A 72089-nucleotide genomic window follows, 5' to 3' on the forward strand; every position below is an offset into this window, starting at 1 on the left:
CACTTGGTTTAGTTGCCCTTTGTACTTTTGTAATCAAATACATTAGTTTCAACGTGGACATCCTCAGAGAGATCAAGTTGTTTTGTTGCCATTAAACGCAATGCATTGCATCATGAGTAGGCTTCCGATCTGTCTATTCTAGGCGGTTTTAAGAGACGACATTCAGTAAGGTTTCACAAAATGTCTTGTCACGCCTACAAATTACAAAACCGTGGCTACTCCAGTTGATTGCTGGATTGTGTAAGTTTTCTCTGATGACGACAATACGACTGGTGAACTCACGCACTAACAAACTGAAGTCTTCTCTAACGTTTTTGGCAAAATCTGGGGATGAGTCTGGTGGTCGTTAGGAAGAACCAGTTGTATTTCCACCCTTGAGTGAACATCTGCGAGATTTCAGCCCTCGACCGTTCATCTTGGCGATCACTAATCCGTAGCGAGGCATACCGGCTAAACAGCATCTGATAGGAGGGGGCGTAGAAAAGAAAATCTTGTCCAAACAATATTGAAAACAGCCTGAATTTCTTTCTCGGCGTATTTGAATCTCTTGTTTACTGTGGCAAGTACAAAAATTCCATTCCCCCATTAGACTATCATTTCGATGTTCACTTAAACTTTCCCCAAAATCTCATTGCTATCAATTTCAAGTTTTAAAGAACTTTCTTAACGTGCTATTATGTGACCTCCACTGCATTTTAGTTGCGCTGCAAACCGTGACACTTTGTTGCGAATACTTAATTACTAGGATTTCACTTCTCATTTGCCGAACGTCTGAACTGCAAACAGTTAATAGATCCTTATCCCATTTGCATTTGCCCTTCATGACACACAACGCAGTAGGCTACCAAGCAGGTGAAGTGAGACTCACTGGCTCAGCTTCAGTCAATGGACGTCATAAAATCGGGCTTGTGTTCAGTGGAATGAGTGTAACACTTGAGTTCTCCCTCGTACTTGTCATCATTGTACAGAGCACTTAGCCCTACCGTTGACAAGCCACTCAAAACAACTTATTACGTCTCTCTACGGTAATTTATTATTTGATATATTGATTTATTAGTATTGACTATTACGTAAAAGCAATAGAGGCCGTAATACGAAGATTGATTTGTAGGTGGCCAAAATAAATGTTAAGCTATTATTTACTTGAGCGCCAGGCACCCTACAAATTATTTCAAATGCTCTTAGCGTAATGGAATTCCGGCCAAGTCCGCTGACCTAGAAATAATTGCATCTCCTAAAATATTTAGTTTTTACCAAAATAACATTATTGAATTTTTCCGCTTTAAATAACTTACAGACTTGGAATAATTTTTACTACGCTGGCTATTGAAGTAATCTGCACAAAATAGCAACTTTAAATATACCGCGTAATGGCGGCCAATTGTTACCGATCAAAGATCACCGCTGCTCGCTTCGCAGCAACTGAAAAATGCTAAATAACTTTTTTCAATTGACACTCCATGAAGAGGTGCTTGTATGGGTTTTTAAATGACTCAGTGCACTCACTTTTATATTTTTTTTTCACTAAGCACAGGATACACTCTAATTAATCGCTAAGCAAGAGAACAAACAAAACAAATGCAATCGCTATACGTAATCTCTCCAGTACAATAGCGATCTTACCTTAGAGACATCAGACTAACAGCAGCAGAAAAATTCATTGTATTTTTTCAGTTTATATATAAGAACAAAAATCATAATGATGGCGTCTATACGTTATACACAACGATTTCATCCATTACATATAATGTCTTTTTTTTACATTATGATCGATATAATGTTTCCTTTAATTAATTTGATAAATTGCGTTTGTACGTTATACACTAAGATTTCATCCCTTACATATAATGCCTTTTTTTTTTACATTATGATCGATATAACATTTCCTTGAAGTTAATTTGATAAATTTTCATAATAAATTTGACGTACCTGTCCATTTAATATTATTCACAGTCTCTTTTTTAGTCATTTCATATGTATTGTCCTTAATATTTGGAAAGGGACACTACAAACTCTGCTACTTCCTGCAGAAAAGACAGTATCTAGGAGAGGGTAGCGCTTAAGATTTCTTTGGAATCATTCGTGTATAACTCTCGCTAACTCTCTCAACACAGTCATTCGCAGTAACTTCCAATCACGTGACAGCGGTCAGAGCGATTTCCAGCTGCTTATTAACGCAACTAACTCAACCCGTGCGCGAGGAAAGCATTGACGGTGGCTAGTAAAATGTTTTACAGTAAAATTAGCAAATAACTTTAAAGTAAGCTTGCTGTTTCGCTTTCTAATTCCGGATCTATCAGTAAATCCCCATCCCCTGTCTTTAAGAATCAAACTCCCATGTATAGAACAGCTTCAGACATCTGATAACTTTACAAATGAGTTTGATGTTTTAAATATTTGGCGCTAAGAATGTAAGCAGATAATTTTTTAAAATGCTTTAAAATTATGTTTAAAATCTGTTGGAAGTCGCTATGTGTATTATTATCAAACACTGGATGAGTGCACACTGAGAAATTTGAGCTCCGCTCGAAGCAAAAGCTAGTTTCTAATGCATCTCAAAGTTTATGGCCTCACCTCTCCCGAACTGTTCGTCGTAATTTTGCAGGTACATGTAAAATGTGCTGCGAAGCTCTCAGCAGTCAAGAAATGATTTAGTGCCCGTGGTCTAGGACAGTGTCTTTATCTATTAATCAGAATGTCCACGGACCCGGGTTTGAACCCAGAAACTGCTTAAATTATGATTAAAAATCATCAGCAATCTCAGTTTATGACGATTGTAATGGAAACGAGTCAATAAATCAGTCACCTTACATCCAGTGATTGCTTAAAAAAAAAAATAAAAAATAAACTAGCGTCCATTTCAGCACTGTTCCTTCGTGGTAATAGATAGTGTGTATTCACACGACTTGTGGCTTGTAATTGAAAAAGCGTTGGCAAAAGATCCCGAAATAGTCCCTCATTCGGATCTGCGGGAGGGGACACCCAAGGAAGAGGTGACCATGAGAGAAAGAAGAAATAACCAACGACGGGAAAACATTCTACGAGTCGGAGCATACAATGTCAGAAGTTTGAAAATAGTAAGAAAGCTAATAAAATTGAAAAGGGGAATGTAAAAGCTCAATCTAGGTATTGTGGGCTTCAGTGAAGTAAAGTGGAAAGAAGATAAGGATTTATGGTCAGGCGAATATAGGGTAATAACAAAAGCATGTGAAGATGGTACAACGGGAGGATTCGTTAAGAATAGAAAAATAGATCAGAGAGTGAGCTATTGTGAACTGTTCAGTGATGGGTTTGTTCTCACCAGATACGACAGCAAACCAAAGTCGACAGTGATAGTTAAGGCATATTTTCCAACGTCGCAAGCAGAAAATGAAGAGACAGAGAAAGTATATGAGGATGCTGAACGGGTAATTCTGTACGTAAAGGGAGATGAAGATCTAATTGCAACGCTGTTTTAGTGGAAGAAATAGAAGAAAGGGTTACGGGAGTGTATGGGATTGGCAGCAGGAAAGAGAAACGAGAAAGATTAACTGAGATTTGCAATAAACTGCAGATGGTAAAAGCAAATACTCTGTTCAAAAATATTGAGAGGAGGAGGTATGTATGGAAGAGACCCGGAAACATAGGGAGATTTCAGCTTGATTGCATCGTAGTCACACAGAGATTTCAACTCATATTCTGAATCGTGAGGCGTGCCCACGTGAAGTTATAGACTCAGGTCACAGTTTACTAATGATGAAAAGTAGAGTGAATTTTAAGAAAATCGTGCGGGAGAATAACTGTGGAAATAAGAGTGATGTAAGTCCTGAGGAATGCAGAGACGCTTTCGAAGTTCTCTAAGGATGTGGATATGCGATAAAAAAATACCAGTGTAGTTCGTGCAAGAATGAAATAAATAAAAAATGCAGGCAGCCAAATTGAAATGGCTGGGGAAAGATGTGAAGAAATCGAAAAAGAAATGCTTGTCGGGAGGACTGAATTAGCATATATAAAATTCAAAACAATCTTCGGTGAAATTAGAAGGAAGGGTGGTACCATCAAGAGTGCCAGAGGAGGAGAGAGCAGGCAGATGAAGAGAGGTCACTAAAGGCCTCAATGAGGGCACGACTTGTCTGAAGACGTGACAGATAAAGGAACTGGAGTCGACGTGGAAGACGTAGGAGATGCAGTATTAGGGCCAGAATTTAAAAGAGATCTGAATGACTTGAGATCAAATAAGACAGATAATGTTCCATTGGAATTTTTAAAATCAGTGGGCGGAAGTGGCAACCAAATGATTATTCGAGTTGATGGTTGGAATCTACGAGACTGGTGACATGGCAGACTTTTGGAATGACATCATCAACACTATACTGAAGAAAGTAAGGGCGGATAAGTGCGAGTACCATCGCACTATCAGCTTAACAGCTCATGCATCCAAGCTGCTGTCAAGAATAATATAGAGAATGTGGTGTCACCGCCAGACACCACACTTGCTAGGTGGTAGCCTTTAAATCGGCCGCGGTCCGTTAGTATACGTCGGACCCGCGTGTCGCCACTATCAGTGATTGCAGACCGAGCGCCGCCACACGGCAGGTCTAGAGAGACGTCCTAGCACTCGCCCCAGTTGTACAACCGACTTTGCTAGCGATGGTTCACTGACAAAATACGCCCTCATTTGCCGAGACGATAGTTAGCATAGCCTTCAGCTACGTCATTTGCTGCGACCTAGCAAGGCGCCATTATCAGTTGCTATTGATCTTGTGATTCATGTACCGTCAGACCGACGTTCACCATTAATGGATTAAAGTTAAGTATTCCACCAGCTACGTCCGTTTTTTCTAAAGTCTAATTTCCTTGTCCTGTTCCAGACCTCGCGCCAGCCTGCGTGAGCTAAAACGCGTGCCTTTCGGCTTCCTCTATGAACACTGTGTTGGCTCTCCTGCCAACCCACAACAGAGAAGAATCAACAAGAAAATTGAGGATCTGTTAGATAACCATCAATCTGGCTTTAAGAAAGCTGAAGGCACCAGAGAGGCAGTTCTGACGTTCCGTTTGATAATGTAGGCAAGACTGAAGAAAAATGAAGACACGCCCCTAGGGTCTGTGGACACAGAAAAATCGGGCCAAGATGTTGTACAATACATACAAGAACCAAGAGGGAAGAATGAGACAGGAAGTCCGAGAATAAAGTGATAGGATTAAAAAGGGTGAAGTCTTCTGAGCCTACTATTCAGTTTATATATCGAAGAACCAATAACAGAAATAAATCAAAGGTTCAAGAGTAGGATTATAACTCAAGGTGAAAGGATATCAATGATGAGATACGCTGATGACAGTGCTACCCTCGGTGAAAGTAAAGAAAAATTATAGGATCTGTTGAACGCAAAGAAATCTGAAGAGTACAGAATGTCGACTGAGATTAAACCGGAAAAAGACAAAAATTAGAAGTCGGAGAAATGAGAATAGCAAGAAACTGAACATCAAAATTGGTGATCATGAAGAATTCTGCTAGCTTGAAAACAAAACACCAATGACGGACGAAGCAAGGAGGGCGTACGAAGCCGATTAGCATGAGCAAAAGTCGCATTCCTGGACAAGAGAAGTTTATTGGTATCAAACATAGACATTAATTTGAGGAAGAAATTTCTGAGAATATACGTTTGGTCACACGATAGTGAATGATGGATAGTGAGAAAACCGAATAGATTGATGTGAGGTGCTACATAAGAATGTTGAAAATTAGGTGGACTGATAAGGCTGTTATTCACAGAATCGGAAAAAAAAGAAAGATATGGAAAACACTGGCAAGAAGAGACAGGGTGATAGGACGTCAGGGAATAATCTCCGTAGTACCTGAGTGACATGTAGAGGGTAAAAACTGTAAGGGAAGACGGAGACTGGAATACACACGACACATAATTGAGGACGTAAGGAGCATCTGCTACACAGGCGAAGAGGATATAGCAGGACAGAACATCGTGGCGGGCCGTTCAAACCAGCCAGACGACTAAAAAAAAGTAATAAATTAAAACGTCATGCCTAAGTTTCACTGCATGAACAGCAAAAATGTAGTAAGGGACAGTTTTTTCCTGGCATTATTTTGTGGGGATTGTAACCGAGAAGAAGTTTCGTAAGGGTTTGAAATCATGTATGAAGTTGGTTGGAAGCCGCTAAGTGCAGTCACTCTCAAAAAAAGTTCGTAAATGTAGTCTGCGTAATTTATGCTCCGTGAATTATGCTGACTCAAGCACATACATTGCTTTTAACTGCAATAATTGCCTTACTGTGTTAAACTTTATCCGTAAGATTATATACACTCCTGGAAATGGAAAAAAGAACACATTGACACCGGTGTGTCAGACCCAACATACTTGCTCCGGACACTGCGAGAGGGCTGTACAAGCAATGATCACACGCACGGCACAGCGGACACACCAGGAACCGCGGTGTTGGCCGTCGAATGGCGCTAGCTGCGCGGCATTTGTGCACTGCCGCCGTCAGTGTCAGCCAGTTTGCCGTGGCATACGGAGCTCCATCGCAGTCTTTAAGACTGGTAGCATGCCGCGACAGCGTGGACGTGAACCGTATGTGCAGTTGACGGACTTTGAGCGAGGGCGTATAGTGGGCATGCGGGAGGCCGGGTGGACGTACCGCCGAATTGCTCAACACGTGGGGCGTGAGGTCTCCACAGTACATCGATGTTGTCGCCAGTGGTCGGCGGAAGGTGCACGTGCCCGTCGACCTGGGACCGGACCGCAGCGACGCACGGATGCACGCCAAGACCGTAGGATCCTACGCAGTGCCGTAGGGGACCGCACCGCCACTTCCCAGCAAATTAGGGACACTGTTGCTCCTGGGGTATCGGCGAGGACCATTCGCAACCGTCTCCATGAAGCTGGGCTACGGTCCCGCACACCGTTAGGCCGTCTTCCGCTCACGCCCCAACATCGTGCAGCCCGCCTCCAGTGGTGTCGCGACAGGCGTCAATGGAGGGACGAATGGAGACGTGTCGTCTTCAGCGATGAGAGTCGCTTCTGCCTTGGTGCCAATGATGGTCGTATGCGTGTTTGGCGCCGTGCAGGTGAGCGCCACAATCAGGACTGCATACAACCGAGGCACACAGGGCCAACATCCGGCATCATGGTGTGGGGAGCGATCTCCTACACTGGCCGTACACCACTGGTGATCGTCGAGGGGACACTGAATAGTGCACGGTACATCCAAACCGTCATCGAACCCATCGTTCTACCATTCCTAGACCGGCAAGGGAACTTGCTGTTCCAACAGGACAATGCACGTCCGCATGTATCCCGTGCCACCCAACGTGCTCTAGAAGGTGTAAGTCAACTACCCTGGCCATCAAGATCTCCGGATCTGTCCCCCATTGAGCATGTTTGGGACTGGATGAAGCGTCGTCTCACGCGGTCAGCACGTCCAGCACGAACGCTGGTCCAACTGAGGCGCCAGGTGGAAATGGCATGGCAAGCCGTGCCACAGGACTACATCCAGCATCTCTACGATCGTCTCCATGGGAGAGTAGCAGCCTGCATTGCTGCGAAAGGTGGATATACACTGTACTAGTGCCGACATTGTGCATGCTCTGTTGCCTGTGTCTATGTGCCTGTGGTTCTGTCAGTGTGATCATGTGATGTATCTGACCCCAGGAATGTGTCAATAAAGTTTCCCCTTCCTGGGACAATGAATTCACGGTGTTCTTATTTCAATTTCCAGGAGTGTATCTTAATGAGTACCTTTTGACAGCATTATAATTTTTTTTAAATTCGGTCAATAATTACATGAAATATTGAAAGCAAAATGTTTCTTGGCCCTGGAACCTATTAGATATGCAGCCTTCAACTGTGATCGAACAACGGTGCCCGAGTTATGTTTCGTAACATATATTATGACATTTATTATCGCTTCCCTTTAATAACTGCAGGGACAAAGAGCAAAGAGAGATTTTTGTAATCACTAACAACTCTAATACAGAATTAGTTTACGTTACATGCAGACAATATGCACTCCTGTTGAAAGAAAATACTAAATGCAACTCGATATTTTGGTGCAATGCGTATATGCTACAGTGACTGTAAATCACAAACGCTGATTTAGTCTGAAATATGTTACGTACAACACTCATAACTTGCGAACACTATCAAATATTTTAGTTTACTAGCGAAATTTCATTGAACCACTTTTGTATAACATGGATACAAGAGCTAAAATTGTGTAAATCAGAAAGGTTGATTACAAGTGACACTATAGCACAAAATATGTTTTTCGCGACACTCGGGTTTACTTATTGTTTTCATAAGTTTTCTTTTATTCTCTTTTTTACGAGAGATTCTGCCGCCGTAAAACTGTGAAAAAATTACGAAGGTACATCCCATTACGGCCCTCTTCACAAAACTGTCGACAGAGAGAAACCTCGGAAACTACAGCGATGGTATACAAGAAATTTTCTCCCAGCAAACATTACAAATTACACAGACTGCTAAGTGGTGATTTGATTTTTCAAAATGTATTTCTTTCTGTATTCCTAAAGCTAGAACAGAATTTTCAAAACTCTTCTGAAGCAAACATCAGGCGAACTCATTGGTTATATATGGGAGGGTATTTCCAGATCCTGTAGAAGCCTTACAACCAAGGGCAACGTCAGAAAAAGCTTGAGCGAAACCCGGCGATTGGAACTAATTGTAATTTACTTCTGAGACAATTTGTCCGTGATGGCTGGGTGTTGTGTGCTGTCCTTAGGTTAGTTAGGTTTAAGTAGTTCTAAGTTCTAGGGGACTTATGACCACAGCAGTTGAGTCCCATAGTGCTCAGAGCCATTTGAACAATTTGTCCGTTACAAAATTATTCAAAGTACGTGTTTGTGAATGTACGAAGTAGTGAAACAGATTACATTCTGTATCCATGCAGTGTCTCTACCATGGCTGCTGAATACATACTAATACATCACCGGTAGTAAAATCCAAACATCTGAATACTACATAGAAAAAAAGCTCTTATAATAGCACAAAAAAGGCGAGTTTGTCCTAAGCAGTGTTAGGGATATAAAAGAGGGGAACTAACTTTTCGACTTATCTGGCAGCTATAAAGACATTTAAACCAAAGCATCTTGACATATTCGCACGTTTACACTTGTTACTGTTAGTATCCATATCTTGTAGCATAATGCGTCGTGTCAAGTTAAGCAACATGATGCATGATATCACGTCGCATAACACGACATAGCTATCACGCCATCCGACATGGCACTTGTAATGTTGTGCAATATGACACAAGGTGTCGTCATTAAAGCATAGAATCCATTCAATCTCACTCTGGCATACTTCTTATTGTAGAAGCATCCCAGTCTTTAGAAACATATATATTTGTGTTTGTTTGTTCTTACACCCCTCGCTCTACATGTAACAGGGAGTAGGTTTACGGGAGAAATGGTTCCCTCAAGGGAAAAACAATCCCCCGAACCCAGATATAAAAAAATCATTTTAACGCCCCCCCTCCCCCCAGGAACAAATCCACCCGCAGAAATTTTATACCTGACAAATTTTATTGTAGCTGCTACATATATGCTCTTTAGCCATATATTATATATTGTTTACTATGGCTAGCGAATCTTCCAGATTTTTGGCACAGGATTCGGGACTTAAAGCCTATAAATTGCAATATGCATATGTGACACCTTGCAACTAAGAGAGCTCATCTCGCTGGGGAAGTAGGGTTAACTCGTAAAAAAGCGCTAATATGTCAAGATTTAAATGTCTTTGAAGCTGCCAGCTAGTCGAAAAGGTAGTTCCCTTCTTTTACATCCCTAACTCTACCGAGGACATATTCGACTTCCTTGTGCTATGACAGGAACATTTTCCATTCTTGCTTCTACTTTTTACTTTATCATAATTTTGACATTACGCCACCGCCATAGCATGGCAACCAATATAGATTTTTGTTAACTCGGGTGACGGCCAATCGTGTACAGATTTTTTATCGTCTTTCGAATCATGTTGTTTATATCATGCCAACCAATAAAACTTTAACAAAACAACAGGACGACCATTAATTAGGTATATTTGTCTACCTTCTTATAACATTTGAACTGATTCGCAACAAGTTTGAAACATACACTGACGTGCCAAAGAAACTGGTGTATGCACGCATATTCAAACAGTCAGAATACGGCACTGCGGTCGGCTACGGCTATAAGACAACGACTGTTTGGCGCATTTGTTTTTAGATCGGTTACTGCTCCTACAATGGCAGGTTATCAAGATTTAAGTGAGTTTGAATGTGGTGTTATAGTCGGCGTACGAGCGATGGGACATAGCATGTCCGAGGCAACGATGAAGTGGGGATTTTCCCGTACGACCACTTCACCTTTGTGCCGCGAATATCTGGAATCCGGTAAAACATCAGTCTCCGACATCGCTGCGGCCGGAAAAAGATCCTGCAAGATTGGACCAACGACAACTTAAGAGAATCGTTCAGCGTGACAGAAGTGTAATCCTTCTGCAAATTGCTGCAGATTTCAATGCTGGGCCATCAACAAGTGTCAGCGTGCGAATCATTCGACGAAATATCATCGATATGGGCTTTCGGAGCCGAGAGCCCACTCGCGTACACTTGATGACTGCACCACACAAAGCTTTACGGCTCGCCCGACGTTGGACTGTTGATGAATGGAAACATGTTGCCTGGTCGGACGAGATTCAGATTGTATCGAGCGGATGGACGTGTGCGGGTATGGAGACAATCTCGTGAATCTGTGGACCCTGTATGTCATCAGGGGACTGTTCAAGCTGGTGAAGACTTTTTAATGGTGTGGGGCGTGTGCGGTTGGAGTGATATGGGACCCCTGATAGATCTAGATACGACTGTGACAGGTGACGCGTACGTGAGCATCCAGTCTGATCACCTGCATCCGTTTATGTTCATTGTGCATTCCGACGGACTTGGGCAATTCTAGCAGGACAATGCGACACCCCAAATGTCCAGAATTGCTACAGAGTAGCTTCAGGAACACTCTTCTGCGTTTAAACACTTCCTCTGGCCACCAAACTCCCCAGACATGAACATTATTGAGCGTATCTGGGATGCCTTGCAACGTGCTGTTCAGAAGAGACCTCCACCCCCTCTTACTCTTACGGATTTATGGACCGCCCTGCAGGATTCATGTCGTCAGTTCCCTGCAGCACTACTTCAGATATTAGTCGAGTCCATGCCACGTCGTGTTGCGGCACTTCTGCGTGCTCGCGGGGGCCCTACAGGATATTAGGCAGGTGTACCAGATTCTTTGGCTCTTCGGTGCAAAATCTTTTGCAGAAGGAATTAATCGATTCGCACAATTTGCCAGTTCGTTGTCCAAACTTTGCCTAACATACTGTCACATAACTACAGTAACACAGATGTTCGAGTAGCTATACTGCATTACTGGCCATTAAAAATGCTACACCAAGAAGAAATGCAGATGATAAACGGGTATTCATTGGACAACTATATTATACTAGAACTGACATGTGATTACATTTTCACTCAATTTGGGTGCGTAGATCCTGAGAAATCAGTACCCAGAACAACCACCTCGGGCCGTAATAACGGCTTTCATACACCTGGGCATTGAGTCAAACAGAGCTTGGATGGCGTGTACAGGTACAGCTGACCATGCAGCTTCAACACGATAACACAGTTCATCAAGAGTAGCGACTGGCGTATCGTGACTAGCCAGTTGCTCGACCACCATTGACCAGAGTTTTTCAGTTGGTGAGAGATCTGGATCATGTGCTGGCCAGGGCAGCAGTCGAACATTTTCTGTATCCAGAAAGGCCCGTACAGGACCTGCAACATGCGGTCGTGCATTACCCTGCTGAAATGTAGGGTTTCGCAGGGATCGAATGAAGGGTAGAGCCACGGGTCGTAACACATGTGAAATGTAACGTCCACTGTTCAAAGTGTCGTCAATGCGAACAAGAGGTGACCGAGACGTGTAACCAATGGCACCCCATACCATCACGCCGGGTGATATGCCAGTATGGCGATGGCGAATACACGCTCGCAATGTGCGTTCACCGCGATGTCGCCAAACACGGATGCGACTCTCATGATGCTGTAAACAGAACCTGGATTCATCCGAAAAAATGACGATTTGCCATTGGTGCATCCAGGTTCATCGTTGATTACACCACCATAAGCAGTCCTGTCTGTGATGCAGCGTCAGGTTAACCGCAGCCATGGTCTCCGAGCTGATAGTCCATGCTGCTGCAAACGTCGTCAAACTGTTCGTGCAGATGGTTGTTGTCTTGCAAATGTCCCCATCTGTTGACTCACGGGTCGATACGTGGCTGCACGATCCGTTACAGCCTTGCGGATAAGATGCCTGTCATCTCGACTGCTAGTGATACCAGGCCGTTGGGATTCAACACGGCGTTCCGTATTACCCTCCTGAACCCACCGATTCCATATTCTGCTGATAGTCATTGGATCTCGACCAACGCGAGCAGCAATGTCGCCATACGATAAACCGCAATCGCGATAGGCTACAATCCAACCTTTATCAACGTCGGAAACGTGGTGGCACGCATTTCTCGTTCTTACACGAGGCATCACAACAACGTTTCACCAGGCAACGCCGATCAACTGCTGTTTGTGTACGAGAAATCGGTTGGAAACTTTCCTCATGTCAGCACTTTATAGGTGTCGCCACCGGCGCCAACCTTGCGTGAATGCTCTGAAAAGCTAATCATTTGCATATCCCGTCGGTTAAATTTCGCGTCTGTAACACGTCATCTTCGTGGTGTAGCAATTTTAATGGCCAGTAGTGTAGTTGCCGCCGGTCCGAGCTGAACTAAAAACATTTTAGTCCATGTTCTTAGCTGAAATAGTAACTGTGTACCAAGATCCACTCTCCCCTCCCCCCCCCCCCCCCCCCCAAACCAACGATTCTGCGCGTGGCTTTTCCGTACACACTTGTTACAGTGCTTCCGAGCTGTAACGGTAGTCTGTAAGCTCAAAAGCATGTCAACGTAAATGCAGCTTGTTAACTGATGTATTTATGGACCGCTTATACATCCTTTACCGATCCCCAAAACACCAGCAGCGTCACCGTTTCTGCAGACTCCTTCGGCCTGCACCACTCCGCCAGTCCACTTCCCAGCTGCCGAGGCGGCGTCGCGAGGTATCACCTGCCGGCTGCGAGGCAAAACACGGACGTACCGGCGGGGCGCAGAGTACGGCCAAGGTCAGCCGGCGTGGCGTATGTTGCCAGACCAGTCACGCATCTCTGCCGAGTGTTTACGTCCTGAGCGGCTCTCTGCTCCCGCAGCCAAAAGCTGTTTGCCGCTTGACGGCCTCATGTGTAAGAAAATGTTAATCACCTTATGCAAATACGGCTCTTTCTATTCCCGTGCCTAATAAATAAATAACTAATGGGAACGAATCTCCTAGCAAGAACATGGTGTTTAGTTACCAACTAACTCAATAAGTCACAGAACTGCTGCGCCATCGTCAATGCATCTACATCTACATCTACATGATTACTCTGCAATTCGCATTCAAGTGCTTGGCAGAGGGGTCATCGAACCACAATCATACTATCTCCCTACCATTCCACTCCCGAACAGCGCGCGGGAAAAACGAACAGTTAAACCTTTCTGTTTGAGCTCTGATTTCTCTTATTTTATTTTGATGATCATTCCTACCTATGGAGGTTGGGCCCAAAAAAATATTTTCGCATTCGGAAGAGAAAGTTGGTGACTGAAATTTCTCGCCGCGACGAAAAACGTCTTTGCTTTAATGACTTCCATCCCAACTCGCGTATCATATCTGCCACACTCTCTACCCTATTACGTGATAATACAAAACGAGCTGCCCTTTTTTGCACCCTTTCGATGTCCTCCGTCAATCCCACCTGGTAAGGATCCCACACAGCGCAACAATATTCTAACAGAGCACCAACGAGTGTAGTGTAAGCTGAGTCTTTAGTGGACTTGTTGCATCTTCTAAGTGTCCTGCCAATGAAACGCAACCTTTGGCTCGCCTTCCCCACAATATTATCTATGTGGTCTTTCCAACTGAAGTTGTTCGTAATTTTAACACCCAGGTACTTAGTTGAATTGACAGCCTTGAGAATTGTACTATTTATCGAGTAATCGAATTCCAACGGATTTATTTTGGAACTCGTGTGGATCACCTCACACTTTTCGTTATTTAGCGTCAACTGCCACCTGCCACACCATACAGCAATCTTTTCTAAATCGCTTTGCAACTTATACTGGTCTTCGGATGACCATACTAGACGATAAATTACAGCATCATCTACGAACAACCTAAGAGAACTGCTCAGATTGTCACCCAGATCATTTATATAGATCAGGAATAGCAGAGGTCCCAGGACGCTTCCCTGGGGAACACCTGATATCACTTCAGTTTTACTCGATGATTTGCCGTCTATTACTACGAACTGCGACCTTCCTGACAGGAAATCACGAATCCAGTCGCACAACTGAGACGATACCCCATAGGCCCGCAGCTTGATTAGAAGTCGCTTGTGAGGAACAGTGTCAAAAGCTTTCCGGCAATCTAGAAATACGGAATCAACTTGAGATCCCCTGTCGATAGCGGCCATTACTTCGTGCGAATAAAGAGCTACCTGCGTTGCACAAGAACGATGTTTTCTGAAACCATGCTGATTACGTATCAATACATCGTTCCCTTCGAGGTGATTCATAATGTTTGAATACAGTATATGCTCCAAAACCCTACTGCAAACCGACGTCAATGATATAGGTCTGTAGTTCGATGGATTTCTCCTACTACCCTTCTTTAACACTGGTGCGGCCTGCACAATTTTCCAATCTGTAGGCACAGATCTATCGGTGAGCGAGCGGTTGTATATGATTGCTAAGTAGGGAGCTATTGTATCAGCGTAATCTGAAAGGAACCTAATAGGTATACAATCTGGACCTGAAGACATGCCCGTATCAAGCGATTTGAGTTGCTTCGCAACCCCTAAGGTATCCACTTCTAGGAAACTCAAGCTAGCAGCTGTTCGTGTTTCAAATTCTGGAATATTCCATTCGTCTTCCGTGGTGAAGGAATTTCGGAAAACTGCGTTCAATAACTCCGCTTTAGCGGCACAGTCGTCGGTAACAGTACCATCGACACTGCGCAGCGAAGGTATTGACTGCGTCTTGCTGCTTGTGTACTTTACATATGACCAGACTTTCTTCGGATTTTGTACCAAATTTCGAGACAATACCGGAACATGTGTACAGATGTACGCGACCACATCCGAGATGAGAAGTCTTAAGCGTACACCTCAAGTACATCGAGGAACGTCCAAACGTGAGAGAAACGCTTAAGGATTCTGACAGGTTACCCACACTTCTGTCATGAGTAAGAGAAGTGATGTATCATAGTTAGAATGTGGGAGAACCACTGGTTTTCCGGGCCAAGAGGAGACAATGTTTCTGAAACGGTGAAGGTCTGGACCGTTCTCGTGTATCTGCATTAAAAATACTAGTATATGGTCAGAGGTGATCATCGGCACTTGCCGAGCACAACAGTTCAGTGAACCCTGCTGTTTATAGTGCTCTGAAGCAGACAGATGTTGACTGAACCCGTGCTTTATCGACGCAAAAAACATGAATATGCCCACCATTGTTGAATCTGGAACGCTGCTACCGGTTGACAGGGATTTTATGCTCTCTAGATGGCACAGATGTGGGTGTCAGATTACAAATCCAAAATATTTCTGAGTCTACGTTCAGCTGTAAGCTCCCATATAACCAGCTCATTAAGTCAGTTCAAAAGTCAGAGGAAGATTGGGGCGTACCACCTCCAGCTGGACCTTATGTTGGAACTGGTCAGTGGCACACTTTTATTCTCTAGTATACAACACTAAACCACACATACAGGGTTATTACAAATGATTGAAGCGATTTCACAGCTCGACAATAACTTTATTATTTGAGGTATTTTCACAATGCTTTGCACACACATACAAAAACTCAAAAAGTTTTTGTAGGCGTTCACAAATGTTCGATATGTGCCCCTTTAGTGATTCGGCAGACATCAAGCCGATAATCAAGTTCCTCCCACACTTGGCGCACCATGTACCCATCAATGAGTTCGAAAGCATCGTTTATGCGAGCTCGCAGTTCTGGCACGTTTCTTGGTAGTGGAGGTTTAAACACTGAATCCTTCACATAACCCCACAGAAAGAAATCGTATGGGGTTAAGTCGGGAGAGCGTGGAGGCCATGACATGAATTGCTGATCATGATCTCCACCACGACCGATCCATCGGTTTTCCAATCTCCTGTTTAAGAAATGCCGAACATCATGATGGAAGTGCGATGGAGCACCATCCTGTTGAAAGATGAAGTCGGCGCTGTCGGTCTCCAGTTGTGGCATGAGCCAATTTTCCAGCACGTCCAGATACACGTGTCCTGCAACGTTTTTTTCGCAGAAGAAAAAGGGGCCGTAAACTTTAAACCGTGAGATTGCACAAAACACGTTAACTTTTGGTGAATTGCGAATTTGCTGCACGAATGGGTGAGGATTCTCTACCGCTCAGATTCGCACATTGTGTCTGTTCACTTCACCATTAAGAAAAAATGTTGCTTCATCACTGAAAACAAGTTTCGCACTGAACGCATCCTCTTCCATGAGCTGTTGCAACCGCGCCGAAAATTCAAGGCGTTTGACTTTGTCATTGGGTGTCAGGGCTTGTAGCAATTGTAAACGGTAAGGCTTCTGCTTTAGCCTTTTCCGTAAGATTTTCCAAACCGTTGGCTGTGGTACGTTTAGCTCCCTGCTTGCTTTATTCGTCGAATTCCGCGGGCTGCGCGTGAAACTTGCCCGCACGCGTTCAACCGTTTCTTCGCTCACTGCAGGCCGATCCGTTCATTTCCCCTTACAGAGGCATCCAGAAGCTTTAAACTGAGCATACCATCGCCGATGGAGTTAGCAGTTGGTAGATCTTTGTTGAACTTCGTCCTGAAGTGTCGTTGCACTGTTATGACTGACTGATGTGAGTGCATTTCAAGCACGACATACGCTTTCTTGGCTCCTGTCGCCATTTTGTCTCACTGCGCCCTCGAGCGCTCTGGCGGCAGAAACCTGAAGTGCGGCTTCAGCCGAACAAAACTTTATGAGCTTTTCTACGTATCTGTAGTGTGTCGTGACCATATGTCAATGAATGGAGCTACAGTGAATTTATGAAATCGCTTCAATCATTTGTAATAGCCCTGTACTATAAAAATGGCTGTATGTATGTAATCGAGTCCCACATCTCCTCCTAAACCAGTGGACCGATTTCAGCCAAACTTCATACACATATACACATATCCCTTACTGTCAGGCAACAATCGCTGTGAGTTAAGGACCTCATATCTATCATAGTTTAGGAGATACGTCGACATAAACACTGAAATGCGTGATAAACTGCCGCACTAAGCACGACGTTTAAATTTATTACTACTTTTCTATTACATCTATTTGCAACACGTTTTGCAGATAGTCTCTGAATGTACCTACAGAATTATATCGTTTTATGACATACAAATCAGGAGACGTGACGTCATAAACACTGAGATGCGTGAAAAATGCCGCATCATGCTGAAGATTTAATACAATTATTGTCTACTGCTAAGACATTCCTACACTCGAGTCAACTTAAGGAAATCTCTGGCATCTGACTGCGCTTTTGACAGACTTCAAGTGCGAAGCGCAAACGGCTGTAGCCGAAAACGATAGCCGTCTGTAGAGCTATGAAGAGGCGTTGCCACAGAGACGTTCACAAAATCACGTCGTAGACGCTTAATTTGGCTGCTGTCCTTAGACATTAAACTTTATGCGTATTTCTTTGCACGACTGTTTCATAGTTCAAAGTTGTTTTCACTAATACAAGCAAATGAAACTTTTTCGACACTTCACTACATACACAGCTGAATCACTGTTTTCGTTTCTAATAGAAAAGTGGCAAAATAAATAGCCGGGAAGTGGCAGGTATGCTAGCTAGTAAACACCACCCAGTCCAGAAACACTTTTTGCACAACATTAATTTTTTATTTTCGTTTACATCCAAATAGGTGTTAGTGTAATTTGTTTATGGACTAATGTACAAAGACGTATACAAGAGCTATTTTGGATGAAGTATCATAATACTAAAAGATCTGACAATTATATTTTGTAATCTTGAAAAATAAAACAGTAATGTGAAATACTGTTTTTCTACTTTCTCTATTAATAACTGAATATTTTCTGAATTCAAAATAATAAAGACAGAAAAGTAAATTGTAAATAAAAATTAGTCAAAGATAATTTTATCATATTATAGAGTAGTAACTTTGTTTACCTTGGTGTATCTTTGTTTACTTCACATTTGGCGGCAAGGGGTAGTAGTGACTGGTATGTAGTAAGCTATTGTGATTTTAAGGTGCACATATTTGTCCGAAAGATCTATGTTATTTAAAGTTAATGTATATTGTAAACTATTCTGCAAAAGAAGTTATTAAAATGGAGAAACTCAGTAGAAAAAGGCCTGCAACATTTCCTTTATAATATTAATATATGTCAACAAACTCGGCACTGAATTTTTCTTCTTACAGCAGGAAATGTACCTCGAGGCATGCTTTGCCACAGACCTTCATCGAGTAATGTACAAAAAAGTGAAGAAGTTAACTAGAAAACCAACAATGAATAAATTTTGGGATTATCATTATCGACAAATCTTTTTAACACATCTCCTTTGCTCCCTCGAGATACTGAGAACCGTGTGAACCAAACCACTGTTCAAGGATAGTTCGCTGAACATTATTAAATCTTTTTTAACAATGTAGGAAAAGATAGATCGCAAAGTACCATAAAGCAGACACGTTAAGTTGCAAACAGGCACAGGTAAGACACTTATACAAAGTTTTCGTCCACAGGCTTCTTCAGCAAAAGAGAAACACACATCATTAGTACAGACAAACAAGCACACCTTACGCACACATGACCGCCAACTCCGGCTAATACAACAAAAGGTCAGAAACTTTCCTATAAAAACACTTACAGTACTATAGTGAACCTACTGAATGATAACAGCTTTACCAACAGAACAAACGTTGGTTGGCGTGTGCAGCGACAAACAAAGGACGACAAACACTCTTCACTGTTGCCAGAAGCAGGCGCAGGTTCAGGATTCTGTTCCCGAAGGAAGAGGGGAGGGGGCGGGGCTGATTACGGCTTGTTACTGCCCCTCTCTCCCTTTCCTTGCCTCATACCTCCTATAAAGCATTGTCGCCCGTCACCATAGATGTGTACAATTTTCATAATAATAACGATAAAAAAATAAGCTGTTTCAGCACTATATTAATAATTTGTTTACGTTCAATAAAATATTCAAAATATTATCAGTGTTAATAGTGGTTGAGGTCTGAAGCTGTGGATTAAACACTGAATTACTTGAAGAAATCCATTGACCACCCACTTTTTTTTACATAGTTTTATTTTATGCCCAGACGTGTTTGGGACTCTCACCAGCTTCAGTTGGCGTGATACACTTGTCAGTACAACGTTTGCATCGACTGTCTTTCTAATGTTGCACCTATCTTTTGTCCAATAATTTATGTCTCCTTATTCCCATATTTGTGTACTGCTATAAACACTTTTACGCTCACTGATGGGGCACCGCATCAGTGCACCTTCAGTTTCAGCTTCGAGGACGCTTCCCGTTTGCAAACAGCTTCCTCATCGTTCTCTGAAGAGGATATAGGTGCAGCACAAAAACTAGCGGGGAAGAACCGCGTGTGTAATAACACCAGCTGGAGGAAACGCTGCGCCTGTGTGACTAGCAGCTCACATTGCTTCGCAAGATCACGCAACGAGAAATCATTATACTTTGCGCTCTTAATGACTGGCCGAGATGACATAGTTTGTCTCGTGGTGCAAGGAAATGCTCAAATAATCGAAAGTGAGGCTTCTCCCTATATGAATAGGTTAAACCTATTTTCTTTACAACGTAAGTTGGTTTTGAAGTAGGTACAATTCACTCCGTATGGAGATCACAGTCGGCTAAGTAGACGAGGTAATTAACGAGTCGCAATCGCCTCGGAGAAAGCCGGCTCGAATTTCAGAAGTGGAACAGATATTCAATAGCAGTTTTTGGCGAGCTGTGGGGGGCGCGGTACAGGAGTAAGGTCCCAGTTACCAGACTGGATTGTTTTCTAAACCTCTGAATAGTATCTCGCGAAATAGGGGATGAGACACATGACGCTTTTGATGGTGCTCCGATCGTTGTATGGAGACGATAAGGTCAGCGGCCACTGGACGCTTTGCACCTCTCTTCTTTCTCATTGTTCACAACAACACGAATCAAAAATTGAATTATTTCAGTTGTATCCATTAAAAGAGCTACTCTTCAGATATTTGATGCATAAACAGCCGAAATAGTTCTGCGTGCCGTCAAATAGAGTAGAGGGAAAGTCTCCAGCCAAATGAAGGAGTCTCCACTCTTAAGCATACTGGTGGCGCTTTGTGGGTGGCATGCACATTTTCGTATACTACAAGTATTGCCATTGGTCGGTCTTCTCGCCAAATCGGGACTATATACGACAGAGGGCAGCATCAAATCCAGAGCCTACACGCAAGGCAAAATCCGCTTTTGATTACTAGAGTCAAAGGGGAACATTTTTTAGGCTGCAGTTAGGTTAAAAACTGCAGTCTGAAAAAACTGAAACAGGGCAGGACCATAACATGGGTAACAGTTTCCAGGAAAGTTTAGGAGGCTGAAAACAAGATGGATTTACTTCCTATATGTCTAAAAGATGTGGAAAATTCTGAAACGATAAACGGTCTGTGCCTCTCTGAACACCTTGTAACTGCAGGGGTGGAGAACTCAAGTATTACGAATTACAGACTAGCATCAGTTTCATACAGAATGAACATGGAGAAAGGAGGAGGTGTAACGCATGTAAAAGTCAAAAATATTGAAACAGAGAGTTTTTGTGTGGATCAGAAGCTAGAAGTATGTGCTTGTGAATTGTTACTACAGAATACTTCTCATGTAATTGTAAAAGTGTGCTAATCAACTGTAGAAAACTTTCAGCTATTTAATAGAATTCCTGTGTGCGCTATCGAGCTACCTATCAGACAAGAAGAAACAGTTATTAGTTTGCGGAGATTTCAGTGTAGACTTCTTAGAAGCTACGGATAGCAAAATTTTCCAACTTGTGTGCTGTAACGTAGTAGGACCCTGACTGATAACATTTTTTGTAGTCGATGCTCAGGCTGAAACGATGTGTACACTACTGTTAATTTCCTGTGGTAATTCATCACTTAGACGGGAAGTATCGATTGCACAAAGGCGAGCAGTAAGAATAGAATGTGGTGTTCATCCACAGACGTCATGTAGGTTTCTCTCGAGAAAGACAGGCCGTGGCGCGTACGTCACGAAGGTGGTCATGAACTCGCTCGCTCGCTCAGCTCAGCAGACAAAATGCGTTTCTAAACCTGTTAACTCGCAGCTGGGCGTGGAAGTACTAACGATAATTGCATCTTCCACTGGAATCTGCTATTATGAAGTCTCACTCATTAACAGTACTGCAGCAAAATTTAATTTAAGATCAGTACTCGATATAAATGGTATAACGGCGTGTTTATTGCATTTAGTCTCTTCTGCTTAACAGTACTCATTACATGCTGGAAGTGGTGCCTTAAGCAACTGATAATCTTTTTAGCATGACTTTATTTTATTGTACGCCAATACAGCTGTAGCAAATTATAAGTAGGCCCATGAACTTCCCGTCATTACAGGACTAATAAGAGTAAGATTCCATAATAGCAGATTCCAGTAGAAGATTCAGTTTCAGTTTGTACGGACAAGCCTAGTTACGAGTTAACAGGTGTAGAAACGTAGTTTGTCTGCTGATTTGAGTGAACGAACGAGCGCAGGACTACCTTCGTGACGTACGCGCCGCGGCGTGTCTTTCTCGTAGGCCTCGGGTTTCTCTTCAAGGAGCTAGGTATTTCAACTGCCTCGCCACAGAAAATATATTCACTAATGAAATTCGTCATAAATAATCCATTAAAATCTGAGAAGTATAGCGATGTCTACTTCTACCCCTCTAGATGACTTTTCATATCCATTATTAAAGCTGTTAGTAGCTTAGAAAGGAGTTGAGTGCGCAGCAACAAAAATTTGTGATCGTTTGCCCAATAACATAAAATTTCTGACAGATAGAGAAGCAAGTTTAAATCTAACCTAAAGACATTTCTCCTAGACTACTTCTTCTATTCCGCAGATGATTTCTATTTAAAAACTGGCAGCTTGCATGAGTGGGACTAAAAGGTAATACGTTCATTAATGTTCACACTCGTCATGTAGACATGTCATGTGTAAACTGACTCATTCCATATCGTATGAAAGAAGCCTGAAATGATCTACAGAACATGCAACTAACGGCATTCCACCTTAATAACTGGACGGGACTACGCAATACCTACTCAGCTTTTGTCGGTCGTAGTTTGTTAGCCCTCACTTCCTACCTGTCTTCCTACTGATAACTTGTAGATTTATGACTCAACATGAAAGGTGCTTGTTTAAACGTTCGTAGGAATTTTTCTTGTTTTGGATGGCTAGAATCGCGCTCGTAAGGTTTGAATTGCTTGGACGTACCCGCCCAGCCTCAGCTGAGGAGCTGCGATACACAGAGATGGGTTAGAGGTGATCTTTGGTCTGCGAAGAAGCGCGCCAGAGATCTGTTGATCGCGAGGAGAGGAGAGAGACAGACAGTTGAGCTTTGGTCTTAGATGTGATCAGTCGAGTTTCGGTTTAGTAGCAGTAAGCAGCAAACAATGAAAATTTTTGGGAATTATATTATGAATTAATAGAAGATTTCTTGTGGAGATAAAAGGAACTGATTTTAACTATGATACTACATTTTGCAGCTCTGTTATCGAGACACGCAGTCGCTACGAGAGTAGTTTGCACGGCGTGATCCAGCGCGACCGAGATAAGCCAAATAGTGTAGAAAACCGATTCTTTCTTTAAGCAGATTTCACAGGGGTGAACTTCAGTTTCAAAGTAATTAGTTTCTCATAAAAGTTTATAGTCAAATTTTGTGGTAACGTAAGCTTCAGACAGCGCATGAGTTTCTCAGAATTCTCGTAGTTAGATTTCTCTACGCGTTCTCGCAACTGTATTTTGTCACCAACAATCAGCGTTACGCAAGCTATCAGTTTTTAGGTCTGGTATGTACACTATTAAAAATAGGAAGCCCAAAGTTTTGCATCTAACAGACAATTAATATTAAAAACACAGTTAACATTACAGATCCACTTTCACAAAAAATATAAACATTTAACTTTCAAACCGTGCCGTTAGAACATGTACCTACACGGAATCTGCATCGCACGACAGTAGGTGGCGTGCAGGTCTTCTTGGCTTCAGGTACAATTATGTTCGTTGAACTGCCATTTTCCCAGTATCTAACAAACTACCACTTCTTCCTCAGGACGCTGAATGTGAAACAGGGTATCATGTATGGAACATCTATTTGCTACCTTCGTGTACAGGAGACCTTGGAGTGCATTTCAGAAAAGAGCAGACAAAGAAAGTCTTCTGCACGATAGACAATGAATTCGTCTGGTATGTGAATGTTGAGAACATGAGTGGGGCAAACTAGTGAGTAGCTAACATAGTGTTGCTATTTAAACCAGCAATTTTCGCTGGCCTTTGGTTGCATTGCCGACATAAAGTATTGCACATACAGTTTGGAGTGCTCTCCACAATTTTTGCGCAGTCAAATTCGGGTTGTTTACTTTAAGAGCGAGAGGTGCGAAGCTTTATATAGCCTCTTCGTTATATATAAATGAGCATCCTTATTGTTTATAAACGTTACGTGAAAGGGAATTTTTCAAATGACGCGGAGACCCGCATTTTTGGGTACCACGTTATATGTTACGACAAGTATTTGTTTGTGTTGTACTATTACTTTGTTTGAGGTACATCTTGGGTGGCAAGCGGCAGTTACAGAGTCCGCCAGCAGACGGCTTTACGTCACAAAAAGCATGTCATTGAATTTCTAACACCATACGGACTGCTGAAGCGGTCCCCGGAGTTAGCGACATGACATCGAGAATCACCATGGAAGATGGTGTATTCAGAAATGAATAGGTCAAATCTCGTGGCTGTAGCTGTTAGTTTATTTCAGTTCATTTCTGATGCCCAAAATTATGAACATATTGCTTCACATAATAAAAAAAAAAGTTCTCCATTAGCAGATACTGTAAGGGGGGGGGGGGGGGGGGCACAGTCACACAAGGCGTGATCCCTGTGGTTATTGGGACCAGGCAGAAAGGTTTTTTAGGTTAAAGCAAAATTCCAGACAGACAACAACCAAGGAAAATAGAAGAAAAGAAACTTCATGCACAGCAGATAGGGATAAAGCTAAGGGTGGTATCAACTTACTTCACCAAAATATCAGGGTAATAAAAAATAAAGTAGATGAGCTGATAAGAGGTGTTTAGATGATCTCAAAAATAAGAATGAGATTGATATACTTTGTCTGTCTGAGCACCATGTAACTGTGGGGACGGAAAATGTCAATGTAAATGGGTATAATTTAGCATCTTACACTTGTAGATCTAATATGGACAGAGAAGGAGCTGCCATTTTCATAAAACAAGAGTATAAATACAGAACTGTTGAATTAATCAAATGTTGAGTTAATCAGCAGTTTGAGGTTTGTGCATGTGAACTTCAGCTAGATAATGTTATGTTGATATTAGCAACAGTGTACAGGTCTCCACTGGGAGCTATTCATAAAAAAGTTTGACGCCCTATTATGCTGTCTGTCAGACAAAAAGAAGAAGTTATTAATTTGTGGTGATTTCAATGTTAACTGTCTAACCAATTCTGATAGGAAAAGTGAACTAGAAGTGTTGTTAACAACATATAACTTACAGTCAGTGATCAGTTTCCCTACATGTATAGCTCAGGACAGTAGTACTCTAATAGATAATGTATTTGTACTGTAAGAGGATGTAGAACAAACACATGCTTTCCCTGTGGTAAATCGATTATCTGACCATGATGCACAACTGATTAACTTACAAAACTTAACAGGGTGTACACTTCAGAAACCATTAAGTAAAAGTGTGGGGGTGCTCAACCTGATATCTAGAGATCACTTCAGAGAAAGTTTAGGAAATGTAGTCTTGGAAGATGTATATATTGAGCCAAATGCTAATGATAAATGCAGCACATTTCTTGATAAATTTATATTCCTTTTTGAACATTGTTTTCCAAAGAAAATAACTGAATGAAACACCACAAACTTTTCAAAAGAAAACTGTATGAAACAGCAAGAACTAGTAAAGATCCATAAGTAGTTTTACACTATACAATTTATTGTAACATACTGAGAAAAGTTGTAAGGAAATCAAGAAATATGTATGTTAGAGAAGAAATTAACAACTCCAGCAATAAAATCAAATCAATATGGAATTTTGTTAGAAGGGAGACAGGAAAAGTAACCTCTGGGGTAGGTAGTATTAATGTTAAAGAGAATGAGACCATCTTAAACAACAGTACACAGGTAGCCAACGAATCTAACAATCACTTCTTAAGTGTAGGAGAAAAAAATTGGTGAGAATAGTTCAAAAGAAAAAGCCAGGCAGTACATGGAAGAGTCAGTTTTGAAAAATTTTAGTCACATTAAGTTTCATCTAGCAACCTCTTGTGAAATAAGGAAAATTGTTAAATCTTTGAAAAATAAATGTTCTGTTGGAGTAGATGACATCTCTAACAGGTTATTAAAACAATGTTGAGCAATTATAGCTAATGTTTTGAGTCACATATGTAATGCATCACTGACTCAGGCTATTTTTCCAGACAGGTTAAAATATGCCATTGTCAGGCCTCTCTTCAAAAAGGGGGAAATCACAGATGTCAATAATTCCCAGCCAGTATCCTTGCTTACAACATTTTCAAAAATCTTTGAGAAAATAATGTACTCAAGAGTGGTCAGCCATCTCAACAGTAATGGGATATTTAGTAAATCACAGTTCGGATTTCAGAAATGCTGTTCCACTAGACAGCAGTATACAATTTTACTGTCCACATAATAGAGTCTTTAAATAGTAAAATGTCACCAGTAGGAATATTCTGTGACTTGTCCGAAGCATTTGATTGCGTGACCCATGACATTATGTTAGAGAAATTACAATTCTACGGTATAAATGCAACAGCATATGAGTAGTTTATGTCATATCTACAGAACAGGAAGCAAAAAGTCTCTTTATATGCTTCAAGTGATTCAAGGAGTTTGCCACTTCATCTAACGGGTGAAATTACATTAGGTGTTCCACAAGGTTCGATCATGGGTCCCCTCCTGTTCTTTATATATGTGAATGACCTCCCTTCTTATGTGAAACAAGATGCTGAACTAACACTGTTTGCTGATGATACAAGCATAATTATTAATCCAGTGAAAGAAAGTCCGACAGAAAATGATACAAATAAGGTCTTCGGAAAAGTTATTAATTGGTTTTCTGCAAATGGGCTTGCTCTGAACTTTGAAAAAACACAGTACATCCAATTTTCTGCTGCAAGAAGTATAATTCCTTCAATAAATATAACACATAAAAAGAAGTCAGTAGCCAGGGTAGAGCATACTGAGTTTTTGGGTGTACATATAGATGAGAATCTTAATTGGAAAATTCGGATTTTGGATCTCCTAAAGCGACTAGGTTCAGAAACTTTTGCAATCAGAATAATTGCCAATTTTGAGGATGTAGAAATTAGTAAGCTAACATACTTTGCATACTTCCACTCTCTGCTGTCATATGGAATAATATTCTGGGGCAACTCAACACGTAGGCAAAAGGTATTCACTGCTAGAAAGAAAGTAGTTAGAATAATGTGTGGGGTTCATAGCTGCACATGTTGTAGGCATCTGTTTAAAAGGTTAGGAATTCTTACAACTCCTTCACAGTACATTACTCAATAATGAAATTTTTTCTCAACAACATGGACCAGTTTAAAATCAACAGCGACATTCATGATTACAAAACCATAAAAAAGAAAGACCTACACTATCCTTTACTTAACCTATCTTTGGCACAGAAAGGGGTAAAATATGCTTCTATAAAACGTCTGATAAATTACCAGATGAAATAAAATGTCTGACAGACATCAGTAATAGTTTCAAAAACAAATTGAAATCATACCTCCTTGACAACTCCTTCTATACCATAGATGAATTCTTGAATATGAGTAAATAAATCTGGAGATATAATATATGCATTTTGTGCCATTTAAGGGCATGGGATAGATAATAGAAATATTTAGGTATAACACTATAATATAAACAAAAAAAGAAAAGAAAAGAAAACTTGTTTCCTGTGCATTTGACACGTATCACATCGTAATGGTTTTCCATGCTATTGATCAACGGAACACGTAACAAACTAACTAAATAACTACAACACAGTGGTACTTATTTATAAAGTATGTAGGTGTAAGTAATATCTCGAGATCTAAACTGCATCGAGAATATTTTTTTATGAATTTGCCACCCATATGTTCTCTCAATCTGAGAAGTTTTAAAATCAACATGAATTTCTTCAACATCCAAGGTGAGTGTCGACTCCACTCATGGAGAGGAACTGAATCGCGGTACACAACCAGCAAGTGTCACTTCGTCTGTCTCTGAGTGGATATCAAATGATTCTGATACTCATGCGCATTTTGTGAATGCCTTTCCAATGTGTTTTTATGCCATGTCACATGGTTTATACTTTATCTATCTTTCAGAATAATCGACACATGAATTTTGATTTGCATATCCATTTTTCTTGTTATTATTCTCAGTTTATGGAAAACAGTATAAGACAGGAACAATATGAAAGAGCTGTTAAAGTGTAATGTAAGTTGACTTTCCAGGCTGTGTACGTGGCGCTTGTAGTACAGGCTATTTTAACACGGACAGGTGTCTGGCGCGCTGCTTGCTGCCCAGCAGTTGCGTCACAGCCGCAGAGCGGCTCACGTGCGTGGATTTCCGAGAAAGAATGCCTATTTGTCCGCCAGCTACCTACGACCGTTCTGTCTGAGTCAGATAAAGTTCCAAAAGCCGAAGGCTGTGGGATGACGTGGAAACACGAAGCAGTGGCAATGAATTTAGTACAGTTGGTCTCTTCTTATCCGGTTTCAGTCTACTATACTTCGTCAGAAACTGAGCTCGGCTTTTCATTCATAGGTAAGATTGCATAAAACAAGAAACAGCTATTTGAAGGTGCTGCAGAACTCACAACACCTGTAATATTTACACAATGAGTTTCCTCTCTAGAAATAATTAATTGTGTAGTGATCAAGATTTGAGGTGATGAAAAGCAATTGAAATCGCTAAAACTCAAGGATGTCTGTCGTATTCTGTCGGGTTCTGCGAATGATTTAGCTGCACACTTACTTCTAACCCAATTCAGACAGCTTAGGCAGAGAACTCTTATTTGCGACTGGTAAAAGAACGTCAGTCACACGCATTTACAAATTAACCTGCTTAAATCGTCTACAGAGCTACCATCCTGTCTCATCCATATAGATTTGCAGTTCAAACGTTATGACCTACCTGACTCTGCTGCGGTGCGTTGGCTTGCGTGCCTCAACGATACAGGCAGTCGTACTGTGGGTGCAGACACATCGGAAGACCGATGTATGATTCCTGAAGAGATGCAGCAGGCTTTTCAGTAATAGCAGGGGCAACAGTGTGGATGATTCTCTATTCTGGCGTTGTAACATTAGTTAATTGGCCTTTCAAGGTTGGGACTGAAAACTGCTGAAAGCGATTATATTTCTCGAGAACAAGCAGCTCGGGTGCATGGCCTAATGGTAATAGCATCCCCTTGTGTAAAAGATTGCGGAGGTAAAATAGTCCCGTTTAGGATATCACGCCATTTCGAAAAGCTAACTGTTTTTTCATTGGTTTTTATGTCTATTACGGAGCACTAATCATTTAGTGTCATAAAGACTTATCTACTAACTATACAATCTCTTTGCAGAAATTACTTTTACTATTTCTCGTTGTTGTTAATTATTTCACTTACATTAAATCAGAGGCTTTTTAAGTAATACTTTCAATAATTTAAAAAGGCTACATTGAAATTAATTTCTTTCATTAAATGCTCTTTTATAGCAAAATGTTATTTTTTGTGGATGTTACACTATGTGATCAAAAGTATCCGGACACTTAGCTAAAAATGAGTTACAAGTTTGTGTAGCCCTCCATCGGTAATGCTGGAATTCTGTATGGTGTTGGCCCTCCCTTAGCCTTGATGACAGCTTCCACTCTAGCAGGCATACGTTCAATCAGGTGCTGGAAGGTTTCTTGGGGAATGGCAGCCAATTCTTCACGGACTGCTGCACTGAGGAGAGGTATCGATGTCGGTCGGTGAGGCCTGGCACGAAGTTAGCGTTCCAAAACATCCCAAAGGTGTCCTCCAGGATGTCGTGTAACCACTCCGCCACGGGCTGTGCATTATAAACTGGTGCTCGATCGTGTTGAAAGATGCAGTGACCACCCCCGAATTGCTCTTCAACAGTGGGAAGCAAGATGGTACTTAAAACATCATTGTAGGCTGTGCTGTGATAGTGCCACGCAAAACAACGATGAGTCAAGCCCCCTCCCTGAAAAACACGACCACACCATAACACCACCACCTCCGAATTTTACTGTTGGCACTACACACGTTGGCAGATCACGTTTACCGGGCATTCACCATACCGACACCCTGTCATCGGATTGCCACATTGTGTACCGTGATTCGTCACTCCACACAACGTTTTACCACTGTTCAATCTTCCAGCTATACGTTCCTTACACCAAGCGACGCGTCGTTTTGCATCTACCTGCGTGATGTGTGGCTTATGAGCACCCGCTCGACCATGAAAGCCAAGTTTTCTCACCAACTGTCATAGTACTTGCTGTGGATCCTGATGCTGCTCAAATTTCCTGTGTGATGGTCTGCCTATTACTCATTACGATCCGCTTCAACTGTCGGCGGTCTCTGTCAGTCAACAGACGAGGTCGGCCTGTACGTTTTTGTGCTGTACTTGTTCCTTCACGTTTCCATTTCACTATCACATCGAAAATAGTGGATCTACGGATGTTAAGGAGTGTGGAAATCTCGCGTACAGACGTACGATACAAGTGACATCCATTCACCTGACCACGTTTGATGGCCCGTGAGTTCCGCGGAGCGTCCCAGTCTGCTCTTTCACGGTGTCTAACGACTACTGAGATCGCTGGTGTGGAGTACCTGGCAGTAGGTGGCAGCACAATGCACCTAATATTAGAAACGTATGTCTTTGTGGTGTCCGGATACTTTTGATCACACAGTGTATATGTTTGGCATCGACTATATTTTTGTCGCATTTACATGAGCAGCAGTACAGATTTTTTTTACTTTGTTTTCTCCCTGTAGTGCCACCAGCAACCAGCATTCTTTTTTCGTGCGTGTGACTGAATAAAATATCGACTCCGCTGGAGCTAGTGCGAGAGGCCGTGGAAGTGGGGTAGACTGGAGAAGACCAGACGCAGTTACACCAGACATTACCTGGTTATATGGCAAACGCTGCGGACAATTTAACGGTATAACTTTATTATATCTTCAGTTCTACATGAGGCAGGCGCACACCTCTCCTCGCGAGCTCTGGACGGTGCAGCTGGCGTCAGCTGCCAGAACGGATCCAGCGATGCTGCGACAGGAGTCCGGCCCGCCAGCAGAGGCAAAGCCACGGCCAGCTGCGACAGCGGCGCCAAATGGCGTTGGCCCCGCTGGTGTTCTGCCCACAGTGGCGAAGGCGGCTGTGCGCGGGTCTCGAACAGCACTCCTCGGACAGGCGGTGGACGTCAGCTGGTGTCGTGACACCGAGGGCCTCCCTGGGCCTCAGCGGGGGCGGCAGCAGGCCAGTGGGGCTGTGGCACCAAATCCCGTGTAGGGGCAGACGCAGCCTGGTCTCGAACTGGAGGCTGCTGCCGGCGCTGCCCAGTCGTCTCACAATCTGGCGGCGCTCCAGCGTTGTGGTGCGACTGCTCAGGGATGACCGCGTCCCCGAATCGAATGACGCCCTGTCCTCAAACTCAGCCTCACTTATAATCCGTTACTGCCCATTTGTTTCTCTGAAACTTGGCGAAACATCCCCTTAGAAAAATTAAGAATGACTGTGCTGGTAAACCTCTTACGTTATTTTATTTCCAAACAGCTGAGCAATACTGAACGTACTCAGACATTCCTCTCTTTACTTATTCTGATCAACACTAAACTGACACGGAATATTTTTAGCACAACGCAATCTGACTTTCAATAATCCCTACAAAAGAATAGCCCTGACTAACAATAACCTATACCTTACATGAATCACTTACCTCACAAAAATCTTCGTTACTAGAACTACTGCAATACAGCGAGCGCCAATACTGCCTAACTACTGAAGGCACTAATTACTGATAGGCATAGTTAGCAAATGAAAGATTTTGGTAGAGAACAAACAATGTATTTACCTTAATAGTGTTCAAAAGTCATAATATACCAGGTGATCAAAAAGTCAGTATAAATTTGAAAACTGAATAAACCACGGAATAATGTAGATAGAGAGGTAAAAATTGACACACATGCTTAGAATGACATGGGGTTTTATTAGAACAAAAACAAGTATTGCTAGACGCGTGACAGATCTATGGCGCGCGTCATTTGGTGATGATCGTGTGCTCAGCCGCCACTTTCGTCATGCTTGGCCTCCCAGGTCCCCAGACCTCAGTCCGTGCGATTATTGGCTTTAGGGTTACCTGAATCCGCAAGTGTGTCGTGATCGACCGACATCTCTAGGGATGCTGAAAGACAACATCCGACGCCAATGCCTCACCATAACTCCGGACATGCTTTACAGTGCTGTTCACAACATTATTCCTCGACTAAAGCTATTGTTGAGGAATGATGGTGGACATATTGAGCATTTCCTGTAAAGAACATCATCTTTGCTTTGTCTTACTTTGTTATGCTAATTATTGCTATTCTGATCAGATGGAGCGCCATCTGTCGGACATTTTTTGAACTTTTGTATTTTTTTGGTTCTAATAAAATCCCATGTCATTCCAAGCATGTGTGTCAATTTGTACCTCTCTATCTGCATTATTTCGTGATTTATTCAGTTTTCAAATTTATACCGACTTTTTGATCACCCGGTATATATCAGTTCATGACATCTAGTCTTACAAATTTCCTTTTTCTGACGGACACACGTCCAGATCGTCCGCTCATAGTAACCTCTCAAAACTCTGGCATCTCTCTCCCCACATCCACCACTGCTGGCGACTCACCTCCAAATGCGCAACGCTACGCGCTGTTCACATCCAACTGCCCAACACTACAATAGCGAATATTTCAACAATGCCAACCAGCCACAGACTGCACACAGCACAGTCAGTGATTTTCATACAGAGCGCTACGTGGCGTTACCAACATAAAAACCTAAACAGTCAACTTACACTGGTGTCCAGTCAAATCACCCATAACAAAGTCACTGGTTCGAGTGTGGTGGCAACAAACCACTTACTACATCGTTCTTGCCTGCGGGGGGCATTTTACCGCTTCGCTCAACTATCCTCGCTTTGTATCTCTTTTTCACATTTGTTCTCGTGCCCTGCATGTCGACATAGAGTGGCTGACGGCCAATGCTGTTACCGCAATTCTCTGCGGCAGCCTCCATGCTACTTTCAGTCATTTACACTAAGATTTTAATACTTTTACACAAAATACTGAGTAGTGCCGCTAGCTACATTAGCTACAGTTTTAAGCACGATCTTTTATATGGCTTTAGTGTTTGTCATGTTTTCTCTTTGTGATTATATCTGGGTTTGTAATAGTTATCACCACCCCCCACCTACATACACCATCTGCTGTGGATTGTGTATACTAGCTGTATCCTTCTGGTACGTTTCCGTGCCCAGTACTATGAGCACAGCCCGGGGCAAGGGCAACTGTGCCTTCTATGTACTTTCTATGTGATGTATCTGTGTAGGCTTGATCTCGTTTTAGTGGATGAAGATGGCACCATTTATCTGACAAGGTAATCTGCCGCGTATTTATAAAGACATATGTATTTGTTGTGAGACTAAGCCAGTTTTCTATTGAATACTTCTTGACTATCCTCACGATGAGGTGTTTTATAGGACACTACACGAGGCCTTTTTAAAAATTTGACAAGGGCAGCAACCTACTGAGGCTTTCGTGTGTTTTAGGTGTGGTTTCCCATGTAGTTAACAACTTCTGTATTAGTAAGTTACACAATATTGGCCATATTCCAGTATATTTTACTCTTATTTTATTGGACGCCGCACAGGGTTCTTTAAAATTCTGACCACGGTAGTTTCCTACTGGTACATTTGTATGTATGGCATCCTATGTGCTGAACACCATATTTTGTCTGTAACTTGTTTCATTTTTCTTGATACTTCAATTTTGCTAAATTCATATGAACGGTTGCATTTTTTTTCTCATAGGCTATTCTGGAGATGCCTCGTATAAGGCGAAACGTGTCATTGGAGCATAAATAAAATAAAAAATAGGGTTTTGCAACCAAGATTATTTGTTCTTTCAAATCTTAATGTGTTTTAGTAAATAATACAAACAATTTTTGATTTTCGGTATGTGGTACAAAAATCAGACTAATCTCATTGACAACTGCAGCTTAACCTTAAAGTTATCTCAGTAGTGCCAATGTTTGTATTGTTTATAAAATCTTATAGAATAACTAAGTTATGACAGCAGTGAAATGTGTGGTTTATATTCGAAATATTTATGTACTTCCATAAATAATATATCTACATCTACATGACTGCTCTACAATTCACACTTAAATGCCTGGCAGAGGTTGCATTGAACCACCTTCAGACTGTTTCTTACCCTACAATTTTATTTTGGTGTAAACAACGAATTTTCTTTCATAATCAGGTATCTTCTTTAATTATACGGTACTTGCATACTACAGTCAGCAACTTGTGTGTATTTTGTATTCGAAATTTCTGTATATATTGATAAATAATTTTATTTTGGTGTAAATATCGTATTTTCAAGATATGGAACTTTCCTGTCTTTCGGAACTGTATTAGAGTGTTGTCTACATTCAAACTGTGTTTACATTTCGTATTTGAAGCATCCACAGCTATAATTACGTATTACGAAAATACGTAATTTAAGTGATACAATCCGTTAAAGATCTCATCTCAATACACCATTTGTAGTGTGCTTCGTTGTGCTTAAGTATCGATAAATGTGATGTCTGTGGCTAAACGTGCAATTTAGGCCTAGGAAGAACAGTTAAATACTACTGTACTGCCTGCAGCACATGTTTTGCACTATTACAGGAAAAAATTTGCAGGTGGAAATGGTATTATGGCAATAATTTCAAAGTCCACAGTCACGTTTTAGGCGTCAAATGTAAGTTACACACTAATTGCACTCATCCAGTAACTGCCAGCTAAAGATAAATAACATAGACTGTTTGTGTCAGCTGTTATTGCTTACCTGTTTAGGACATTATTTGAGCCAAGATATGTTTTGTACAGTCATAGATGTGTTCAAGTTCGTTTTTATGCATATCATCATTTCAGACATGGTAATAACATTGTGAGTCTTAACATATACCATTTTGTGTGTGTGTGTGTGTGTGTGTGTGTGCGTGTGTGTGTCTTGTGTGTGTGTGTGTGTGTGAACTTAAATATTTTCAATATCCATAATATTTAATTTGGGACTCCATTGTGCCTCATGCCAAGTGTGGTACACAGATAGAACTATGCTCATTGACAAGTGCAGCTTCGCCTGTAAATTAGATCATCAGTACCAAGTTAAACCTTTATTGTCATATCGTTCAGCATTTTTCATAAATAATAGAATATTTTTGAATATGGAGCAAAATTCAGGTAGTTCATTTACTTATGAACATGGTTACATAAAATCAGGCGTTTCATTTCAGTAGCTGGCATAATATGGGGATATCAGTGTGAGTGTGTGTGTGTTTGTGTGTGTGTGTCTTCGATGAAACGTACTAATGAGGTAGAAATTTTGCTCTTGAACCTGTATATCAGGTCACTGTTGACACAGCATCTTGCTCCCTGTGTGTGATGCCGCGCATGTGGTACTAAGCCATGTGCGTGCCGGCAAAAGATTTCAAGGTAGGTCTAATGGTGTCAAGTAGAACATTGCTACACTGCTCATCACAATGTTGAGGAATGTTGAAGACATCAGCATCAGGATGGGGTATGTGAGTTGGTAAAGCGAACATGGGTTGGAATAATAGTGACAATAAATTCTCAAAATATTACAAAATATACGGTGCGGTTTTGTTTAGGCAAACCAATGAAAGGTCTTGTTTAGGCAAACCAATGAAAATTCAGGAGACTGGAGAGTGTGTTGGCATAAGGAGCACATAGATGAAGTAAGTCGAGTTTTGGGACTGTAGGTCCTAAAAAGTATCTGTAGAAATTATTTGAATGTGTATTTTTTGGTAACATGGTGAAGAAGATGAACGACTATATTAAAACTTACGATAAATGTCAAAGAGCAGAAGTTACTAATGAAACATGCAGACTTCCCAAGCAGAACGTTAAACTGAATGATTTGGTGGAATTGATGGTTGATATTTATGGCCCATTACGAAAGACTAAAGGAGGTTTTGGGTACAGCCCTCTAGTATTGGAGATGTAGACCAAATTTATAAAGCTCCATCCTTTGCGGAAGACAACTTGCAAGGACCCCTGAGTAAACTAGAAAATTATTTTATGAAATTTGGAAAACCTCAAGCTATTTGATTTGGTAATGGGTCACAACATACATGTAAAAAATGGAATGTAGGTCTTGCCAACCAGGGAGTGAAGCTTATGTACTCTTAAACTTATCATACAATGGAGAATTCTACGGGACCTGTATTATGTCTGTTTGTTGAATGCCTCTCATCACTACCAAAAGTAAATTCAGGACTGGGTAGCATTGGGATAGTATTCTCCAACCTACTACCCAACGTTCCAGTCAACAATTTGGCGACTGTTTTATCTTTCAAGACAGTATTGCAAGAGCCCACTGCACCCACCTCGTGAACATTTTCCTCCTAGAGGCAGGAAGACATCTGTACCCAATGGAATTTCATGTGCTGTTTGCTGACACGATTACTACAGAACATGGTTGGGACCAGCTGAGACTTGGAGTGTGTCGTTATAGAAAACCATCTCACCAGTGATTGTCCTAAGGAGAGACCCACTAAACAGGGGGACAGGCTTGAGAGGAACATCTCGGCCACATTGTGGCCAGTTTGCCAAGGAGGATCCAAACATGTTACATGGGGTGGAGTAACAAGTATTAAGTGTTACTCAGCACTAAACTTTGATTTCACAGATGTACAAAAATGTGCACTGTCAAACAGACAGTCCGCAGCTCGTGGTCGTGCGGTAGCGTTCTCGCTTTCCACGCCCAGGTTCCCGGGTTCGATTCCCGGCGGGGTCAGGGATTTTCTCTGCCTCATGATGACTGGGTGTTGTGTGGTGTTCTTAGGTTAGTTAGGTTAACTAGTTCTAAGTTCTAGGGGACTGATGACAATAGAGGTTAAGTCCCATAGTGCTCAGAGCCATTTGACCCATTTGTCAAACAGACTACCTTAATTTTGCCCGTTTCGCTGTTGGTGCAGGAGTACAAGTGGAGAAACATGATCAAGCTGGTAGAGGGGAGCGTCAGAAGAGAAGTTTCAGAAAGTAAAGAGTGAAATTTATTGAACTGTAGTATGTTCTCAATACCCAGAATACAGAAAAGCTCACCTGGGGCAGAAGTAAAGGGCCCTGCCAGTCAAGATCCAATGTAAATAACATAAAACGAATAGGGTGCGTGAGAGGAGGCGGTTAGCGTTCATGTAGCTGATGGCTGGCCCTGGTGAGCCGCGCCAGAGGCAGACAGCGGCAAACGTCCGCTCTGGCTGATACTAGAGAGTACCTACGCTGTGCCCTGCACTCCAAGATGCTTTGGTAATCACACAAGTGACTGATACCCCACGTTCCCTGTTGTTTGGGTAGCGCATTTAGTTAGTATTGTCAGCAAAGGTGGAAACGGTAGTACAATGTTAACTTATTCAGCAACAACTGGAACAGTGGTGTTATGCTCACAATCACAGATTCCTCTGACACACATGCCTCTGTGAGAATTCGAGTCGAGAAAGTGTCTGAAAGATGCAGTTAGTAATTTTGGAAAAAAAATCTCCAAAATATTCGCTACCGACTGTCCACCCTGTACATTTTATTTCACAGTAAGTTTCTCAGGGCTGCTTCTTTCGTTCGCTACTCCCTTGGAATCCACGTCCACACATATTGGCAGATAAACAGGTACTGCAAAGCTTTTTTTGTGCAGTTTATAATACAGTTGTTGAAACGTCTGTATGTGACTCATTCAGGCAGTTAAGGTTTCAGAATCATAGCGCCACACTGGTACAACTTGCATATTACACATAGTAAACGAGAATTTCTTTCGAATAAATGATCATATTGATACAATATGAATGGTGCCCACCTTGCTTCAAGTGTAGAAATACTTTTATAGTTAATTCTATATTCAGTAACAGCTCATGTGAGCAACTGTGTCCGATAAGTGGTCATTTATTACCTGCATTTATAAGGGTTCTTGTATGAACTGCAAGTAAATAACTTAGTATGTAACATTTTTTGAAAAGGATGATTATATTTCCTGAAACTTGTTTATTTGTCCAAGTTATCAGCTGTCTCCAAGGAACGGAATCTTCTTAATCAGTGACAATAATATGATGTCTCCTCGTGTGTGAAAAAATATGTTGTTATCGAGGACCATTGTCTAAAACACTTGGGTAAGTAAGAGTAATTCAGAATCACTTAGGAGAGCATAACGGTACTCCAAATTTGAATTTATTGTTTCTAACAAGATCAGAAAAAGTCGCATAATCCGCTAGGACATATTATGAGAAAAAACTTTATAGAAAAAACAGAGTGCGATCATCGGGATTTCTTATATTGTGCGAAATTCAAGTCTCTTCTGTTGGTCACTGACGAAGAAATGCAAGTGTTTGATAGGGAAGAGAAATGGGGCGAACCGTTGACTGAAATCGGGCACTAAGAAAAAAGTATTTTGTGGATGATCAAAAGATTCTAACCTGCAGCGGAAATTTTGGAGTGTGCTGAGTCATATAGGCACTGAATGCATGTTATACAGAAGAATGATAAGAGCGTGGAATCTGTCGGACGATAACGCATATGAGCGCCGTGATATCTGATGTAGGGACAGCTATCCAGCTTGAAAAGTGGGTCGTTTTGTCGGTGGCTTCAACGATCTACATCTTTACCCTGAGACCAGACTGGGTACTAATGTTAGAAATGTTCTGTAATGATTCCAGTAGTATTTCTGCAGCAGAGTTATTGTTTTCATTCACACTACCGCAATGTAACGCCTCCAGTAAAACCAGAAAGAGTAAACGCTGAAGCCACCTAGAATGTTGGTACGTTATGAAGTCTAATAGCCCATAAAGAAACGTTGTAAGGTATTATGCTCGAAGACCCAGAGAACTGCACCAGGCACCGTATTTGAAAAGTAATTCTCAAACTACATATTGCTGAATTTCCTTCAAAACTGGATAACCTCAGATAGATGCGTATGGGTGGAAGTCTCGGGATTACGTCTGTAATAAGCAGACAAGGAAGGTTAAAATTTGTCTCGTTGACATTACCTGAATTATGAATCTGGGTCAAACGTAAATCGTAAATATTCATTTCGCTGCTATTTGTTTTGCCCAAGTGACACGAAAATGTATCGCTTTCAACATAATGCTCCCCCCCCCCCCCCCCCCCCCCGTTCTCTCTCTCTCTCAAGCTCCACGCAATTTCTCTAGCACTAACCAAACGTCTGAAATCTCTCACGAAGAAAGAAATTTATGACTTTGCGCAAGCACTTGTATAGCGTTCAACATAACTTATATACGTTCAGCCCAGTGCTTTTGGCGTAGTCCAAAGGTATGGAAAGGTCTGGCGAGTATGGCGGCTGCAGAAGACGTGCAAATTTGAGGTCTGTGTTTGTAATTGTTGCGCAGTCCGCCTGGGGCCGTGCATTGACATGTTGCTATAGAACACCAGTAGCCAACAACTCATTTCGTTTGGATTAGACTGTATGATGAGAACGGCTTTCTTAAGGAATTCGAACGTGTTTGAGTTGCTTTCATTGTTCTTCGAGATGTGCAGAGATCCAAAATATTCAGAGGATCAACATAATCTTTTCAGTTGGGATGTGTGATTGGATTTAATTCGGACAATTGTCGGCAAGCTAAATGAAACATTTACTGGTACATGCAAATATGCAGAACTCTTGAAAGCTGGTGTTCAGTTACATCACATAGAGCTACAGGAAATGAAAAAGTTGAAAATAAATGAGTTATTCCATTTTTAAAGAGTTAAAGCTCCCATGTGTATGATGAAATTTCAAATAGGATTATGAAGAGCATACATTAGTTCTGCACTCAGCCAGTTGCACAGGTTTTTTTTTTTTTTAGGTGTGGTGAGTTATCTAACAGACAAATATTCGTTAGTGAAACTACTTTATAATAAAAAGAGTGAAAGAGGAGATGTAGACAATTGCCGGCCAATTTCTTTGGCAGGAGTGTTTACAAAAATTTTAGAGAGAAGTGGCATATCCCATCACACATAACGTGCAGTCAGGCTCGTATTTTGGTTTCAGGAGTGGAGCATCTACAGAAAATGCAACTTATTCATTTGTCTTTGAGGCTCAAAGAACGCTAGGCGATAGGTATTTTCTTTGAATTAAGAAAAGCATTTGATTGTTGGTTGCTTGATTTGGGGGAGGGGACCAAACAGCGAAGTCATCGGTCCCATCGGATCAGGGAAGAATGGGGAATGAAATCCGCTGTGCCCTCAAAGGAACCATCCCGGCATTTGCCTGAAGCGATTTAGGGAAATTACGGAAAACGTAAATCAGGATGGCTGGATGCGTATTTGAACCGTCGCCCTCCCGAATGCGAGGCCAGTGTGCTAACCACTGCACCACCTGGATCGGTACACTTCACTGTGTAGACGATGCAATACTTTTTTGCATATGCTGCAACATTACGGGATTAGGGAAAAAACTCAACAATGGTTCACTTCATATCTGGAAAGCAGGAAGCAGAAGGTTGCCCTCCAGTGTCAATGAATATGGAGGGGTTTCAATCTGACAGAGAGTCGCGTAAAATGGCGGTGATGGGGGTGAGGGAGGGTGTCGCAGGGATCCAGTGTTTTTCTTGAAATACAGGGTGTCCATAAAGTCCCTTTACAACTTCAAAATTTTATTACAACAACAGTTGTTGAAATATTTTAACAAAATTTCTTTTATTGTAATCACTGTTTACTGAAGTTTTTCAACATACTAAAATTTTGTGTTTCAGATACTCTGTTGATGGAAGGAACTGAACCTCTGTAAAATGGCAACTCCTCAAGCGAAGGCGCAATGTGTGTCCTGGTTTACTGAGACAAAATCGGATGTTCAGAGCCAACGAAACTTCAGAACGAAGTATGGAAGAAATCCACCATCGCGCCCTTCAGTCTGTGCATGGCACAAAAAATTTATGGAGACAGGGACAGCGTTGGATAAAGGGAGGAGCGGGCGACCGAGAACATCCGAGGAAACATCGATCGCGTTTTAAACTTCTTCACTCGTTCACCTACGAAGTCCATCCGTTCTGCTGCCAGACAGTTGCAACTACCACGTTCGACTGTGCATAAGGTCCTCCACAAGAACTTACGGTTCTACACTTACAAAGTGCAACTGTTACAGACACTTGAGCCAAATGACAAGCCAAAATGGACAGAGTTTGCACTCAACATGCTGGAATGTCTTTCGGAGGATGAAGCATTCCTCAAGCTAGTTTGTTTCAGTGACGAGGCAACTTTTCATGTTTCTGGGACGTTATACAGACACAATGTGAGAATATGGGGATCTGAACACCTCCTTGACTAGGGAGCTTCACTGGGCTAGTCAAAAATTGAATGCTTGGTGTGGAATCATATGCTACCGAATAATGGGTCCAATTTTCTTCGAGTCAACGGTTACTGCAGATGTTTACCTCGACCTTCTGACCGAATATGTAGTACCACAATTGATTGACTTACAACCAATTATCATTTTCCAGCAAGATGGTGCACCAACACATTGGAGCCTGCATGTTCGTCGGTTCCCCAATTAAACATTTCCAGGCAGATGGATTGGGAGAATAGGCCAATTCCTTAGCCACCGCGTTCGCCAGATATCACTCCCATGGACTATTTTTATGGGGGTATGTAAAAGATATCGTGTATCAATCACAGATACGGGACATTGCTGACTTGAACCAAAGGATTCGTAATGCTGTTGCCACCATTGATGACGCTATGCTACAGCGAACATAGCAAGAAATCCAGTACCGTCTTGATGTGCTTCGTGCAACTATAGGCGCCCATATAAAGGTCTATTAAACACTGTCAAAAAAAAAAACTTCTAGAAACACTGATTACAATAAAAGAAACGTTCTTAAAATATTTCAACAACTGCCTTTGTAATAAAATTTTGAATTTGTAAAGGGACTTTATGGACATCCCGTATGTCGAAGACCTGTCATTAAACATAACAGATGACTCAAAAAATTTTCACGTTGCAGATGACACAAGCGTTATTGTGGACATGGAACATAAAAGTGATATAGCAAACGTGGTAGTCAGTAAAATCAGCATGCTCTTTTAAAGGATAGATTAACTCTTAACTGCAACAAAACGCAATGCACACAGTTTCTAACCCAGCCTGGCCAGACAGTCGTTGCAGTCGATCATTTTAAATTCTTAAGTCTGACAAGGACACCGCAAGTACCATAAGCCGATTTCGCAGAAACCTCGTCGAGTAAAAGAGGGGACAAAATAAACGAACAGGTGTCTCTGCTTATCCGTAGATACCGACCGTCTGTGAGAAAACGACAATCAAAGTTTTCGAGGCATTTTATGTGCCTTTCATCGAGTAAATAACTCAACCGAAGCGGTGACGCAGTGGCTTCACACTTATGTGCCCTGCGATCGAACTCATATCATTATTTTTAGTTTTGTTTTTCATTTATCTACCCACGTCCGTAGAAGATTACTACACGAATGGTTTCCAATGTACAGGGCGTTTAAAAAAGGCTGACCTGATTTTGGACGACAATAACTACAAAACATGGCATGTGTCGACAAAGAAATGTGTGTTTGAATGGGGGTAGTATACAGTCCCTTCTTTTTTAAAAGAAAACACAGTGACTAGTATGAGCTATCTTCAAATGCTGCAGAATTGGCTTTTTCCACGACATCATTTTTCAACAGGATGAAGATCCACCACTATAGCACAACAACATACGTCAGTTTCTCAATGACACTCTGCCTCAACTTTGGACAGAGCGTACGGGAATACGGGACACTGAGACACTTCCCTCATGCTTGGCCTCCAAGATCGCCAGACATGACCCTGTGCGATTTTTTCTTGTGGGGAAATGTGAAGAAAAGGGTGTTCATCTGCCCTTACCTCGTGACATAAAAGAAGTGAAGAATAGAATAGCAGCCGCTTCCCAGCCAGTTGCCGTGTGTAGTGCAGCGTTGAAGTATTTGACGCCTGGAGGTAGACTGATGTTTTAAAATTATGGAATCTGTCCTAACGAACGCTAAAAGATCCGTCTAATGAGAAAGAAAACCAGATAACAATATTTTAACTTCTGCTTTTCTAAAATATAAAATCTGCTGTAGTGTCTTGACCATAAACGTTCCGTGTCAAGGAATAATTATTGTGAGACAATGCATTACTATGTAGACTGTTGCACGTTAAAGACGTGTTATTACGTACATTCTTATGAACTATATATTGCATTATTTTAGCTCTGTTTTCGTGAGCACCAGTGAAGTTGCTACTCCAAAAGTCATTTCTGAATGTAAGCAAAAGTTATTGTAACACGGAGGTGAGAAATACGTCAACTGTAATACGACGCAGCTATACTTACATCAAGAATGCATTTGCAAATGAAAGAAAATTAAGTTTTTCCTTCTCACTAACCAATGCAGAGAAGAAAAGTTCATTATTTTAAAATCTAAGCGACACGCTGAAGAAAGAAGATTTACAACATCGTGGCTATGTAAAGACATCGAAACGATCCTCGAGCGCGAAAGGCAAATCACCACGCTAGAGTTTTGGTAACAAAATGCAAGAAGCTTTGAAGTTCTTTAACGGAAAACACGGATTCCAAAATTGGGTAATTTCCAATAATGATTGCCTATCGAAGTCGCTGGGTGCAAACGACACATATCGAACGTGCAATCGTAAATCGATCATGCGACACCGGTGGCGGGCGTTGTGATCAATTATTTGTGATCGTCATTTTTATCTGTTTCCTGTTGTCCCGTAGTTCTTCTAAATTAGATACCTCCGCGAATTATTTTTGAGTTGCTAGGGAAACCCAGACGATTTATATCGTTAGTGAGTGGGATGTCTGGTGTTCTTGATCTTTCTTCGGCGGATTCTCTCACGTGGAAAAATCTAATTTCTTGTTTATCCAGCATAGAAAATTGTTTGACTTTTTGTCGCAAATATGAAGTACTACCAGACGAGGGAAGAAAGGAATGCGTAGACTGTGGTGGTGTGAAGTGTGTAAAACTTCGTAAGAACAGTTTCGATGCTGAAATACCGTTACAATTTCATTGCGGACAGTGCGGAAAACGAACGAGTATCAGGAAGAATACATGGTCCGACTCTTCCAAATTATCCATCCAGACCACCGTAATGAACTTTAACATGATGACAACACCGATGACGAGTAAGGTAAGTCGTCTCCTTTGCAATTGCAAGTATTTTTGCAACGCTCTTCTTTTGTCATTGCTGTAGTGACCACCGTAAACATACTCATAACGCCCGTCACCAGAGTTGCATGATCGATTTACGATCGCACGTTCGGTATGTATCGTTTGGACCCCACGACGTCGATAGCCAATTATTCTTGGAAATTACCCAAAATTGACTCAGCGATCAATTGTAATGATTTTTATAACATACGTCTAACTTTCCGAGGTCAGTCGCAGCGGTATGTCATTACGTATTCTGTTAAATACAATATACTTAGTCGTTACGCCAGCGACGCTTTCGTTTATCAGTGCATGCCTTATGGATACACTAAATTACAGCCCACTGCTTCGCTCGCGTATGCTGTATGGTCTGCACATTTTTTATGTTTTTCTTTAATCGAATTTTTATGTTGTTCAAAAATAGCAACACCTTTTCAACTTTTCACACTAATTAAGACCACAGAAGCATGGTCTTTTCATAATGTACTTCTGAAAAAAAGCGATTCTGCTAGCTGAAGTCAAAGATTTTTGTTAATCATGCCTTTTTCGTTTTGTGTAGTGATATATCCACAGAAACTTTTTTCCCCTAATCCATTTCTTTCTTTATATCTGAACGAGAAGTGAAATACTAATATTCATAGATTTAGTTTTAAACATTTTTTAATACAACGAAATATTTTCTTAAAAATTTTCATCCCCTATCTAATGCCATTAGGGGTTTGAATTTCACGCTATTACGTGTTTGAATTTCCAAAGACAATGAAACACTTTTTTTTATTTCTAACACAGAAGTCAAATACCAATGTAGCTTTAAATATGCTTCAATAGTTCTTTAATAATCATTCATTTTCAAAATAAAATTTTGCCCACCATTTCACCCCCATAGGGGCTGAATTTCCAAAAATGCTGAAACACGTGTTTTTTTCTGACTGAGGAACCAAATACCAATTTTCGTAGTTCTAGCTTCAAAATTTCCTAAATAGCGACATATTTTAAAAAAGGGTTTCAATCCTATTTCACCTCATTAGGAGTGGGACTCCGAACAATCCTTTCTTAAACGATGTCCACTATATAAGTTATACATCCTCTCCAAATTTCAAGATTTTATCCCTAGCGGTTTGGGCTGGCCGATGCTGAGTCAGCGATCAGTTTGGTCCTGTTTCAGCCCCTTAGGGGTTGAATTTCCGGTGACACGTAGGCCTATTTGTCACTTGTAACCGAGAAGCAAAGTATCAATTTTCATAGATTTAGATGTTAAAATTCCATCACAATTAAATATTTTCATGAAATATTTCACCCCCTATTTCACTTCCTTAGGGGTTGAATTTCCAAAAACACTGAAAAACGTATTTTTTTATTTGTAATCAAGAAGTCAAAGCCAATTTTCATAGATGTAGCTTTAAAAATACTTTAGTAGTTCTTTAGTAATGATTTACTTTCGAAATAAAGCTTTACCCACTCTGTAACCTCCGTAGGGGTTAAATTTCCAAAAATGCTGAAACAGGTGTTGCTTTATTTCTGACCGAGAAACCAAATACCAATTTTTTCACTCCAAAGTTGCCTTAATAGCTATATATTTTCAAAAAATCGTTCATCTCTTTCTTCACCGCCTTACGGGTTGAACATTCTACAGTTTCAGATCAACACTCTCTGTAAATTTCAAGTTTCTATCCATAGTGGTTTGGGCTGGGCGATAGTGAGTCAGAGTGGGTCAGTCACTCAGTCGGGACATTGCCTTTTCTACAGGGTGAACATTAATAAAACTGACAAACTGCGGGGACGGATGCCTGACTGGACATGGAGGAAAAAGAGGTCCTATGAGCAGATGTCTGGAAAAGCATTGTTCCCACGGAAATGCATTGTCCCTCTGACCACGTGCCGTATGTTCGTTCTGTGTAGCATACTGTGTGATTGACGCAGCGTAATTATCTTCCCTGCATAATGCAGTCTCCATTTTATGCACAAAAATGGCTTCCTCTCATGTTAAATCAATGTCCGGGGGTAAAATAGTCCCCCATTCGGATCTCTGGGGGGGACAACAACTTGAAATAAGGCAAAAAATCAAAACGAGAATTGGTACCTGGAATGTTAGAACTCTGCTACAAGCAGGAAAACTAGAAAACCTTAAAAGTGAGATGGAAAAGAATCATATGGACCTCGTAGGAGCTGCTGAGGTAAGATCGAATGGACATGGAGAGTTGCAGTCAGATGACTATGTATTGTCTACTCAGGAGAAGAAGTAAAAGGAATGAATGGAGTAGGAATGATTATGACAAAGGAATTGGCAAAATGTGTGGAATATGTAGACTATGCAAATGACCGGGTTCTTGGTGTAAGGCTGAAAGGAGCACAAAAAGATTTACTGATTGTCCAGGTGTATATGCCAACTTCAGAACATGATGACCAAATTGTAGAGGAAACGTATAATGTAATAGAGAGAATAATGGACGAAAATAAAAAATGCTGCAAAATAGTAATGGGAGACTGGAACGCCATTGTGGGAGAAGGGAAAGAGGGAAACATAGTAGGCAGTCATGGTCTTGGAAAGAGAAATGACAGAGGTGAATGGTTAATTGACTTCTGCAGGGAAAGGCAGCTGATAGCGGCAAACACATGGTTCAAGAACCACAAGAGGAGGCTCTACACTTGGAAATCTCCAGGGGATAAATACAGAAACTAAATCGATTTTATACTGGTAGAAGAAAGATACAGGAATGGAATCAAGAAGGTGCACACATTACGAGGTGCAGATATTAATACCGACCACTTACTTATGGCAGAAATAGAAACAAGAATGAAAAAAATGAAAAAGGCTACCACGCTGAAAAAGTAGGATTTAGAGAAGATAAGATCCAACAAAGAACAAATTACAGAAATGCTGTCTCGGGAGTTTCTAAACGCAATACGAGACAAATAACCACCGGATAATGCCAACGAGTACTGGAATATGCTGAAAGAAGGAATCATTAAAGCAGGACAGGAAAATATAGGATATGTAAAAGGGAAAAGATCAAAAAACCATGGGTCACACAAGAAATGATTTCCAAGATGGGGGAGAGAAGAAAATTGAAAAACAAGAACACTGAAGATGCAAGAAAGATATGCCGAAGGTTAAATAAAGAACTGCGATGAGAAACAGAGCAGGCTAGGAAAAAATGGCTAAAAGAGAAATTTGATGAAATTGAAGAACTGGACAGGAAGGGATGATACGACTTACTGTACAACAGAGTAAAGACTATGGCATGGGAACAAAACAGAGCAGGAAGTGCTACTATGGAAATTTTGAGTAAAGATGAAGAGGTAGTGTACAAAGATCGTGACGATGTCCTCCAGACATGGGAAGAATATCTAAAAGAGCTATATGAAACAAATAGCAAACCAGAAACTCTGGAACTTGAATCACACAACAGTGTAAGTGATGACGAGAAAGGACCAACAATCATAATGGAAGAAGTAAAGTCTGCCATAGCTGCAATGACAAATGGCAAAGCGGTAGGTACAGATACAATACCGGGAGAAATATTAAAATGCTTGAACCAAGATGGAATAAGAGGAATATTGAGGTTATGTAATAAAATATATGACAGTGGTGAATGTCCTGAGGACTTTCTGACAACAGTAATGATACCATTACTGAAAAAACAAGGAACCAAAAAATGCAGCGAGCACAGGACAATCAGCCTCATTTCACATGCAGCCAAAGTGATGTTAAGAATAATTAATAAAGGACTTGAAAAAGTAATGGAGGAGAATCTTGGCGAGGAGCAGTTTGGCTTTAGACGGAATACGAGCACCAGAGATGCAATAGGGCTCCTACGAATCTTGGGAGAAAGGTTTATTGAAAAAGGAAGAGCCCTATATACACTCCTGGAAATGGAAAAAAGAACACATTGACACCGGTGTGTCAGACCCACCATACTTGCTCCGGACACTGCGAGAGGGCTGTACAAGCAATGATCACACGCACGGCACAGCGGACACACCAGGAACCGCGATGTTGGCCGTCGAATGGCGCTAGCTGCGCAGCATTTGTGCACCGCCGCCGTCAGTGTCAGCCAGTTTGCCGTGGCATACGGAGCTCCATCGCAGTCTTTAACACTGGTAGCATGCCGCGACAGCGTGGACGTGAACCGTATGAGCAGTTGACGGACTTTGAGCGAGGGCGTATAGTGGGCATGCGGGAGGCCGGGTGGACGTACCGCCGAATTGCTCAACACGTGGGGCGTGAGGTCTCCACAGTACATCGATGTTGTCGCCAGTGGTCGGCGGAAGGTGCACGTGCCCGTCGACCTGGGACCGGACCGCAGCGACGCACGGATGCACGCCAAGACCGTAGGATCCTACGCAGTGCCGTAGGGGACCGCACCGCCACTTCCCAGCAAATTAGGGACACTGTTGCTCCTGGGGTATCGGCGAGGACCATTCGCAACCGTCTCCATGAAGCTGGGCTACGGTCCCGCACACCGTTAGGCCGTCTTCCGCTCACGCCCCAACATCGTGCAGCCCGCCTCCAGTGGTGTCGCGACAGGCGTGAATGGAGGGACGAATGGAGACGTGTCGTCTTCAGCGATGAGAGTCGCTTCTGCCTTGGTGCCAATGATGGTCGTATGCGTGTTTGGCGCCGTGCAGGTGAGCGCCACAATCAGGACTGCATACGACCGAGGCACACAGGGCCAACACCCGGCATCATGGTGTGGGGAGCGATCTCCTACACTGGCCGTACACCACTGGTGATCGTCGAGGGGACACTGAATAGTGCACGGTACATCCAAACCGTCATCGAACCCATCGTTCTACCATTCCTAGACCGGCAAGGGAACTTGCTGTTCCAACAGGACAATGCACGTCCGCATGTATCCCGTGCCACCCAACGTGCTCTAGAAGGTGTAAGTCAACTACCCTGGCCAGCAAGATCTCCGGATCTGTCACCCATTGAGCATGTTTGGGACTGGATGAAGCGTCGTCTCACGCGGTCTGCACGTCCAGCACGGACGCTGGTCCAACTGAGGCGCCAGGTGGAAATGGCATGGCAAGCCGTTCCACAGGACTACATCCAGCATCTCTACGATCGTCTCCATGGGAGAATAGCAGCCTGCATTGCTGCGAAAGGTGGATATACACTGTACTAGTGCCGACATTGTGCATGCTCTGTTGCCTGTGTCTATGTGCCTGTGGTTCTGTCAGTGTGATCATGTGATGTATCTGACCCCAGGAATGTGTCAATAAAGTTTCCCCTTCCTGGGACAATGAATTCACGGTGTTCTTATTTCAATTTCCAGGAGTGTGTGTGTCTCGTCGATCTAGAAAAGGCATTTGACGATGTGGTTTGGGACAAGCTGGCGACTATAATGAGGGAAAAGAAAGTGGACTGGAAAACCAGAAGACTTATAAACTCATTATATCTTAATCAAAAAGTTTCAGTTAAAGTGAGAGGAGAAAGTACAAACTGGATCAGACTAGGAAAAGGAGTAAGACAAGGATGCTGTCTATCACCTACTCTTTTCAACCTCTAATTGGAAAATATGATTGACTGATGCTCATTAGATGACAAAGGAGTAGAAATTGGAGGAAGAAGAGTAGGGTGTTTGAGGTTTGCTGATGACATGGACCTTTTAGCCACAGGGGAAAAGAATTACAGGATTTGGTGGACACCATTGCAACTAACAGAAAAAATATGGAATGAAAATTAACACAAATAAAACAAAAGTATTGGCACTAGGAGGAAATAAGGAAATAAAAATTATGCTGAATGGAGAAATACTCGAATAGGTGCAAAATTTTAAGTATCTTGGAAGCAGGATATACACCGACTGGAAGTGCACCATAGAAATTAAAACAAGGATAGCAATGGCAAAAGAGGCGTTTTATAAGAAAAGGAGAATTTTCTGCAGCGGTCTGGACAGAGAACTCAGAAAGAGACTCATAAAATGTCTTGTATGGAGTGCTCTTCTATATGGCGCTGAAACATGGACTATGAGGAAAAAAGACAGAGAAAGGCTGGAGGCTTTTGAGATATGGACATGGCGGAGGATGGAAAGAATAAGTTGTATGGACAGAGTAAAAAAATGAAGAGGTACTGAGAAGAGTGGGAGAGAAAAGACAGTTACTAGATGTAAGAAAGAGAGAGAGAAAAAAAAAGAAACTGGATTGGGCATACATTAAGAAAGAACGACGGACTGATAAAAACAGTTTTAGAAGGTTATGTAGAAGGGAAAAAGAAGCGAGGAAGGAAGAGATTCCAGATACTGGATGACATGATGGACGGTACAACATACAGCAGCCTTAAGAAGGAAGCAATGGATCGCAGAAAATGGAGAGGCAAAGGACCTGCTAATATAGCAGATAACTGATGATGATGAATGTAAAGCAGCAGAATGTTCCGGTATTCATATCGGGAACAAGCTGCACAGCGTCTGAATGCGGCCAAGCAGACAGAAGCGGTCGAGAGGCAGCACAGTCCTCCAAATGAGGGGCACGCACAGGCCGCCGCCTCCCTGCACGTTCATCTGTCTGTAAGGACCCACGACCACACAGACGCCCGAAAAGGGCTTCAAATGTCGTACGATGTGTTTGGTGTCTGTGAGGGTATTAGCCGTGCTGTCTCTCGACCGTTTCCATCTGCTTGGCAAGACACAAGCATTATCTGGGCTTTTTCTCGACATGATTACCAGACGACTCTGCTGCTTACAGTACGATGCGGGAATCACACAGCCTGCAGCACGCAAGGAAACACGGCAGGTGGTCAGTGGAACTTCCATTCGTCATCGCTATGTACCGTGGCAACGATGCGTTTCCGGACAACGTGTTCATAGGATCTTTCTTCGTCCTTTTCCAGTTAGGAATCCGCCTCTGCAGTTTGTCGGATTTTACTAAGGTTCGCCCTGCATATAGAGATAAGCGGCAGTCGAAAAAATTTCGTGCCGCGACTTCTAGGAAGATATCCGTTTGCGGAGCCCATACGTGTTGGCGAATAATACTCAGTTTACAATTATCATTCGATTTCGTCAATCCTGAGTCGATTGCGCATCGTGAACTCTTCTCTTTACGTTGTACACAAGCAACTTGCCAAGTATGTCCCTAAACGGTTGCCCATGTCTGAAGCCTTCCGCTTGCAATTAAGAGGGCGAGTCAAATGAAAACCTTAAATGTTTTTTTTTAAATATTATTTATTGTGTAGAAGTGGTTCAAAGCTGTATCACTTTTCAACATAATCTTCCCCACGCTCAATGCAAGTCCTCCAGCGCTTACAAAGTGCATAAATTCCTTTAGAAAAAAATTCTTTTGGTAGTCCGCGGAACCACTCATGCGCTGTGTGGCGTACCTCTTCGTCAGAATGGAACTTCTTTCCTCTCATTGCGTCTTTGAGTGGTCAAAACATATGGAAATCACTTGGGGCAGGGTCTGGTGAGCACGGTGGATGAAGACGACACTCAAAATGCAGGTCTGTGATTGTTGCAACTGTTGTACGGGCAGTGTGGGACTTTGCATTGTCATGTTGCAAAAGGACACCTGGTGACAGCAATCCACGTCGCTTTGATTTGATTGCAGGGCGCAGATGATTTTTTAGGAGATCTGTGTATGATGCACTGGTGACAGTGGTCCCTCTAGGCACGTAATGCTACAAAATGTCGCCTTTTTTGTCGCAAAAGAGAGTCAGCATAACCTTCCCTGCTGATGGTTCTGTTCGTTTCACTTCGGTTTTGATGATGAGGTCTGGTGTCATTACTTGCTCGCTCTCTTCGTTTCCGGTTGGTGGAAGTGAACCCAGGTTTCGTCCCCAGTAACGATTCTTGCAAGGAAGCCATCACCTTCTCGTTCAAAGCGCCGAAAAAGTTCTTCACAAGCATCAACACGTCGTTCTCTCATTTCAGGAGTTACCTGCCGTGGCACGCATCTTGCAGACACTTTGTGAAACTGGAGCACATCATGCACAGTGTGGTGTGCTGACCCATGACTAATCTGTAAACATGCTGCAATGTCATTCAGTGTCACTCGGCGGTTATCCTTCACAATGGCTTCAGCTACTGCAATGTTCTGGTGAGTCACAACTCGTTGTGCCTGACCTGGACGAGGAGCATCCTCCACTGAAGTCACACCATTTGCGAACTTCTTACTCCATTCGTAGACTTGCTGCTGCGACAAACATGCATCACCGTACTGAACCTTCATTCGTCAATGAATTTCAACAGGTTTCACACCTTCACTACGCAAAAACCGAATACCTGAACGCTGTTCTTCCCTGGTGCAAGTCGCAAGTGGGGCGGCCATCTTTATACTGATACTGCGACGGTATGTGTGCATCTGCCACCTACAGGCCATTCTTCTCGCTGTTTGTAGCACGCTTACCAACTTACAGGATAACGGCGCGAAATTTCTATTTGTTCTTAGAAATTTGAAGTTTTCATTTGACTCACGCTCGTATAATGTTCGAAGGGAAATGATGAACTATTAGCTCGTTAGCCTCACGAGGCGGCAGCCTAACGTTTAAAACGTCCGGGAGGAACCCATTGACACCCTTACATGTAGGTACGAGAGGAAAATACTCGATATCAGATACTCCTGCTGCAGAACAACGTCCGTGTGGCTGCTCTCAGTGGCCGGCAGTAATCGCTTTAACGGCAACGTAAAACAGCCATTCTGCAGAGCACTGCAAGCTAAGAGTAGCGAAAACAGCAGGAAAGTGAAACGTGCCTACGATCCGGCGCGCGAGAGGGCAATCAAGGTTGGCAAGATGGACTGAGCAATGGCTTTGCGCAAGACAGCTGCTGAGAATGAGCTGTAAAGCGGAACGAAAGTCGTCACCTGCACTGTAGCCAGCCCCAATTCTCAGGAGCACCGCAACTTCTGTTCACCTACACCAGTATTACCTGTGTCTGTGTGCTTAATGTAACCGTATTTAACTTATTTCATACCACCGCCGAATAAGGGATCTCATGAGGAATGATAAATACTTCAAAAGGTGACAATACAAATGTTCAAATGTGTGTGATATCTTATGGGACTTAACTGCTAAGGTCATCAGTCCCTAAGCTTACACACTACTTAACTTGAATTATCCTAAGGACAAACACACACACCCATGCCCGAGGGAGGACTCGAACCTCCGCCGGGACCAGCCGCACAGTCCATGACTGCAGCGCCGCAGACCGCTCGGCTAATCCCGCGCGGCCTCAAAAGGTGACAATACAAAGGCTTTAGAGTTGAAAATTTCATTTCCGCATTTATAATTTGCAAGCTACCCCACAGTGCATGACGAAGGCTACTTCGAATTTGTGTTCACTACTTTCTGTCCTCCACAATTAGTGTCTGGAGCAAAGAAAAAAGACTGTGCGCCTGGGAATACGCCCTAGTTCTCTTGCAGTATTCTTATAATCCATGCGCGAAATATACGATAGAGCCAGCGACATTAATGCACAGGTCAGCTCAAATATCAATTCTGTAAATTTAGCAACGAGTTTCGTGTGAACAACAATTAAAATCTTAGTTCGCGGAGCATCTTCGTTATATTTACAGGGTGATCCATTGATAGTGACCATGCCAAATATCTCACGAAATAAGCATCAAACGAAAAATCTACAAAGAAGGAAATTCGTCTAGCTTGAAGAGGGAAACCAGATGGCGCTATGGTTGCCCCCCCAAATTGCGCTGTCATAGGTCAAACGGATATAAACTGCGTTTTTTAAAATAGGAACCCCCATTTTTTTATTACATATTCGTTAGTACATAAAGAAATATGAATGTTTTAGTTGGACCACTTTTTTCGCTTTGTGATAGATGGCCCTGTAATAGTCACAAACGTATAAGCACGTAGTGTCACGTAACATTTCGCCAGTGCGAACGGTATTTGCTTCGTGATACATTACCCGTGTTAAAATGGACCGTTTACCAATTGCGAAAAAGGTCGATATCGTGTTGATGTATGGCTATTGTGATCAAAATGTCCAAGGGGCGTGTGCTATGTATGCTGCTCGGTATCCTGGACGACATCATCCAAGGGTCCGGACTGTTCGCCGGATAGTTACGTTATTTAAGGAAACAGGAAGTGTTCAGCCACATGTGAAACGTCAACCACGACCTGCAACAAATGATGATGCCCAAGTAGGTGTTTTAGCTGCTGTCGCGGCTAATACGCACATCAGTAGCAGACAAATTGCGCGAGAATCGGGAATCTCAAAAACGTCGGTGTTGAGAATACTACATCAACATCGATTGCACCCTTACCATATTTCTATGCACCAGGAATTGCATGGCGACGACTTTAAATGTCGTGCACAGTTCTGCCACTTGGAACAAGAGAAATTACCGGACGATGGCAGATTTTTTGCACTCGTTCTATTTAGCGACGAAGCGTCATTCACCAACAGCGGTAACGTAAACCGGCATAATATGCACTATTGGGCAACGGAAAATCCACGTTGGCTGCAACAAGTGGAACATCAGCGACCTTGGCGGGTTATGTATGGTGCAGCATTATGGGAGGAAGGATAATTGGCCCCCATTTTATCGATGGCAATGTAAATGGTGCAATGAATGCTGATTTCCTACGTAATGTTCTACCGATATTACTACAAGATGTTTCACTGCATGACAGAATGGCGATGTACTTCCAACGTGATGGATGTCCGGCACATAGATCGCGTACGGTTGAAGCGGTATTGAATAGCATATTTCATGACAGGTGGATTGGTCGTCGAAGCACCATACCATGGTCTACACGTTCACCGGATCTGACGTCCCCGGATTTCTTTCTGTGGGGAAAGTTGGAAAGATATTTGCTATCGTGATCCACAATCAACGCCTGACAACATGCGTCAGAGCATTGTCAATGCGTGTGCGAACATTAGGGAAGGCGAACTACTCGCTGTTGAGGGGAATGTCGTTGCACGTATTGCCAAATGCACAGAGGTTGACGGACATCATTTTGAGCATTTATTGCATTAATGTGGTATTTACAGGTAATCACGCTGTAACAGCATGCGTTCTCAGAAATGATATCACATTAGAACAACCGAAATAAAATGTTCAAACGTACCTGTGTTCTGTATTTTAATTTAAAAAACCCACCTGTTACCAACTGTTCGTCTAAAATTCTGAGCCATATGTTTGTGACTATTATAGCGCCATCTATGACAAAGCGAAAAAGTGGTCCAACCAAAACATTAATATTTCTTTACGTATTACACAAATATGTAATAAAAAATGGGAGTTCCTCTTTTAAAAAAACGCAGTTGATATCCGTTTGACCTATGGCAGCGCCATCTAGCGGGCCAACCATAGCGCCATCTGGTTTCCCCTTTCAAGTTAGACAAGTTTCCGGCTTTGTAGTTTTTTCGTTTGACGCTTATTTCGTGAGATATTTGGCCCGGCCATGATCACCCTGTATATTTTTATGGGTTATACCGACCTGTTGGTAGCGTGTGTATGAATTTGTTCAACGTTTAGTCACATGACGACTTTATAAGGAACCCAAGTGCTGGGCAGTACTTTTGTCACACTGGCATCTTGGTTTCCTTTAATGATACACTACACTTTCCCAGTACTCCTCAAGCAAGTCTTCCATTCACTTATCCTAGTTCTGACATTCCTTGTTCATTCCATTCCATATCGCTCTCTTGTTCCTAGAATTACCTTGAAATATCTCAAGGCCGTAGTAGATAGCAAAAGTTTAATAACCTGTTCTCAGGTTACAGTAACTGTTAAGTGAAACACGTGTGAAAACTGTTCATGAAAAAAAAATCCAAGGAAAACTAATAACACAAAAACAGTTTATTGTTGCACAAGTATGCAAATAACTGGTAACTGTTGAAGGCAAACTGCCAAAAATCTGAAATCTTGTCTACAATACGCTATTAAATTGTCACTGCAGCCGGCCGGAGTGGCCGTGCGGTTCTAGGCGCTACAGTCTGGAGCAGAGCGACCGCTTCGGTCGCAGGTTCGAATCCTGCCTTGGGCATGGATGTGTGTGATGTCCTTAGGTTAGTTAGGTTTAATTAGTTCTAAGTTCTAGGCGACTGATGACCTCAGAAGTTAAGTCGCATAGTGCTCAGAGCCATTTTTTTGTCACTGCAGCAGCTTGTGTAGCTCTGCTGAGAACATTCATAACAGAGGACGCTAATTCGTCTGTAGGATGGCGCTTTGATTAAGACAATTGACTCGTTTGCGGGAGTTCAGGTGTAAGTTTACCGTGATTTCCCTAAATCACTTATGCCGGGGTGGTTCCATTGAAAGGGCAGGGCCAATTTCCTTGGTTCAAAATGGTTCAAATGGCTCTGAGCACTATGGGACTCAACTGCTGAGGTCATTAGTCCCCTAGAACTTAGAACTAGTTAAACCTAACTAACCTAAGGACATCACAAACATCCATGCCCGAGGCAGGATTCGAACCTGCGACCGTGGCGGTCTTACGGTTCCAGACTGCAGCGCCTTTAACCGCACGGCCACTTCGGCCAGCGGCCAATTTCCTTCCCCATGAATTCCCAACCTGAGCTTGTGTTCCAACTCAACAACCTCGGCGGCGGCAGAACGTTAAAACCTTATCTTCTTTCCTTTTCTTGAATTGAATTTCAGTCTACAGTCCCTGGCCAATTCATTAGACGCGCTACAGTTTTTAAGCAAATTTTGATTTAAGTCTAACGAAATTTGTTTTTTAATACATAAATTGTGATAAAATGACTATGTGTAGTCTACTTCATAACTAAGGTGATATAACAAATAAATAAAACGTAGTATAATTACAACAAAAATTAAAATATTGCGAAAGTGAAAAGATTAGTTTTAATATCTTGTTGAGCCACCTTTTGCAGCTAATACGACGTGGCAAGCTGTCGATGCAGGACTGTGTGTCCTGCAGTTGTGGACGATGATACCACACGTGGATGATCTTTTCTAAGACCTGTGTTTTTGTTGTGATGACATCTTTTGCCACGTCCCTCTTCATTAGTTCCCATACATTTTTTACGGGGCTCATGTCGGGACTATTACCTGGCCAGTGTAACAGAAGAATATTTTGTTCCTTCCGAAAGGATTTAACTGACTTGGCTGTGTGACAGGGATTTCCATCCTGCATAAAAACAAATGGTTCCCCATTCGGGAACCGTTCTCTGAGCTTTGGTATTAACTGTTTGTGCAGGACTTCCTTCTACTGGTCTTGCCTCTTTATGCCTTTAACCTCGTAAAGGCATCCTGTACCCTTGTCACAGATGACAGACTAATCATCACCTTAACTGCATGTTTTACGTACTGAATAATGCAGTCAGGATGAATTTTTTCTCCTGATCGACGGCGGACATACTGAGATTTGTTAGTTAAAATTTCAAAGCTGCTTTCATCGCTGAAGCATACCTGTAAAAATCAAGAAACATGATTAATATATTATGAATAAATATACATAGGTTATATCATATCGTAAATAATAATCTTAAAGTTAAATTACCGATCTCCAGAAGTCCACATCCTTATCACAGCACTGCTTAGCCCATTTCAGCCGTTTTGCTTTCATTGTGGCTGTTTGTGGTTTTCTAGCGGGTCGATAGTCCTTGAAATGAATATCCTTCAACTTTCTGCGAACAGTGCGTTCAGATGCATTCACATTAGCCTCTTCCAGTTGAGATTTTATCTGTTTCGTTGTCGCAAATCTGTTTTCTACGCAAATTCTTTTGATAAATCTTTCTGACCTTGGGTTGAAAATTGGTGTTCTTCCACAATTATTCTTCCTTCTGGGGCTCATTTCTTCAACTGAATCAATTTTCTTCTTTATGCGCCTCACGCTAGCTTCTGACATTTCCAAACTTCGTGAAATTTCCCGATTGGAATACATTTTCATACTAACGAGGGCTTTGGCCTCAGTTGTTTTACATGGTGAAATGTCCCCTCTTTTACCCATTTTAAAGGTCACAATTAGTAATATCTGGTAGTTAAGCAATTCATTGTGATTTCGATATTACGAAGTTGATAATTAAAGCGAACGAGTATTGCACCAGTTACATGCAAGAACGCCACTGAACGCTGTACTCTGCACATTGATACCTACAACAAGTTAACAATCCAATGTCACGTAGCAACAATAGGTACAAAATTCAACAATGTAATAAGTGTCCTGAATAACTGTCATAAATCTTCCGATTAATCGATTTAAATATGGTACTCAACAAATTACAATTACAAATAACATTAAAATGTGCAGTGCGTCTAATAATTAGGCCAGGGACTGTACATCTTCCGCTTATCATCTACATTCAAAGAGAATCTTCTAACTGATGGAGATCACGTGGTCTTTGTGCTCCGTAAATAAGTTCGGACCTATACATTGTGCGCTAGCTGAAAGAAATGCCTAAAAACAGTAACTAATCATTTTCCAGGAAATCTCCACATACGATAACAGCCCGAGTTAAACTTTTGTTGAACATACTGCAACGCAAATTTGTGGGAAACCAATGTGGAAAATGTGTGTTACACTATGACGTGCATTTTCACCGCACTAAGAATGTAATCTACGGATGAATTGATGGAAATAATTAGTCATTAGTAATTCCACTTGAATAAAAAGGTTTTGTTACTTTTGTTATACCTAAAGATATTTACTGATTTCATTTTTTACAATGACTGGTTATAGCTGTAATCGACAGCTACCTTCTGACAATATTACAGGATAATAAGCCTCGTGACATAAATGAAACAAGTGATTCTAGCCAAGTAAAATGGTAGAGAGGGTATTGTTTCTGTAAAGCACAAGTCGTATGCTGACAGTGCAAGACTTCAGGAACAAAAAATGTGTGTGAAATCTTATAGGACTTAACTGCTAAGGTCATCAGTCCCTAAGCTTACACACTACTTAACCTAAATTATCCTAAGGACAAACACACACACCCATGCCCGAGGGAGGACTCGAACCTCCGCCGAGACCAGCCACACAGTCCTAGACTGCAGCGCCCTAGACCGCTCGGCTAATTCCAAGCGGCCTTCAGGAACAAACGGCAGCTAGTGCAAATAAGCATCGTCAGCTTCTTGACATCCACTATTGGATAAATGGCTCCTCCAGACTCCTCCATCCGGTTATTAACTATACTCTTCCACGTAGTGCCTTTATGCTTTCGACTGTCGCCATCTACCTTCCATTACATTGATCTAGTGTAACCACTTGGAATCCAGCAAAGGACGTCCTTTGTTCATCTCACATCCATGTCGTACCCCATGATAGTGGACTTTCCATTTCAGGCACATGAAAACCTACTTCTGAAGTGTCAATTTAGTTTATTCCAGGCCGTTTTTACTCTTCCTTTTGCTTATTGTATTAGAGTCTATTCAGTCGTGTTTCCTATCCGTTCTAAAATTTAAAAAAACTCGACTGTTGCTGACTTCACTGTTAATTCGTACTATTTTATTTTCGGTGGGTTAATGATACACTACTTTAGTCTTACCACAACTGCCTTAAAGACTACTGCCAACCTTCCTTTCAAAGTCCTACCACAGTTGCTGTGGTTTTTCTGTATTAGAGGCAAATGGTATGACGTCATCAGTGACTAGAAGGCGGCTCTGGTATGTTCCAGTAGCCCATATTCCTTTTTCGTTTATGCGTTGTAGGAATCTGTAAACTTTCTCTAAACCTGCTGAAAGCGTAGGTGATGTGGAATCTCTTTAAAGGCCTGATTCTTCTTTTCATTCTGAATTTGTCATTATCTTGATGAAGTTGAACTGAAACAGTAGCACTGTTTTTTTTTAAGGTACCCGTGGTCTCAGGTGGCTCGTTACCGAATAATTGCATTTCGTTTGATTTATCATCCCCATTTATGATTGTGTCTGTATTGCACTGCAAATACCGGGTGGTTATGATTGAGGTGCAGCTATTCACATAGGTCCAGTGTGGGCTGTAACTATTGTACGGCAGCGAAATTTACTGGATATGCTAATTCGTTAATGCGGAACTGATTTACGCTGGAAAAAAATTAGTTCCAAGGCTTTTTGGCACAGATTGTTTTTAAACTGAGTGAAAATATTTTTCAAACTATGGGAATCGCGATCAATGCGGTAATTCATACTCTTTGTCCCTTTCTATAACTTGGTTCTTGACTTTTAAATGGTCCGCTGTGCTATCATCCAATTCCAGAGCCAGTTTTTTCCTTTGTTTCATTAAAATACAATTTTTTACCAATTTGGATACTTTGACATTACGGAGAGTTGTGCGGATGATTGCTCTCTGACCTAATTTGGGTCGTTCCAAAAAATAATCTAACATAATAGCAGTTGCGATACACGTAAGTCACACAAAATTCATCACAGCGTATGGTATGGTTCAATTGAAAAGTGAGCTATGTGTGCACGAGTGTGCAGCTTACTAGTCAAATGTGGTATATTGTTTAGTTAACCCAGTAACGTTTAAACACGCCTGTTGCCAAGGTTATTTCGGCTATGCTGCAGAAGTCTCTCTGGAATGTGCTCACACATCCTCCATACAATTCCAACCTCAATGGTTCAAATGGCTCTGAGCACTATGGGACTTAACATCTATGGTCATCAGTCCCCTAGAACTTAGAACTACTTAAACCTAACTAACCTAAGGACATCACACAACACCCAGCTATCACGAGGCAGAGAAAGTCCCTGACCCCGCCGGGAATCGAACCCGGGAACCCGGGCGTGGGAAGCGAGAACGCTACCGCACGACCACGAGATACGGGCAATTCCAACCTCTTCTCATGCGATTTCCATATTTTCTGAAATCGGATAAAAGACATTCGTCTCTGTCGGTTTGCTTAGGACGAAGAGGCGCACGCTTGGTTACAATCCTGGTTCCGTAGGAAACCACAAACGTTTTTTCATGAAGGCACTGACCACCTTGTCTCGCACTGGGATGAATATATTAACAATAACGACAATTACTTTTGAAATAATAAACAGTTTACTTTCCTTTTTTCAGTCTGTCTCGTTTTCATTTGACTTTCCCTTATATTACCCATATCCAAATCAAACTGACAAAGTAAAAAATTTCCTCCGTTTGTGCAGCCCATATATAGTCGGTGAAGGGATCCACAATTTGTTAAACCATCATCATTTTAGGGATATATAATTGAATATCTAATGAAAAATTTACAAGCTGAAGGAACCTAGTAGGTAATACCGCGCCGCAGAATGAGAATTACGACTCTTTGCAGTTTCTTGCGTCAAGGAACTTTCTTTCATTCAGGCAGTTGTCAATCTTTCTCACAGCCCTTTTTGTCAGATCAGCACTGAATCTGCGATACGCTGAATCAGTAAACACTACAACTTTTGAATGTAATCGGCCAACACAACCGTAGCACTGACATTGACTACAAATAAGATAACAATATGAGGATCCACCCAGAGTGAACAGAAAGAAAGCCGTTCCACTAGAGTATAAGGCCATCCAGAGACCCACATGGAAGGGGTTCCTCTTAGGCCTATTGTCAGCAGCATTGACACACCATGTAGCAAAACACCTCGCTGCTACTCTGTTGAACCCAATAGTAGGTCGGTGTGTCCATCACATGACTTCTTACGTCGATTAGAGGGTCTGTGTTTGACTGTCTGTGATATTTTAATAAGTTTTGATGAGTTCTTTCTCTCTCTTCACTTGTGTTCCTTCTCCCTGACTTGTTATAGCTCATTGAGCTTAGGTTTGAATTGCATTAGCGAACCCATTTTGATATGTGTTGACTTATATGTACTTTTTATTAATGACCAGTTCTATGAACAGACAGATGGAATTGCGTAGGCGAGACTGTTGTCACCTATTACTGCCAATCTGCTTGCGGCAGATTTCGAGGGACGTGGCCCTGAGTTGGCGGCATTGAATCTATGTGGTTTTTCAGAAATGCTGACGATAACTTTTGTTGATTGGCTTCATGTAAGTGGGAATTAAAACAGCTTCTTAGGACATCTCAGTTCAATCCGAATGAATAATTGCGTCACGACGGAGATGGGGGAAAGATGGCTCCTTCAGTCAGGAGAAAGACTGATGATATTTTGGGATATGCTGTTTTAGAAAGCCAACTCATTGTGATTTGTATGTTCAACTGATAATTATCACCTTCTGGGTCGGCGTGAAGCGTTTATTTTCTATATCAAAGTATCAGAGGTTTAAAAAACAAAGTTAATGAGTTTCATATCTGTTTGGATGAGCTACAGTCTACAAATCCTGTTGATATTATTTGTATTTCTGAACATCATTTAGGTAGTGAAAGTGAAATGCTTAATATGGGAGGGTAAACATTAGCTTCAAAGTATTTTAGAAAAGACATGCAGAAAGAAGGAGTTCCCACTTACATTAGAAAGGGTCACAATTATAAAAACAGTGACTTTTTAAATACTGTAGCGATCAGCATTTTGAAGCATGTGCCACACAAGTAGAAACACACAAAAGAAAAATAATTATAGTCACAATTTACAGAGCTCCAACTGGTAATTTTGGTAATTTCCAGCTGTTCATTAAACAGCTTGATGCAGTATTAAATTTCTTAACTTCTAAAAATAATTAACTCATATTAAGCGGAGATTTTAATTTAAATTTTCTGGAGGATAGTCTCTCAAGATCCATACTAGAGTCTCTTACCACTTCTTATAATCTCATCCCCTTAGTACAGTTTACAACCAGGGTTATTGGGTACCAGCACCACTACTGTTGATAACATTTTCACAGATACTACCACACTAGTAAATCACAGTATAAATCCAATATTTAAAGGCCTTTCAGATCATGATGCCCAGTTGCTTACATTGAATATAGTGGGGTCTGATCAACTAATAAAAGGAAGTGGGAACCAATACGAATAATAAAAGAAACAGGAATTGAAGGCATAAAAAAACTGTATGAGGAATACAGACTGGAAATATGTATACAGTTCACCCGGGATAAATGAAAAATATAACTGTTTCTCTAATGCAGTCATAGGTCACACTGAAAACTGCTGCCCTAAGAAAGTAGTCAAAGCAAATAGATTAAATGTTTCAAAACCTTGGATTACAAATGGCATAAAAATATCTTGCAAAACAAAAAGAAAACTGTACCTAACGTCAAGGGAAAACGATGACTACAGAGCTAAATCCCGTTACAAATTGTATTGTAAAATTTAAACAAAGTAATCAGAACCTAAAAATGTATTTATTTTCAAGAAAAAATAAATGCCTCTAATAACAAGATAAAAACCATATGGAACATAGTAAAAAGTGAACCAGGAAAAACTAATCAGGCAAATGAGGAAATTATGTTAAATGTAAATAATGAGTTGATTAGAGTTACCTCTAAAACTGAAGACACTTTCAACAACTTTTTCCTTTTTGTAGCAGACAACTTAGGTTTGTATAGTTCCTCATAAGACAGCTTAAAATATTTAAAAAATGCATTTCTGCAGAAGTTTGACAAAATTAAATTACATCCTACTTCACCAAAAGAGATTTATAATATTATTAGCTCTCTTAAAAACAAATGTTCCAGTGGTTATGATGAAATCAGCACTACCATAATTAAATGTTGCTCCTCAGAACTTAGTGACGTACTGAGTTACTTATGTAATGAATCCCTCCACAGTGGTACTTTCCAGATAGGCTTAAATATGCTATTGTCAAACCATTACACCAAAAAGGAGACAAATCATCAGTGGAAAACTTCTGTCCCATTTCATTATTGGCAATATTTTCAAAAGTGTTTGAAAGGGTTATGAACAATAGACTTCATAAGCACTTAGTACAGAAAAATATTCTCATTAACAATCAGTTCGGATTTCAGAAAGGATTGTCAACTGATCAAGCTATATTCACTTTTATGGATGATATATTTGGATCAATAAATCAAAAGTTTTTACCACTTGGAATATTTTGTGATCTGGCTAAAGCTTGTGATTGTGTTAAGCATGATATCCTTGTACAAAAGTTAAAATATTGTGGGATAACAGCCGTAGGAGGCTCATGGTTCTAATCCTGTCTTTTTGACAGGAAACAGTGTGTGTCTGTATCAAGCTTACCACATACCAATAGTCATTCAAAATATGAAACCATCAGACAAGGGTGCCCCAGGGCTCTATTTTAGGTCCCTTGTTCCTATTATATGAGGGTGAGTCAGATGAAAACCTTAACTATTTTTTAAATGTTATTTGTTGTGCAGAAATGGTACAAAGCTGTATCACTTTTCAACATAATCTCTCCCATGCTCAATGCAAGTCCTCCAGCGCTTACAAAGTGCATAAGTTCCTTTAGAAAAAAATTCTTTTGGTAGTCTGCGCAACCACTCATGCACCACGTGGCGTATCTCTTCATCAGAATAGAACTTCTTTCCTCCCATTGCGCCTTTGAGTGGTCAAAACATATGAAAATCACCTGGGGCAAGGTCTGGTGAGTATGGTGGGTGAAGAGGACACTCAAAATGCAGGTCTGTGATTGTTGCAACTGTTGTACGGGCAGTGTGGGACCTTGCATTGTCATGTTGCAAAAGGACACCTGCTGACAGCAATCCACGTCGCTTTGATTTGATTGCAGGGCGCCGATGATTTTTTAGGAGATCTGTGTATGATGCACTGGTGACAGTGGTCCCTCTAGGCACGTAATGCTCCAAAATGACGCCTTTTTTGTCGCAAAAGAGAGTCAGCAAAACCTTCCCTGCTGATGGCTCTGTTCGAAACTTCTTTGGTTTTGGTGATGAAGAATGGCGCCATTCCTTGCTCGCTCTCTTCGTTTCCGGTTGGTGGAAGTGAACCCAGGTTTCGTCCCCAGTAACGATTCTTGCAAGGAAGCCATCACCTTCTCGTTCAAAGCGCCGAAAAAGTTCTTCACAAGCATCAACACGTCGTTCTCTCACTTCAGGAGTCAGCTGCCGTGGCACCCATCTTGCAGACACTTTGTGAAACTGGAGCAGATCATGCACAATGTGGTGTGCTGATCCATGACTAATCTGTAAACATACTGCAATGTCATTCAGTGTCACTCTGCGGTATTCCTTCACTATGGCTTCAACTGCTGCAATGTTCTGTGGAGTCACAACTCGTTGTGCCTGACCTGGACGAGAAGCATCTTCCATTGAAGCCACACCATTTGCGAACTTCCTACTCCATTCGTAGACTTGCTGCTGTGACAAACATGCATCACCGTACTGAACCATGAATCGTCGATGAATTTCAATAGGTTCCTCAGCTTCACTACGCAAAAACTGAATAACTGAACGCTGTTCTTCCCTGGTGCAAGTCGCAAGTGGGGCGGCCATCTTTATATTGATACTGCGACGGTATGTGTGCATCTGCACTATGCTTCCACCTACAGGCCATTCTGGACGCTGTTTGTAACACGCTTAACAACTTACAGGATAACGGCGCGAAATTTCGATTTGTTATTACAAATTTAAGGTTTTCATTTGATTCACCCTCGTATATTAATGACCTTCCATATGCAGTGTCACAAAATGCAAATTTTGTCTTATTTGCAGATGATACAAGTTTTGGTATAAAAAAACTGTACCTGTGATCTCACTGAGCAATCAGCTAATGAAAAATTTGTAAGTGTAAATGGGTGGTTCACAGCAAACGGATTGTCACTGAATTTTGACAAGACCCAGTACATACAGTTTAGTAGCTCACAAAGAATACCTGACCCTATAAGTATAATGTATTCAAACAAATAAATTAAAGCTGTAGACACTGCAAAATGTTTAGGGCTACAAATTGGCCACAACCTAAATTGGAAAACTCACACTCTAGACTTAATGAAACGCCTTAGTTCAGGTACATTTGCAGTACGCATGATAGCAGAAATAGGTGATTTAAAAATGAAGAAGTTAGTTTATTCTGCCTACTTCCATTCACTGATGATGTAAGTAGGCTGTTTAGGTTTTCTTATTGGTAACGCCACGTAGCGCTCTGTATGAAAATCACTGGCTGTGCTGTGTGCAGTCTGTGGCTAGTTTGCATTGTTGTCTGCCATTGTAGTGTTGGGCAGCTGGATGTTAACAGCGCGTAGCGTTGCGCAGTTGGAGGTGAGCCGCCATCAGTGGTGGATGTGGGGAGAGAGATGGCGGAGTTTTGAAATTTGTAAGACTGGATGTCATGAACTGCTATATACATTATGACTTTTGAACACTATTGAGGTAAATACATTGTTTGTTCTCTATCAAAATCTTTCATTTGCTAACTATGCCTATTAGTAGTTAGAGCCTTCAGTAGTTTGAATCTTTTATTTAGCTGGCAGTAGTGGCGCTCGCTGTATTGCAGTATTTCGAGTAACGAAGATTTTTGTGAGGTAAGTGATTTGTGAAAGGTATAGCTTAATGTTAGTCAGGGCCATTCTTTTGTAGGGATTTTTGAAAGTCAGACTGCGTTGCGCTAAAAACATTGTGTGTCAGTTTAAACACAGTCATCTATAATTGTTCTAAGGGGACGTTTCAATGAGCTATGGAATTATCTCTTGGGGAAACTCCTCTCACAAGGAGAACATTTTCAAAATTCAGAAACGAGTCATTAGAATTATATCTGGTGTCAGTCCTAGATCATCATGCAGAGACCTCTTTAAGATACTTGGTATTCTAACTACTACTTCTCAGTACAGTCTTGTAAGTGATAGAGATCGGTTTCAGAGTTAATTAAAGAACTTCCTGTTGGCCAACTCCTTCTACTCCATCGATGAATATCTTTACAAGGATTATAGCTCATAACTTTGTCTGCATTAGAATTGTACAATATCCATGTATCTGAGTAAAAAGGTATCTAAAGAAACCTTGATTCTTTCCACATCCCAGAGACTCTTCTCCAAGGGATCTAAGGATATTGAAGATTTTTCAGTTGAGTTAGACCACTTCAGACTCACGTGTCCCTAGAATGGTTATAGTGAAGGACAGTTCAGATCATGAGTAGCGATACTGACCAGCCGTGAATCAAGTGGTGGAAATAACGAGATGGCACCAAAGTCAACGGCCTTTTTGGCTTACGCAGGTAGCATTTTCAGTGGGACTGGTCGCATTCTGCGGGGACACGTGTGAAGTCTGCTTTTCTATTACAGTCTAAGATTAGGGCCCTTTTAGGGTTCGTGAAACATAATCTTGGGTTGCGTAAGACGTGTGTCTGCCGTATCCCTTGCAAATGTGGCACGTTATACACTGCTCAGAGCATCAGGATCGTGGAGAGGCTGACAATAAGCGTCACACACGCTTCTGCCAACTGAGAAAATCTGATACTGGAGAACATTGCCTTGGCACCGGTAAACCTCTGAAATATAGCAATACAGAGGTTCTGGTGTGCACTTCCAGCTATTGTGGTTGTAGTATTAAGCAAAGAACTGAGATCACATTAGCAAGTGACCTTATAAACAGAGACGGAGGTTTTTTTTCAGTTCTGTTTCGAATCTTGCTCTCTTCCTTGTCGAAAAACAGAGGAACACAGTTAGCGCTACTGAGTCACCTCCTGGTAATTAATATTCACTATCCATAACTTCTGACGTTGGTCATCTTTGGTTGTGTGGTGGCGCCAGTTCTTTACAGTCCGTACGTTATCTTTCCGCACATGCACCGCACACTGGTGTTTTAAATTTCCTTGCACTGCGTTCTCCCGTTGCATTTGTGCCTTGAAAAAGATGGAGTGTGCACCTGTCGAAATATCGTTAGTTGTCGAAGGAGTCTCCCGGCTACATTTTCGCAAGACGAAACTTCTTGATAGATTAAAACTGCGATCGGATTGGGACTTGAAACTAGGACCTTTGCCTTTCGCGGGCAAGTGCTCTACCAATTTTTTTCCTTTTTTTTTTTGGAATTTTGTTCGTTAATGTTCGTTATAGTTGGTCGTAGCGGACGTCACATGACATCCGTTGAAGTTCGTTGTTGATCCACGAAGTTTTTTTGTCATTATTATTAAAGAGACCAGCTAGCTCTCTGACCGAACACGCTGAGCTATCGTGCCGGCGTACCGACTGAACTATCCAAGCACGACTCTCGAACCACCTTCGCGGCCGGATTAAGGTGGGGGGAGTGAAGGCAGGGCTTAGAGGGGCTCTAAACTTGGGCCTCCAGGTGGAAGGGGGACCACCACTCTGATCAAGGTCTCAACTGGCTGTCTAGTAAGAAACATTCAAGATAAAATCACCATCATAGGATAAGATATGACCAAAAATATGAAAAAAATTTCTTAATTTGTTACATCCAACACCTTAATAAATTAGCATAAAGCAGTTTTAAAAAGGAAGATCGACTACATGCATGATAATAGTGATTCATATTTTCTCATTAATAGAAGTGAAATACTGGCGTGGCATTGTTGACTGGGAAGCCCAAACCGGGGAAGTTCGACCGCCGAGTGCGACGCCGCGTTGGCCGACTTGCGTGCGGATGATGACACAACATCCAGTCCACGAGCGGAGAAAATTTACAATCGAGCCGGGAATCAAACCCGGGCCCATTCCACGGTAAGCAACCGCCTTACCACTTTCTTTTTCGCATCGGACTTCACATGACATCCATTGAATCCCTTCACCCAGTTACTGTTACGAGCTTGGCTCAAGTACTGAAGTGACGCCCTCTGTTAATGCAGCATGTAAATCCAGCCTCAGTTATTTTTATTTTGTCAACAAGTTTATATTGATAAGGTCGTCTCTCAGATGGCGTTGCATGTTGCGTATCCTGTATCGACGATGCAAACACCTTCTTGGTCTAGTGCCATCATTAGAGAAAATACCAGACTTCTCCAGTAGCACAGGGCTGGAACTATTTAAGGGGGACGTTGATGAAAAACACACACTATTTCAAAAAAGCACCAAATCCACAGTTTTGGAGAAATGGCAATGAAATTTTGTACCACGCTTTACATGAAAGTAACACATTTACATATAAAATCCTTTGATTACATACACTACTGGCCATTAAAATTGCTACACCAAGAAGAAATGCAGATGAAAAACGGGTATTCATTGGACAAATATATTATACTAGAACTGACATGTGATTACATTTTCACGCAATTTGGGTGCATAGATCCTGAGAAATCAGTACCCAGAACAACCACCTCTGGCCGTAATAACGGCCTTGATACGCCTGGGCATTGAGTCAAACAGAGCTTGGATGGCGTGTACAGGTACAGCTGCCCATCAGCTTCAACACGATACCACAGTTCATCAGTTGCTCGGCCACCATTGACCAGACGTTTTCAATTGGCGAGAGATCTGGAGAATGTGCTGGCTAGGACAGCAGTCGAACATTTTCTGTATCCAGAAAGGCCCGCACAGGACCTGCAACATGCGGTCGTGCATTATCCTGCTGAAATGTAGCGTTTCGCAGGGATCGAATGAAGGGTAGAAATGGTTCAAATGGCTCTGAGCACTATGGGACTTAACATCTGTGGTCATCATTCCCCTAGAACTTAGAACTACTGAAACCTAACTAACCTAAAGACATCACACACATCCATGCCCGAGGCAGGATTCGAACCTGCGACCGTAGCAGCCTCGCGGTTCCGGACTGAGCGCCTAGAACCGCTAGACCACCGCGGCCGGCGAATGAAGGGTAGAGCCACGGGGCGTAACACGTCTAAAATGTAACGTCCACTGTTCAAAGTACCGTCACCGCGAACAATAGGTGACCGAGACGTGTAACCAACGGCACCCCATACCGTCACGCTGGGTGATACGCCAGTATGGCGATGACGAATACACGCTTCCAATGTGCGTTCACCGCGATATCGCCAAACAGGGATGCGATCATCACGATGCTGTAAACAGAACCTCGATTCATCCGGAAAAATGACTTTTTGCCATTCGTGCACCCAGGTTCGTCGTTCAGTACACCGTTGCAGGCGCTCCTGTCTGTGATGCAGCGTCAAGCGTAACCGCAGTCATGGTCTCCGAGCTGATAGTCCATGTGCTGCAAACGTCATCGAACTGTTCGTGCAGATGGTTGTTGTCTTGCAAACGCCCCATCTGTTGACTCAGGGATCGAGACGTGGCTGCACGATCCGTTACAGCCATGCGGATAAGATACCTGTCATCTCGACTGCTAGTGATACGAGGCCGTTGGGATCCAGCACGGCGTTCCGTATTACCCTCCTAAACCCACCGATTCCATATTCTGCTAACAGTCATTCGATCTCGACCAACGCGAGCAGCAATGCCGCGATACGATAAATCGCAATCGCGATGGGCTACAATCCGACCTTTATCAAAGTCGGGAACGTGATGGTACGCATTTCTCCTCCTTACACGAGGCATCACAACGTTTCACCAGGCAACACCGGTCAACTGCTGTTTGTGTATGAGAAATCGGCTGGAAACTTTCCTCATGTCTGCACGTTGTAGGAGTCGCCACCGGCGCCAACCTTCCGTGAATGCTCTGAAAAACTTATCATTTGCATATCACAGCATCTTCTTCATGTCGGTTAAATTTCGCGTCTGTATCACGTCATCTTCGTGAAGTAGCAATTTTAATGGCCAGTATTATATATATATATATATATATATATATATATATATATATACCCTAGCCGAGCCTCAGGTACAGGGCGGGTCGCAGGTGGCGGATAGCGAACGATCCATCAGATATGGTGGACAGCTGCGAATAAGGGGAAACCCAAATAAGCAGTCCCGGACCGAGGCGGCAGCATCACGAGGGTGTGGGAGGGTGACTTTTGGCAAGGGTCACACTCGTTCAAAAACCACAGAACCCGAAGACGTTGCTGTGTCATGGCGAGTAAGTGCCGCCATTACAATAAGCACTGTCAACACCCAAATCCAGGACGCGTCTGAAGTGGGAACCATCGGCATCCTGGTCAGCGTCTGTTCACACAATGTGCGGCTGGTCATAATGCGCCAGGAACTAACAATCCCTGGTTCTAAACACCCAGTGGAAACACTGGACCAACTTGATTACAAGCAAGTATGACTCGTGCAAGTAATAACAACATTACCCCAGGTGGTAACCAATCCACCCATCAACAGATGGCAACCAGGAATTCGGATTCTGGGGAACCTGGACTTACACGATTACATCAGAGAAAGTCGGAGCTCTCTGGCAAACTTCCACTTAAAACACCTACATACATTGGAACCTTTAACATAAATACATTAATCCGACCAGGAAAACTTCTAAACCTTACAACAGAACTTGAAAAGCAAAAGATAGTAATACTAGCTTTACAGGAGACACGTTTTACAGATGAAGAAACATCAGATTATGGCAACTATCGCATCTTTAAGAGCAAGACGGATAAACGAATCGGAAGAGGAGCCCCCCATCTCGGGATGGCGTTTATCATACACAAGAGCGTGCTCAGCTCCATCAAGGAAGTTACTCCCGTAAATAATAGGATAATGACGATGCGCTTACAATGTGCCAACAAAACATACACAATGGTTAATGTTCATGCTCCCACAAACGGAGACAACAAGAAAAACCCCATAGAAACAGAAAAGTTCTGGGAAAATTTGGAGAATATAATGGCCAAGATTCTAAAAGATGATACAAAAGTTCTACTCGGCGATTTTCATGCCCAAATTGGTAGAGAGAAAATCCACCAAAAAACCGTAGTCAAATATCCTGCACATAAATTTACCAATAAAAATGGTACAAGGCTCGTCGAACTATGTAAGCAGAATAACCTGAAGATAATGTCAACATCTCTAAGAAAATGTACAAGAAAACAAAAGACATGGAGATCTCCTATACAACAAATTGGCGAGTTTCAAATAGATCATGTGGCGATTTCATACCCAGTACAAAAAGAAATTTACGACGTCCAAGTACGCAGAGGAGCAAACATTGATTCAGACCATTACCTAACTAGAATTAAAATCAAGTTTACAGCACGAAGAAGTCATCAGAAGAAAACAGAAATACAGAAATATGACACCAAGAAGATTAAAGAATCTAAAGTAAAAGAAGAATGGGAGAAGGAAAAGGCAAACACATGGGAAGAATTTCATTCTAAAATCACGCGAATAGCTAAGGAAACTATTCCCTTGAAAAAGATATTCAAACACCCTTGGTGGGATTCAGACTGAAAATGCATTGGAAAGGAGAAAAAAGGCATTTCAAGAATATAACAGTAAAAAATCACAAGAAAGTCTACATTTATTTAACGAGGTTAGAAAACAGGTTTCAAAATCTATTAGGCAAGCAAAAAGGAAGTACACAAAGGCACAACTGGATGCCATAGAAGAAAATTTCCAAAACTATAATACAAGAGACTTCTACAGAACTTTCGCAGATAAAATACGAGGATATATCCCTCAA

This window comes from Schistocerca serialis, chromosome 2 (assembly GCF_023864345.2).
Source record: "Schistocerca serialis cubense isolate TAMUIC-IGC-003099 chromosome 2, iqSchSeri2.2, whole genome shotgun sequence".
Classification (NCBI taxonomy): domain Eukaryota; kingdom Metazoa; phylum Arthropoda; class Insecta; order Orthoptera; family Acrididae; genus Schistocerca; species Schistocerca serialis.